This window comes from Haliotis rubra, unplaced genomic scaffold, assembly GCF_003918875.1.
Source record: "Haliotis rubra isolate DU_JTF1 unplaced genomic scaffold, ASM391887v1 Scf342, whole genome shotgun sequence".
NCBI classification, from domain to species: Eukaryota; Metazoa; Mollusca; class Gastropoda; order Lepetellida; family Haliotidae; genus Haliotis; species Haliotis rubra.
The window spans coordinates 160311-232399 of record NW_025767016.1 but is presented as its reverse complement, the minus strand read 5'-3'; the positions used below and the strand labels follow the sequence as shown (position 1 = coordinate 232399).

The 72089-nt window shown below is 39.7% G+C and overlaps 4 protein-coding genes across 6 annotated transcripts; all 4 read left to right on the top strand.

The window, feature by feature from the left end:
* The first annotated feature begins 39465 nt into the window (after positions 1–39465).
* LOC124284695 lies at positions 39466–46335 on the top strand. Its single transcript, XM_046720798.1, has 2 exons — positions 39466–39722; positions 43322–46335. Exon 2 carries the CDS (start codon positions 43335–43337, stop codon positions 45432–45434), a length of 2100 nt encoding a protein of 699 aa, XP_046576754.1. The 5' UTR covers positions 39466–39722; positions 43322–43334; the 3' UTR covers positions 45435–46335.
* Positions 46336–50607: 4272 nt separating this feature from the next.
* On the top strand, positions 50608–59113 carry LOC124284694. Its single transcript, XM_046720796.1, has 4 exons — positions 50608–50885; positions 51270–51426; positions 51878–52565; positions 58556–59113. Exons 2-4 carry the CDS (start codon positions 51303–51305, stop codon positions 58695–58697), a joined length of 954 nt encoding a protein of 317 aa, XP_046576752.1. The 5' UTR covers positions 50608–50885; positions 51270–51302; the 3' UTR covers positions 58698–59113.
* On the top strand, positions 54624–58050 carry LOC124284692. 3 transcript variants are annotated; one of them, XM_046720793.1, is made up of 3 exons: positions 54624–54722; positions 56037–56199; positions 56994–58050. In XM_046720793.1, exons 2-3 carry the CDS (start codon positions 56076–56078, stop codon positions 57821–57823), a joined length of 954 nt encoding a protein of 317 aa, XP_046576749.1. In that variant the 5' UTR covers positions 54624–54722; positions 56037–56075; the 3' UTR covers positions 57824–58050. The 3 variants fall into 3 exon arrangements, with proteins under 3 accessions (XP_046576749.1, XP_046576750.1, XP_046576751.1); XM_046720794.1 differs by having other exon boundaries at positions 54630–54722; positions 55426–56199; XM_046720795.1 differs by lacking the exon at positions 54624–54722 and adding an exon at positions 54745–55265 and having other exon boundaries at positions 55426–56199.
* Positions 59114–61970: 2857 nt separating the features above from the next.
* LOC124284691 lies at positions 61971–70078 on the top strand. The gene is made up of 3 exons (XM_046720792.1): positions 61971–62084; positions 67194–67335; positions 68864–70078. The coding sequence occupies exons 2-3, from the start codon at positions 67218–67220 to the stop codon at positions 69694–69696; spliced, it is 951 nt and encodes a 316-aa protein (XP_046576748.1). The 5' UTR covers positions 61971–62084; positions 67194–67217; the 3' UTR covers positions 69697–70078.
* Positions 70079–72089: the final 2011 nt, after the last annotated feature.

The window sequence follows — 72089 nt, the reverse complement described above, 5'->3', positions numbered from 1 at the left end:
ATGTCATGTAAAAATATGACGCCCATTACGCGTGATATTAAAAAATGACATTTGATTTATTTGAATCGGTAAACTAAACAACCCTATTTTGCCATTGCTAGAAGAATCTGAAATTTTACTTAGGTAAATAGGTACATACAGTTTTAGCACACAGCAAATGATTATATGTATTTCTTATGCAACAATGAAGTTCTGTTTGTATTCTCAAAACAGTTTCGGCCCATAAGTTTTCACATGCAATTAAAATTGCATGCAATACAGCAATTAATACTCCCTCGTTGTAACCCGTGTTAGGTGGTATAAACCTACACATGTTATTTGTCATCATTCACTTGATGGTCAGTTAATGAATTTATAACAGGTATAATTAGTGGTAACACCACTTAGATTACCCGACAAAGGTTCCCATTTGGCATTTCTTGTGTCTGGAGTAAATATTCAACATTATAAACATCGATAAAAGGATTAACCGAGAACACGCTGATTGATTGATTACTTTTATCTTACACAGCGGATTTGTCAAAAGGTAGTGTTTATGTATGTAGATTTATTAATCTATACTGAATACACTCTGTCGTGGCTGTGTCTGCGTAAAAACAACGTCCTTCCTTCAAAGGATTAACCGCCAATACAGTGATTGATTGCTCATTATTGGCTAACTAAATTACCGTTTTTAAAGAATGGTGGACATTATGCAATCAGTTGCCAGGTGTGCTATCTTGGGTGACCAATGAGACTATACACCAATGTGACATACCTGAAACTATATATCACTTTTTCGTATACTAGACTGTTGAAAGACACATCACTTGGAACAGCTGCAGATGAATGGCATATCACTCGGGTTTTTTATATATTGATGGATACATTCCTCGAACAAGGTAATAGCCTGACATTGTTCCTATAAATTTATTCTGTTTTAATTTTAATATTTGCATTTTGTTTTTATTCATTTGTTGTAGCATTCAACAGAATTGTTGTTTTCGCCATGAAGTGTAATGAGACATACTAGGGCGTGTGTGCGAATTATGATTCACATTGGCAAACTATAAAATGTCCAGATATTACAGTCCTATTATAAATGCACTATAAGTATCATCAGATCGTCTGCTTTCTATTTAGTTTCAAAATGCATACAAGTATGATAATAAACTAATTAGGATTATAAGACCAAATATAAAGACGTACATTGACTAGTATATACATACTGGTGAGTGGACGTTAACCACGTGAATGTAGCAAGAAAGTTATCGCGCAGTATTGTCACTTCGACCCCCACCTCGCTTCCGTGGAAGAAATCGTTATGTTATAAGTTGTGTCATGCAAAATGCTTTTGGTTATGATTCAAATACATATTTAACTACGAGTAGAAAGTAGTTTTGATTTTCTAACTTGATGAAAACAAACCATAATCTCATTAATTCTAACAGACTTTAGCCCGTGACTTCACGATTTTCAAAAATGGCGGCGCCCTGTCGAGAACATCCGCCAGTCTGAGTATAAATGCTATTTAGGTTTGTTTTCACCGAGTTACAAAATCAAAACTTCTTTCTACTGGTAGTAAAATATGTATTTGATTGATGGTCAATAGGATTTTGCATGACATAGCGTATAACATAACAATTTCTCTCGTGGAGGCGAGGTGGGTGTCAATATAATACTACTTACAGTATTATTGTTACTTCGACCACAACCTCGCTTCTGAGGCAGAAATCGTTATGTTACAAGTTGTGTCATGGAAAATCTTTATGGTCATCAATCATATACATATTTTACTACGATTAGTAAGTAGTTTTGATTCTTTAACTTCCGTGAAGCGATCTGAACACAAGTAAGATATCGTTTCAGGCTTCCACAACGCTCGCTTCGCACTCACAAACATAACCCATTTTGCACGAACTGCGGGGTCCTGTGGAAATCTGTGCATGGCGACACCATCGCCCGACCTCTAGGAGCAATTGACGACAACGCAACGATTTGGCATGTCTTCGTTGATGTCGAGAAATCATCAAAATGACGAGCTTGCTACACACTTTCTATACAACTAACTGAAAATCCTTCCTCATATGACGTCACTGCAGTGCTCTGGCGACAGAGTTACGTAACCTGTCTGTGGTTTCGTTGGCGGGCGAGAGTGAAGCAGGCGACTTTTTGGCAACTTTTAATCGCTCGGTACTAATTAACCACAAGTTTTTAAAGAATGAATTTGGTGTTCCCCATAAGACTGACCACAAATCTTTCATATGTAATAGTTAAAAGAGTAAAAAAAACAAAGTTTATTTGTTCTTTAACTTGATTTTTTTTCAAATAAGGTTTTCCTTAAATTTTAACCTGTGTAACATTAGAATTGAGAACGGTTAGAATTTACTTACACATATGAATCTTTTGCTGTTCTTTGCGGACAAAGGCCTCTGCTTTCCCACTTCTTTGTCTTCTAGGTGAATGAACCCTCTTGTTCGTCCAAAACCGCCAAACTGCTTCTGAAAGGAGATAAGTGTGTAAGTGGTAAGTGGAAAATATTTCCAGTTGGAAGTTACGAAAATGGGGGTTGTGTAATTTTTATGTATTTTTCTGATTCATAGGATTTACATTATTTGGATAATTTTATGTACATCATTTACTGAAGGGTTTGGATTACACATACCTGTTGCAGGTCAAGATCAGTTAGTCATCTTCAGTTTTTGCAACACTGCCCCAATGGAATGCTGGGAATGTAGAAATTAAGGGAAAAATCAGGAACTATCTAAGTGATATTGTACTCTTGATAACAATAAGGCATGAAAATAGAAGAATAAATATCAATTTGCAAGGTGTAGATATGCTAATATCAAAAGAAGCAAAATTAACAAGTTCATATAATTTTAGGTTGGCAATGTACATCAATGTATCCCCAACATATCCTATTAAACGTTCTATATATCCAACTTTCTTTACAAACTTCTTTTGTGGATCTAACAAAATCCACATCTCTTCATTCAGAGTTAGATATCTTGACATTCTAATAGTAAAATTGTTTACATCAGATGATTAACTTAAATTACCTCATACATCGATCAGTAATCTATCCTATACTGACTTGAAAACCTTTTAAAAAACAGTTTCCAAATATATTGTGTTGACAATTTATCCACTCAACAGCATTATAGTATCATGATAAATATCGTCTTAAAAGTTGGCTGGAAAATATTGTCGATTTTTTGGGGTCATAGGCTGTCTTGTAACTAGACAAAGAATTTTGAAACTTCACTCTAACCATGCACCAAATCTGGTCAGAGAATTCCTATAAATGCAAAATGACTCACTATCCCCCACTGTATTGTTTTCAGTGGTACAAATATCAAAAGGAATTTGCAATAACAAACTTTAAAATAGAACTTCCAATCATTGGATTTCTTGCAATAATATTCGAATACTTCTAAATACGTTTGGAAGTTATCTTGAGTCGTGACATTGCTGGATATATTTGTGGTTCATATTGTTCTTGCAAAGATAATACTTCATACATTACGATAATGAACCATTTAGTCGTATGTGACCTGATCCAAATCACAATCGAGTTCTTGAGTTGACTAAGTAAAGGAAGCCATATCTCTTGCCAACATTTCGACACGCAATTGCTTATCGAGTTCCATCAAGTCCAAAATTTTGATTTCATATTTATTGTCCTAGCTACTTATGTACATTAAACGTTACACATAACATGAGCTATTGCTTAATTCAAGAAATTTACACTGTACCTGACATGGTCGTGGAATGTTCCCTTTCTCCCTCCGCGATCGACGACTGCCTGTCTTCAAGTTTTCACGTACCAGAGCCTCCAAAGCTTCTAGTGTAACTCGCATTGCCATTTTCTTGATTCAGATAACATGGACAAGCGAAGGAATAATTCACTGTGCTGGGTTCCTTGTTGTGTTAATAACGGGAGACACTTTGGCCCACTTTCAAAACAACTTCTCATGAGATCAAGTGACAAAATGGCGGCAATTGTGTGTAGGGGCATTGTGGGTAATAACAAATACATAATCCCTTTTCGATTGGCAGGTATGAAAACATTATCTGACCCAATTTGGTTGTGATTTCAAGACATAAAGACGAAAATGACCACTTCAGTACATAAAACCATTGCTTTTATAAAATGTCACGAGTTCGCGCGTGCCCACGGATTACCGACTCATTACTTCTACAGCAATTTAATTTTGATAATAGGTGCCCGTTAAGACGAGACAACCCCAAGGAAGCCGACACACAGACCACGACATACAAATGACATGACACTGATTGTTTGCCAGGTACTTGAACTCACTGTCAAAGCAAACATAATTCAACCGATTTTTCCCTCAAATTTCACTTTTTTGACGTTTAAGATTTTTCATTACTACAGTGAAAATTTTTAATCATCGTAGAATATCATCCATCTATTTAGATTTTCAAAATTCCCCATCATATGGAATCCCAGGATGGTCAACTTTATGCCAAATACTTGCAAATTTTAAGTTACTCAGTTCAAAACAGTGCACAGGAAACCAACATGAAACTACATATTCTGGTTTCATGTTGGTTTCCATTTAATGAAACTTCAATTGCCAATTCCAGGAATGGAAACCAACAAGAAACCTCTAACCTTAGTTTCTTGTTGGTTTACAGAAATGCAAAAATCAAAGAATCCAAAATGGAAACTAGTTGGAAACTCATTACTCAGTTTCAGTGAATGGAAACCAACTGGACTCGCAAATTACCCAGTATACGGATGGTTTCCAGGTTTCAGGAAACCAAGTCATTTTTGTAGTGTATTCTTTTAATTTTTGTAGTTCTGTTTTGGTCACGGATAGTTTAGCAAAGGTCAGTTCGCTGGCATTTATAAGATCGTTTCTTATTTCGTCTTCTAAAATGGTAATACTCTCTTCTAAACGCTTAAGAATTTTGTCTATCTTTCTTCAAGAACGCAGCAAACGATATAGATTTTCCTCTGACTTTCATAAAATATGTTTCTAAAAACAGTTGATCATTGATTGTGAGATCAATATTTTCATCATTGAAATCTTTTATCTCCTCGGTTGTGTATTTAGTGTCTGCGTATTCAAGTTTCGTTTCCTCCAAAAAGTCTGACACTACTTTAATGTAATCTTCGTTTCTTAATAAAGAGGTATTCAATTTCCAATATCCACGACCCTTTTCTTTGTTTTTAGATGTAGACAACGAAAGTGTAATAGCGGAATGGTCTGATTTATAGCCCGGTTGGATTGTGGCTTTTGAAGTAATGTTAAATAAGGTTTCTGTAATTAAGAACAAGTCCAGTCTAGTCTGTTGTCGTGGATTTCTTTTCCACCACGTGTATTTCTTCAAATCTGGGTTTAGTTCTCTCCACGCATCCATAAGATTCAATTCTTCAAATTTGTCTAATACTATGGCTTGAGGATTGTTAGTGTGCTTATCATTTTCAATGTCTATTGATGGATCGAAGTGCAAGATTCCAGTCGCCGGATATTGCGATAGAATCATTCCCCATGTCAACTATTTTCTTACATAAAGATGTATAAAACAGAGGATTAACGGAATTGGGGCCGTATACATTTGTTAAAGTAATCCTTATGCCGTCAATAGTGGTGTCTAATATAATACAATTTCCATTTTCGTCTTTACCAACTTTGTGTATTGTATGTTCAAAATTATTACTAAATAGAATAGCGACCCCTCTGGAGTTAGATTTAAATGGAGCAATAACGCATTCTAGTCCCCATTCGTTTCTCATCTTATTCTCGTCATCTTTAGAAATATGAATATCTTGCAGGCAAACTATGGAAAATTGATTTTCTCTATATAATTTCAAGACTTCTTTACGTTTTCGCTTCTCTGCTAACCCTCTGCATTTGGCTGATACTACCTTAATTTTGTAATCTATAGCCATAAATTATATGATTTGAAACAATCGAGTAGAATATGTAGAAAGACATTGTACCCACTGAGAGAATTTTCTATTTTCAAATAACAAAGAAAACAAAAGAGTAAAAACAAAGAAATATCCAAGGTTGCCATGTACTTCAACCGTTGAAAACAAGACCTGGTTACCCGTGTATAATTAAAACTAACATAAAAAGAGAGTTATCATTAAACTCCAGATGACAGCATTACTGAAACCAGTGATGCCGTAAATATATATACACATAGAGAATCTCACCCAAGTGGCTTCTGATATCAACTATATCAACGAGTGTTTGATATCAGAAGACACGAGGGTGAGATTCTATTTATCATCCAAAATCTCCCTTCATTAGTTTTCAATGAAAAATGTACATCTCTGCCATTAGGTGTGCAGTGAAGCGATGCCATAGCATTGTGACGTCATCAAGTTCATGACGTCATAGCATTGTCAGGGCATTGTACAAAACCTACTGTCAAAGCGATATCTCCTAGGAGATATCGTTTGATCTCACACAAGCAATATCTCCTGTGGAACAAAGTTTTGGATGATAAAGTGTTATATATACCCTGGGTATTAAGGTCTCTGTGTAGGGATATTCTTTAAATCATACTGTTACAACATAGATATAGAAACTAATATGCGTATTGATATATTTGTAACTACTGCACTAGCTGACCTGAACCAAGCACTAACGCACTAATGTGTTAACTTCATACTTGCAGGGAAAGCATGTTTCTCGCTCTGTGGCACCATATATGTTAGACACTGGTGAGTAGATATCGTACATGTATACTATCTCGTGAGATATGAAACATAGATATGTGTTGTAGTGATCAATATACATTGATGCAACATGCCTCTTTCAATCATATAAGTGATATTCTTAATTCGCTATATATTATTTGATATCAATATATGTATCTGCATTCTTGAGTGCTGGTATGTTTGTTGCTCTCTATGCACAAACTACGAGACATACATAGTACAACAAGTTGTTAAACCACTTACATTTCTTTTTATAGTTGGTCCATAGATTTATAATCCAATTATCCTGAAAGCTCCACGAAAAACACACATAGCACAAATACTGACATCGACACAGACGCCGGTGTAACAAGAAATTGAAGCTACGTGTTAGGGACATGCACTCTGTCTGTCCACGCGTTCATGTGATATCTCTGCTCAAGGAAGGCGCGTGCGATGGAGGTTACTGGGTACAACTACTTTTATAAATTGGTTAACGTTCACTTGTTTGGAGTCAACTAAAGGACTGAAATGATGTGAAGTAGTTAATAAACATTTTGTATTTTCGGAGGTTGATAAACGGATATTTTGATAGAAATAAGACAGCACAGAGTTGGAAAACCTAAACAAAAGTTGGGACGACATATGTGATGGATCGTCCAGGATATAGCATCAATCGAGATGTAAACAAGTGTTCAATGTACAGACACATCGGATCACTGATTGTCAAATCTGACCCATGGAGATCCCGGTTTCTTTGGGTCCCGTGTCTCCAGTGAAAACTCCGTAGCAACCACCCTGACCCGTGTCCAGATTCCAGAGTCCTGTCTGAGAGAAGCAGCTTTTCTACTCAAGATAGCTCGTTTCTTTTTCAATAAAGGGGGTAGGTCAATCTGGGTGCTGATACCTGTTTGTCTGAGTAGTTTTCTGGCGTCAAAGACAGCTTCACGATCGGGCATATAAGTAAACGTTGCAATGATACTGCGTGGAGCGTCTTGTTTGTGTTTCTTCTGATACTCTGATACTGGGAGTCTGTGGACTACCTTGAAAAATATGGTGTCTGCTCTATGCTCAGAAAAGCTTAGTTTGGTGTACAAAAACTCAAGCAGAATCTTCTCTGATTTCTCCTGGGGAGATTCCGGAATTCCGTAAAAAATTCAAATTAGGGCGTCGGTCGTGTATATCCTCCAGAATGTACTGTCGCTCAAGTTTAACTCGTTGTTCCTTTTCTGAGGCCAGTTCATTCTGTAGATTTTTAATGATAGAATCTTGGTTACTTTTTTCGGACTCAGTTGCACTCACTTTTGTCTTCAAGTCCTTTAGATCATTTTTCACAGAGTCTATTGAGTCTTGCAGTTCACATTTAGTGGATTTGATGAGATCTGCTAGCCTCTTCTCTGATGCAAGGACGATGTCCTCGAGCCCAGAAATTGTTCGATTGACACGCGTCTCCGCCATTGCTCGTAAGTATGGATGTAGACATTTCGTCCAAAGTATGAATTCAAACTTGATAATGATGCAATACTCTAGAAAATGCAACTTTAAGCACTCAGGACTCTTATGTATGTTGCTTTATCACAGCTGAGCCATCATATTAGTAGATGTTTAGGGATTCATCCACGGGTAAGCGAGAGCCAGGAAACCGCGTCTACCCGTAAGCCATCTGCAACCGGAAGCTTCCTTCAGAACTGGCGACCTATTTCTCTCTTAAACGTTGTATACAAAATCGTAAGCACTTGTATCACAAACAGGCTAAATAAGACATTATATCTACTCATCAATGAAAATCAAACGGGTTTTATTCCAGGACGATGCATATCAGATAACATAAGACTTCTCTACGATATTATGTTTGAAACTAAGAGATTAAATAAAAAAGCTTTATTAATACTGATTGATTTTGGAAAAGCATTTGACACGGTTTCTAAAGAGTTTATTATGATGGTCCTGAATAAATTCGGATTTGGGAACAAATTACAGAAATGGATAAGTATTCTGATGTCAAACGCAACTTCTTATGTTGTACAAAATGGACATTTATCTACTTTTATCCAAAACGAAAGAGGTTGCAGACAAGGAGACCCAATTTCACCGTATTTGTTTTTGTTCGTTGCAGAAATACTAGGGATTATGTTTCGTAATAATATCGAAATATAAGGTGTCACCTTAAATGATATCGAATACATTATAGCTCAATTTGCAGATGATACGGAATTATTTTTAGATGGATCAGACACCTCTCTTAAGGAAGCAATAGATACTGTATCAAGCTTTTATGAAATGTCTGGACTGAAAATAAACGTTGATAAAACTAAGGCAGTGTGACTTCGATCACTCGCTGGAAGTAAGATAAACTAACCATCGACCTTAATCAAGATAAGCATGTAGGAAACATCGACGTATTGGATATAATACTGAACACTTCTTTGCAAAACCTGTGGGTCATCAACACAAGAAAAAGACTAGACAACATTAACAGGATTCTTTCAAAACGTAATTTGACTTTGATTTGCAAAATTACCGTAATCAAAACGTTGGCCTTGTCAACTATAGTTCATATATTTACCTCCCTTCCAAACCCACCACCCGATTTTATCGCAGAATTGAACACTCTCTTTTTCAAGTTTATATTGTGAGGTTGTTCCGGTATTTGGACAGCATCTCACAAACGCAACCATCATCAACAATAGGGTGCGCCTGCAAGTGGACTCATCAACTGCGACGTGTGATTGTTTTTCGATTGTATTCAGTCTCGTCTTTGTCTTCGTCTCTTATGTGTTCATCTGTGTTGCGTGTTATGTGGGCCTGAAGACCTTACAATGGTGGCAGCGGTACATGTCTGTAAATAACAAGAGTTAATAGTTTATATTTGTGACCTAATATTATAGATTTGTGACTCAATTGCATTGTACTAGATATCTGTATTGTCATTCATTGTAGCTTGCTCATTGTTTGTTCAATGTATTATTGAATATTTTAGACTTGTCTGTGTTCTATTTTGCTGGTTCAAAGGGGACTTTTAAACCTTTTGTCAAGGCAATGTATTAACCGTAACAACGGTTCCATCAAGAAGTCAAGCAATCTTGAGAGTAGCTATTAGTCAGTCAAATACTGTGGCCCGAACATGTGATGATAGAAAAACATTCTGAGTTTGAATCTAGGACTGGGTTGATAGTTGGTAGATCTTTTTCTGGAACTGGTGATGCTTATGTTGCCGTTATGAATCTCGATGTTGTCAGCAAGCGTGTTTATAGGTGTCAGCCAGTAGGCCAGGCGACTAACATTGTCGGTAATCAGCCTGTGAATGATTCTGTGTCCTCGGATTCTAGTTCCACAAATTGGAATATAGGTCATATTGACAGTAACCATAAGTCAAAATTATGCAGTTTGTTGAAGCAATATGAGAAAAACATATTTTGTGGGTTAGGTTTTGTGAAAGACTTTACCTATGACCTGAACCTTGAGGATGATGCTGATCTCGGTCAAGTGTGACATGGTCGACGGTAGTTCGGTCCCCATATTGATGACATTATCGACAAACAGACACAATTTATGATTGAACAGGACATAGTTGAACCAAGTAACTCTACTGTATTATCACCAATCGTTTTGGTACGCAAATCTGATTTATCTCTGAGATTTTGTCTGGACCTACGCGTTATAAACAAGCAGATAAAAGATGAAAGCTTTCCATTGATGTCTCCAACTGAAGCACTTATGAGACTTAAGAATTCAAAATATTTCAGCACACTTGCCGAACAATCTCGTCCTCTCACTGCATTTCCGACAAGTTCAGTTGTTTACCAGTTCAAACGAATGTGTTTCGGGTTAAAGACTGCGTCATAAGCCTTTCAACGCATGATGCATGTAGTACTAGGTGGCTTAACTCGTGATCATGTTTTGGTGTATTTGGACGATGTGTTTGTCCATTCCCGTACAGCTGATAAACATTTCGACAATTTGAGACAGTTATTTGAAAAAGTTGCATCCAGTGGTGTTACTTTGAGGCCAGACAAATGTTTTTCTTCATGGAGAGTGTCCAATATCTAGGTCATGAGATTTCTGCTTCAGGTGTGAGTCCAGAGAAAGGTTGGGAAGCAATCAGGCAGTTTCCGGTTTCGACTTCGTGGGAAGAAGTTTGTTCGTTGGTAGGCCTTGCAATGTACTTTCAGAGGTTCATTCAAAAATTTTCAGATCTTATTATGCCTCTCAGTCGTGTTGTTGAAACGCTTGTCTACTGCTGGCAGTCGCCACATCAGAAATCTTTCGATAGGCTCAAGTTGATCTTGACGTCTTACCCTGTTTGGAAGCATCCTGATTTGAGTGCAGAGGCGTCGGAATTCATAATACAAACAGATGCTAGTAAGACAGTTTAAGCGGGAGAGCTTTTGCAAGATGACCATCGCATCAGTTACGCTTCAACGAAACTTTCCAAATTATTCCACTATCCACCGAGAAGCACTGGCCTATAATTTGGGCTGTTAAAAAATTTCGACCCTATGTGTTCGGGGAGGCGTTTCGTTTCAGAACAGATCATAAATCTCTGACATACATTTTGACATCAAAATCAGAGACATTCGCCAGATGGAGTTTAGAACTTTCTGAGTACTCATTTGACATTGATCACATTCCAGGGAATGAAACATCCCAAGTGATATTTTGAGTCCTATGCCTGTTGAAGACGTCAATCAAGTCGTGCCAGACCTTGCTTGAGAGGAGAGGGATGTGTGGTACAATATGGAACGACAAAAAGGACAAAATAAAACGAATAAAATACGAAGATGGAGGACTAAGAATGATTGATATATTTAAACATTCATTGAATCAATAAAAATTTCATGTCTAAAGAGATACATCACTAAACAGAAACAATATGACCTCTCCGGTTTTCGGTTAGACTACATTTTCCATTTCGGTGCAAACATCCCGCGTTACTTGAAAATTAAAAAACCCTTCTGGAATGATGTTCTAAAGGCGTGGAGTAAATATGTAAAGATCTATTCTGTTAATACTGAGGATATCAACGACATTTTAATGCAACTGCTGTGGTTAAACCACCACTTTCGTGACTCAAACTGTATTATAAAAACACTGGTTTAACAAAGGTATAATTTATCTAAAAGATCTCTGTGATGAAAACGGATTTAATTCCATTCATAAACCTAAAAGCATCATTCAATATAAAGGGTACCATACTTGATTACAATCGTTTATTACTTAACATCCCAAAGGTATAGAGAACAAGACTGCAAAATGTTAAAATAGATTTTTTTCACATTAAAATTGTATGCCCTTGGAACGATATTAATAATCCCTGTAAAGGATCTAGACTTCTCTATGATAAACTCATCTCAGCTACCAGCTTACCGAATGTTTGTAATAAATGGGAAAGAGAAGTTGATACATCTATTGACTGGAAATGTATTTTTTCACGATATAGAAAAGCCATAAGTGATACAAAACTATTAGAATTTCAATACAAATTCTTGCATAGAATAATTTATAACAAAAAAGAACTACTGAAAATGAAAGTGGTTAACTCCGATTTGTGTGCTTTCTGTAGGACAGAAGGCGAAAATATCGACCATGTGTATGTAAAATGTCCATATATCAAAATCCTTCTGGGACGATTTTAACAACTATGTTGATATAATATTCGGAAAACATTTTGAAATAACATTGTTTTGACAGTTTATTAACTCATATGATCATTCTAGCCAAACGACATATATTTGTTATAAACATCAAAGGGCTTAAACCATGCATAAATTCTCTTAAAGTTACCCTAAAAGACGTCTTCACAGTAGAACAATACATTGCTATTAAAAGTGATAGAATCAGTCTATTCAACAGAAAATGGAATGTACCACAAAACATGCCTTAACTAGTTTGCCCATATATTAGCGTTCACCTCTATTGCCGTTTGTATATGTCTGGATCAGTTGTCTTAACTGATCACCTGTTACTACCAATCTCAATGTTTATCTTGATATAAGTGCCGACTCATCAGATAGAGTCTTCTCTGTTCTGATTGATACTGTATCTTATTTTGAATGTACTTTAATTATGTAACTCACTGAGTGTAATAAAGGAAAGGTTAAAAACAATTGCAAAGGGAAGTATGTTCACCAATTAATGATATTTTGACACCAACCCTGTGTTTGTAAACATTGTTAATACTAAAGTGGCAAAGTGAGGAGAATACCACTAAAAATTGCACACTTCATTTTCACGAGAGTTTCAGTGGTCATTTAATATACTTTCAGGACATTTCATGGGGTGGCGCTGGATCCGCCTGTGGGAAGCGAAGCAAACAAAGGGCGGGTAACTCCCAAGTCCACACTCTCAACAGGTGAAAATACATAGCCTAAGTTCAAGGTGTGAGTTCAAATCACACCCAGCGCTTTACACGTTTATGACCCAAAATAACTAGAAGTTAATTAATATGACATTTTAATTAACAAAAATACATCATCATAACACATTGCCCTTGTATAACCCACATATTCATTTGCGCGTATGATAATTCTTTCATATCAATTTACGTGATTTATCAAAACATGGTTATATCTTATCAACGAAATACTAAATACACGCCTCAAGAAAAAGGGTCGACAATTATTGTTAACACATTTTGGGGATTCACATTTAGTGTTCACACAAACAAAATCACAAAAAATGGTACCATTGGGATACCTCAAAGTCAGTTTCGTGTGTGGTCTCCATAACCATCGATGACGGCGTTGCATCGTCTGTAAACATGGAGTGCAAAAGCCGGTTGATTAAGGCCAAAGGCACATGGGCCCATACTCTGCGAAATGCCTGCTCAAATCCAGCCGCAGTTGCCGACCTTGGTTGGTCATTCAGTCTTCTTTGGATCTCGTCCCAACGGTGTTCTAATGGACATAAATCCAGACTGAGTGCAGGCCATTGTAAGGTTTGGATGCCATGTTGTCTTAGGAAGTCCAGTGTTGCTCTGGCAGTGTGGGCAGGAGCGTTGTCTTGCTGGAAGATGTGATTTCTGTGACGTCCAAAATGTGGTACAACGTTTGGTCTTATGACTTGGTCAGTATAGCGAGCAACTGTCACGCCATTTCCTCGTCCTGGACCGAGATTCTGGAACATCACTGGGACAACTCTCTGGTTCAGACCGATTGCACCCCACACCATAATACTTGGACCACCCCACGATTCTCTTTCAACAATGCGTTCACGCATTGGAAAACCGTTCCCCGCGCCTTCGCCATACCCTCACTCTGCCATCGGCTGTCGAAACACGATATGGTTTAAACATATTTATTCATGTGATCATGACGGGATTGACAAACAAGCACAAAACATGCTTAAATCAATGCCGCTCCCTAACAATGATTTTCGTTGAAGGCAAATAAACTCACTTGAAAATTCAGTAGCTGTTGTGATGTCAAGATGCCAGTAAGGCACGCCATGTACAATAAAACTAGAATTGGTAAATTGCGAGAATCTCTGGAAGGTATGATATAATTATGTACAGATTTTAATAGTTCTAGATTTACCTGTTCTGATTAGCCAGAATGACCACATAAGATTGATGACAAATTATATCCTCTACTAAAGAAGTATGCATTTGATTTTATGTCGTTAAATGTGGGACAGATGAGGAAGAAATGAAGCGCATCTTCGGTGTGATGCCCGCAGTTACATTCAGGACTATCAGATATATATCTGGTAAACTTATCTCCATTTAGATCGCTACGCCGAAGCCGAAGTCGGTAGTGGATTATCTGGCAAAATCGTGAACCATAGACAGGTTAAAGTAGATTTTACTGGTGTTATGTTCTTTTAGTTAATTTTGAATTCCCTAAGAGTTTATCTGGAGGGAGAGTGTTTGAAACACAATATCGACTTTCATCAGACATAAACACAGTTCTCCACTGACGATAACGCCAATTGCGATGCTGATATGCCCATTGCAGTCGATTTGGGCGGTGACAAGCGGTGAGGACAGGACCACGATATGGTCTGTAACAGCAGAGGTTTCTTTCGCGCAAACGTCGACTCACTGTATCCGCACTATTGATTCTGTTGTGAGTCCCAATGGTCTGGCGAGCTGTTTCCGTCGCTCTGGTGAAGCGATCCTGCATATGGTTGCGCACAATCTGTCGGTCTTGACGTTGTGATGTTACGGCAGGTCGTCCTCTGCGTGGAGGCGCGTAGAAAGCAATTTTTTCGTGAAAGCCCGATATGTTGTAAATCTTTATATTTAGATAGTATTGAGGGCTCACCCAAGTTTCATAGCAAACATCATGCGTAAGCCCGGGCTTCTTTTTATAGTGGCAGCTGGCGTGGACGGTCTTGGATGCTGTTTGTGACCTGATACCGCTACTGCAGTCGGTAGATTGTCCTAACATGAACTATAAAATGATTGGCTAGCCTCCGTGCAGTAAATGTTGAAATCATATCATACAAATGTAAATGTTGAATTTATTTCATTAAAAAGTAAATATTGAATTTTAAAATATATTAACTTAAATATCTAATATCATAGCAAAAGTACTTATTGTTTAGCTCTTCTTGGTAGATAGTAGGCCTTGACTTGTAAATTAAATTATATCCCCAATACCTCATATCATATTTGATTATTTTTAATGACCGAGTTCAATAATCATTATGAACTGTGTTCAGTGTGGTCAGTGAGTGAACGTGGTGGTGAGTGAACTCAACTTACTCGAACAGACTATCATTGTGCAATCACTGCATTGTTAATCCCAATCCGCTTATAAATAATTAAAGTGCAGGCAAAAGGAGAATACTCCCATCCAAGCGCCTTCAAATTTTTTCAGATAATACGAATCTGATAAGGGGACTGTCTATAAATGCTGATAAAACTAAAATAATGATGTTCGAGAAAGGAATGAAATCATCCACTCCACAACAATGGTCAATTGGACATAACCATTAGAAATAGTGGAAACGTTCAACTACCTATTAAACATGATATCATTTAATGGACAAATCAGTGTATGCCAAAAGTCGTTAGCAGGCAAAGGATTAAAGGCCCTAAATATTCTCTGTGCTAACATACGGAAACGTGACTTTACACCAAAACCAAGCAGCCAGCTTTTCGATTCTTTTGTATCCAGTACAATAACCTATGGATGTGAAGTCTGGGGAGTAACATACGTCGGCGAAATTGAGAGAGTACACCTTAAGTTCTGCAAGAGAATATTAAAAGTTCATTCAAAATCTACTAACGCATCAGTCTACGGAGAATTGGGAAGATATCCTCTCTACATAAACAGATTTGTACAGGTTCCGCGGTACTTTTACAAATTGTTAAATACAAATAATAAAGTTTTTGGGTTAGCTTGTAAGATTATGATGGAAAATTGTACTAAAGGTGCTAAAAACTGGGCTTCTTTTGTGAAGGATGTACTATATAAACATGGCTTTGGTTTTGTGTGGGCGAATCCACTGAGTGTAAACTCACAAGAATTTTGTACTGTATTTAGTCAGCGTTTGGTTGATGAGTTATTAAAAAAATGGAAAAGTGATATTGATATTAGCACTAAACTTGCTGTATATTCAAATATTAAGTATACTATTTTCTATGAACAGTATCTTAACAATGTCCCTCGAAGTCTGCCCTGTTACATTACACGTTTAAGAATATCATGTCATAGGTTAAAAATAGAAGTTGGTAGATATTTACATTTAAATAGAGCATTGCGATTATGTTATTTTTGTGTTGAGCAAGGTATCCCTGCAAACGAAGATGAATATCATTTCATTTGTGTATGCCCAAAATATCATGTAAATGGAGTAAAATATATTCATCGATTTTATTGGGAATGCCCAAAATGTTCAACCCTCTAATAAGATTTCTCAGTTGTATCTAGCTAAAGTCATAAAGCAATGTTTATATTAAAAACTAAATTTGAAATGCCGTGCCTACATGCTCCGAATGTAAAATGTATGTTGTAACGACGACGAGGGGCTCTGTGAGCTCAAGTCCTTATGAATAAACGTGTTGTTCTTGTTCTAATAAGCGAGTCAAAAGTGAGTGAGTGAGTTAATATTTATCGTCACATCGGCAATATTTCAGCCATATCGTGACTAGAACAGTTTATAATTATATTACAGATCAATAAAGTTAGAAATTAAAAATCTGTTCACAAAGAACAGTAAAACTACTAGTGTATCACAGATATCCATTTAAAATTAGTAATTAAATCTAAAGTATTGGAACTATAAATGACAATACAATATAAAAACAGGCTATAGATTGCCAACAACTGAAGATAGATCACCATACTAGGGACCTATGGGACTTACAGTACATTTGCTGCCTGCATGGACCCTAGCTGGATTTACACCATCCCTTCAGCCGTTAGCAACGTAGACAAATCTAGCCATACATTTAAAAACACACATATTCTACGATTAAAAATAGTGGACAGTCTTAATTTACTTTGAATGTTTGTGGACTTAAGTATCCTAATTCTATAGTACTTTACCGCCCTTTGAGGATACAGCCACTAACAATCTGAGTTACTAAATTATATTTCCAATCATAAAATATTTATCTATTTACAAATCATTTAACAAATCTAATTCTTGTAAAAATGCAATAATTAAATGAGAACTTATATTATTAAAAAGATCCTTCATAGTTTAACACATGCTTGACCGTGTTTTTGTCATCACAAGGGATGCAAAACGGAGGATCCTCACCTTTCAATAGCTATTCATGAGTATATCGAGTATGGCCTTTAGGACATCATCGCTTGATGACCTCTCCAAATCTGGAATGACAACCCAAGTAGGTGTAACCAATACAGGGGTTTATATCATGGAATTTATTTATACCTACTTGAGTGTCCCACTTCTTTTGCATCAGATCACGGATGTACAATGCTAGCTTTGTAATCAGAGTATGGAAGAAGAAGTGGTGTCACCGATTTGTTGAGTGCTGCCTTGGCAGCAAGATCGGCCATTGTGTTCCCCGAAATGCCAACGTGGCTGGGCAACCAACAGAAGATGGTGTCGCATTGGCCAGTAGCAAGATCATTATATAATTCGAGCGAGTCAAAAGCTGGCTTACGGCAATCGTATTCCACAATAGAAATTCTAAGATGATTTGCTAAAAGATCAAAAGCGCCGACAATACTTTATAAGGCATTAAAGTACACATTTTGCATACGCCATTCTTGTCTGCCCCCTCGTTATCAGAAGTACCCTTGGTAACCGACGTCACGAAGCATGTCAGTTGTCATCGCTTCGTATTGCCCCCCGCAGTAAGTCAGTTGTCATCGCTTCGTATTGCCCCCCACTATTCCGTGGCACCCCGTTTCTTGGTATGCAATTGCTTCACTCGGCTAACATCACTGGTGGAAATTCGACCTACAAAGGCTTAATCGTAGAATATTTGTTGTTTCAAATAATGGCTAAATTTCACTGCAATGACCAGTGGCTGAAGTGATGGTGTAAATCCCGCTAGGGTCCATGCACGTTGCAAAGGCACTGTAAGCCCATGGTCCCTAGTATGGGGATCTACCTTAAGTTGCTGGTGATCTATAGCCTGTTTTTATATTGTAATGTCCTAAATAGTATATATTTTTAAGTCACATGCTATTTTTAAATCTCTCACTGTGATATTCTAGTTCATTTAAGTACTGTCCTTCGCAGACTGATTTTAAGATATAACATTATAAATAATTTAAATATGACCCTTTTAAGTCATGATATGGCTGAAATATTTCCAACGTAACTATAAATTATAACTCACTCACTCACTCACTGGTGGAAACATTATGTATAATGTTTTCGATGGATAAAAGGTCTCCGTTCGACTCACAATTTAACAGCGACCCGGCAACTTTCGCAATGTTTACATTCCCACAATGTACATGTACACATTAAGTGAGGTGAGATTTAAATAAATATTTATCTATCAAATTTATCATCTAAGAACTGGATAGAGGATTTCAGGTCACGATTGAGTTCGTCCTTCAGGCGACACAGACGATTCTCCACCTCTGTGTATATTCTCTTTCTACTTCTCGGAGCTGTTCCAAAGTCTCTCTGGGCAATCTTCGCTATCTCTGCCGGTTCGACCTCCTGTGTTCACCTCCACCTGTAGATGTTGGAATCCGATGAGGGAGACCTGGTTTGAGCCGGTTGTGGAATCCCTCCAGGTTGTTTTGTCCTGGGACCTGTTGTGGTGTGATGGTTCCACAGGGGCAGGGGGAATCGATGCAGTCGTTGAATACGTTAGCTCTGGTCACGTCTGGTGTGTTGTCCATGGCCTCAACCCATGTGTCCTGGATCATGTTCTGGAGGAGTTTGGGTAAACCAGCTGCTCGTCTGATCCACTTGCATATTTGAGGATCATCTCGGTATGCGACAGCAAGTCCAAGAACCTAGACCTTCCTCCAAATCGCCTGACAGTAACAGACGAAACATTCCATCACGTCCTCAGTTGGAAACTAGACTTGCAAATTGGACACTTCAAATAGCAGCAGGCTCAATGTCTGTGTGGACACATGATGAAGCAAGTTGTCGGTTCAGTCTCTGTTGAAGTTCATCATTGAGTAGCCTGAAGAGTCTGGAGTAGGTGTTCATCTGAACTTTTATAAAATACAAAAATAACAGTTGCGCTTATAAACATAGGAAGAATCAATTGGTATCATTGATGAATTAAGATGGTATGGTACTGAGGTGCTTCATTCATCACTAACACAACTAAGCAACTTCCTTTAATTCATCCCAAAACTCTTAACATTTCTTAAACACCCCTATTCCCTTAAGCTCTACCACTTTCATTCCTACTCATGAAAACAGTACGCATTTCAGTAAAGGGAGGAACACTATTGACCACAAATCGACTTCAACTTCAGTCGTGGAAACTAGGGAAAAAAGGGAATATCTACATTTTATTGCCTTCATTAATTTTCAAAGACCTGATAATCCTATAAACAGATCTATTAAAAACGCAATTGGTATTTGTTGTCCTGGAACTTACAAAAGTTCTATTGAAGATTTTCTCCTGCAATACAGAGGATATAGGGTCAAAAGGCTGCAGGAATAAAGCTTCAATAGAACTTTTGTAAGTTCGAGGACAACAAATACCAATTGCGTTTTTAATGGCTTTCAGTATATATTGCGTGTAGAGTTTTTCTCATGTTGCCCTTTAGTCCTAGATCGTCCAGTTTCTCCCACGAAACATTTTAATGTTTTGTTAGGACAATCTACCAACTGCAGGAGAGGCCTCGGGTCACTAACAGCATCCAAGACCGTACATGCAGGTGATGACTTTCAGTAACACCACAACGTCAAGACCGACAGACTGTGCACAACTATCTGCAGGATCGCTTCGCCAGAGCGACGGAAACAGCACGCCAGACCATTGGGACTCACAACAGACCCATTAGGGCCAATATAGTGCGTCGACGTTTGCGCGGAAGAAACATATGCTGTCCTCACCGCTCGTCACCGCCACAACTGACTGCAATAAGTAACACAGCATCGAAATTGAGTTATCGACAATGGAGAACTGTGGGGTTTGTTTAAGAAAGCAGGTATTGTATTTCGACAGCGACTGGACTCGATCAGGCATTTTTCAGAGTATGGACCCTATGGCCTTCATCCACCGGCTAATTCATTCCATGTACAGACGATGCAACGCTGTCATCAATGTCCATGGAGACCACACACGAGACTGACTTTGAGGTATCTTAATGATACCATTTGTGGTGACTTTGATTCCCGAAAATGAGTTAATTATTATTGTCAAGTTTGAACTCAATCCTCAGTTTTGATTGTTATTTTTACAGCAACCTAAAGGGTGTGCGTGAAAAAAACCTTTATCGGTGTGGCGTTTCTTTCACGGTTCAGGATATATGACCATATTTACACGCCTTTGTCATATTTGTTCATATTCTCCTAAATTCTCTTCAATAAATGTAAATTTGTGCGGCCATATGATACTTTGGTCAAATGGTTCTTTGTTTACAGATTCCTATTTGCTTTCATTGTCGAAGTATGTAACTGCCAAGTAGTCTACAGTCCAGAAACCACATGTTTTGACAATGAAAGCATATTTAAATTTGGGAAATGCTATTCCTTTGTGGTGGATCTTTATGAAAATGAGTAAGTACATGGGCTATACCTATGTTACTATCTTTAGAAAATCTATAGCTCTGATTTCAGATATGCTATGGTGGTCCCAGCGCAATCCTGAAATGTAATTGTTACTCTTATACCATCATTTCTAGCCCTGTTGAAGATCCGGGCAAGAACTGGTCTTCGGCAGCAGCCCATGGTTGTCGTAAGGTCGTGTGGCCATTCTCGCTGACTTGGTTGACACGTCACCGTATCCCAATTGCGTAGATAGATGCTCACGCTGTTGATCACCGGATTGTCTGGTCCAGGCTAGATTTTCTACAGACCGCCTCCATGCATCTGGGATAATACTGAGCGTGGCGTTAAACAAGACAACACAAAAACTAACAAATCCAGTCCGACGTCTCTGTCTGGTTACACAAATCACTCGATGGCACGGGGCTTTGCGTGATTCAGATGCAGGTATACTCAAGTGGAGTTGTTTTCTTTTTGTTTTGTTTTTGTTTTGTTTTTGTTGGGTGGTTTTTTTTCTTGGGTGCTAGAATAGGGGTTAAAACGTTCGCTCGTCATGCCGAGGACCCGGGTTCGATTCCCCACATGGGTACGATACAACGTGTGATGCCCATTTCTGGTGTCCCCCGCCGTGATATTAATATCGCTGGAATATTGCTAATCGCGGTATAAAACTAATCTCACTCACTCACTCAAGTGGAGTTGTATTAGCCACTTAAACAATACAGAGTGCGAAGTGGCGAAGTTCCGAACCAATGCCACCACCTTCACCAAGATACAACTGAGTTATTCAGTTAGGGGTTGCAGTTTTGGTGGCGCATGTTCGACTTCAAAGGCTCTGGAATGCTCGAGGATAACTTCTGTTGCCTCGGCGTTGGTTAGTGTCTTTCCATAGAAATCTTTGTCAGGAAAATACACATTTCCTGACTTACGAATATTATTTAAGACATGGGAATTCATGTCGAAAACAGTCCCAATGTTTCCTTAATGAAAAGCCGTGTAAATGATGCATCGTTCATTGTTACGCTGTTACAGACGACAGAAACTGCAGACAGACAGTTGCGAAATGTACATGTAACCCTTGTTGTGTGTAAAGTATTTCTTTAAACGATGGAAAGACTATGGGTGCGACATAAAATGATTTAAAAATCACTTAAAGTTTAATTCATCGGTTTCATTTGTACTGAAGGCTATGCATATCACGGGCTGGACACTAGGATGCCCAACACGCCATGCCAGTAGTCCGCTTGTGGGCGTTGCTTTCACAGAGAGACACCTATAATGGGTGCCAGGGATGTCAAAGGGTGATGCTCGATCTCCAGTCTAAGTAAACTTAGGCTAAGTGTTATTCGTTACACTGCTATACTGAGTCTCAGGGTTTTTTTTATAATTGACATGTTATTGCGTTTATTGTTAACTTATAACTTGTTAAGTCACAATATGTCTGAAATATTGACCAATGAGAACACAGAATAGATTACCAGATCGCGAAAGGTAGCATTCGCATATATACCGTTTGAACTTTCATCTCGAAAACGTTTGTACTCGAACGATTCCGAAAGCTATTTTCCGCACGAGTGATACACGTGGATGACGCTATTATTCACAACAGTGAGTAAACAGTCGCTGAAAATAGCGTTTTTGTCAATATTCCAAGAGGACATCTTGTGGAAATATAAGCTAATAGTAACCATGTCATCAGACACCAATAAGGGTATATACTGCAAGTAAAGTATCTGCGTTTTATGCGGATTTTTCTTGAGAAATCAGTGTCAGTGACCAGGGAAGTATGGTGGCTGATTAGGGCCATCGCTTTCTCGCCTTCAAATTCGGAGGCGAGAAAGCGATATCATGAACGAGACGAGAAAGCGATAGCACGAGACGAGAAAGCGATAGCACGAGACGAGAAAGCGATATCATTGCGCGAGAAAGCCAGAAAGCGATATTACCCACAATTCAGTGCTGTCTGCGCATGACCGAGTACAAACGGGAGCTCAGTCGCCATTCGTAATTTCTGGATAGTATTAAATGTTTTTCAGTAATGTTCATGCCCATGAATGGCGCATGACTTGACGTTCAGAGAATATCTAATACAGATGTAGACTTTCCTTTGGCATGCAATTTGCACGTATGCAATAGTCATATCGTGAAATAACGGAAACGTTCATTTTGTGATGTGACTAAGGGAATTACATATTTTATGACATGACTGGATTCGAATTGTCTTAACCAACTTAATCACACCAACCAAATGAACTATTTCTTTGAAAAAGTCTGTAAAAAGGATAACAATCATTTAATTTATTGTCACATCACTAATTAGGTTTGGATTAATTCCTGGCTTGCATTTCTTTATTGTCATTTCCCTTGTTAAATGCCACCATTGTTATCTCATTATTCATGCCGGGATTTACAATCCCTGGCTTCCATTTGTCAATCCACCCTACCAATTTAGCGATAATTAAGTTCTGGCTTCCCTTGTTGTCTTATCACTGTTGTTTCAAATGTACGTCTTTAGCTTTCTGTTTCCTCGTTTCTAGTCTCTTCATTCACCCGATGAAGGATAAGAATATACTCCGCAACATCGTGTTCAAGTTCCACAAATACAGAAGTTGACATCCATAAATTCTCATAAATACCTTTAGGTATTTTATGAGTCCCGTTTTATGAGCCCTTTTTTTCACTGGGCTCAGCTACACATTTGCCTACTCCCCATGTTACCCGTGAAGATCCGGGTTAGATTAGTCTTCAGCAACTTATGCTTGTCGTAAAAGGTGATTAACGGGATCGGGTGGTCAGGCTCGCTGACTTGGTTGACAATGTCATCGTAACCCAACTGCGTAGATCGATGCTCATGATGTTAATCACTGTATTGTATGGTCCAGACTCGATTATTTACAGACCGCCGCCATATAGCTGTAATATTGCCCAATGCGGTGTTAAACAATTAACAGACCAACCAAACCAACTCCCCGTCGGGCTTTATTGTATCAGTGATGGAAGTTTATACATCCTTGCCTTTCATCTGGTCTTCTTATGTGTGCATATTTCACACATATAGATTTCTACTATTATGTGAAAAAGGAATTGTTCTAAATGTATGTGCCATAGTCTCTCATACTTCTACAAGAATGGCTTGTGTACATACGTATATATCTGTCTGTCCCCCAACTCCCAACTATCGACTTGAGACAGTGCCACAGTTCATCGACCGACGTGGTAGGTGTGTTTAACAAAAACGTAATAAAATTATTACTTGGGGAATAAAGCACTATATCATAAAACACCTGTATATTGAAAATAATTTAGTTTAGATGGGGAGTTGTGAAGTTGGACGTAAGAAGATTGGGAAGTTGATTGGTATAAGTTCAACTAAGTAAGTGGTGTAAAGTATATTGTGCAGAACAGTTTAACTGTTGCTGATAAGCTAATAAGGAGTCTACTAAATAGATGAAAAGTGGTTAAATGTTAAAAAGTAGGGCTGGGGAGCCAGTGTACGGTGTTTATGTTTCGGTTGTGAAATGTGCGGTGTGTGGCCTTGACATTGTGAGTTAGTCTGGATAATCGAGTTTACACTGTAATGTGTGGCTGGATAGGGATGTTTTAAAGGGTTTATTCTGAATTAAAGGGTGCCTTTTTTCTGTTTGGTGTTTTGATACTTTGAGTTTAGTTGGGGATAGAGAAGGACGGGAGCGACTCACTCCAGTGTGTACATGATAAATGTTCTGTAGATGTGTAGGGGGGTTTGTTGATCTGCATCCCAGTGAATGTCACCTATTGCTCTCATTCGATTTGAATCGTTTTGACATGAGTTCAAGATGATACAGGTAGATAGTTCCATGTATTGAACGAGTTTCAAGTCCTCCTCTGGAAATGAAAATGATACGAAAGGTTAATTGGATACACGTGCCACCACTCATCTTTTCAAAACATATGCGACCACGTCCAGCTGTAGCCTTTACTTTACTTTTATTCTCGACAGACCACGAATGGTGGTATAAGAGTACATATCACACACATCAATTATTACATACAGTCAAAATGGCGCAGAGTGTAACAATATATTGTAGAAAATCAGTTGTTGGTATAACATGTCTATTATCTAACTTTTGTTAGAAGAAAACTTGGGGGAAAAGATGGGTTTTGATAGATATTTTGATGGCAGAAAGGGTTTGAAAATGAACTTCTAAATGCCATCCAAAGAAGTTCACTATATATGGCTAGACCAGCGTTAAACTGCGTACTATTTTCAGCTTTGATTAGACGAACGTTTGACTGCATCCTTTTATTTGCTTAGATTACACCATTGACTGTGGAATGGTTCTGTTACTTCATTGAGGTACCAAGGTGCTTTACTGTCACGTGCATCTCCTCTATCTTTGGGTAGGAGCGATTTAGGTTCATGTAGGTGAAGATCTTCAGTTAATAAATTTCATCGTCTTTATTAATTCAAAGAAACTACAGCTGTATTTTGATCACCCCGAAATACAATAAAGTGACATAAACATAAATGGTTAAGTTCCCATGCCTCATTTCTAATTCCTCCACCTATAACCAAACAGCGAGAACTGATAATTATTATAGAATTGTCTACATACGGCTCATTTATAGTGTCACATACTTCAAAACTCTCTGAATGTGATCTATATGTAATAAACTGAGCTGCAAAAGAAACGCAAGTTCCAATTTGTTTCAAATGTAAGTGTAACTCACCATTCCATTAAGTAGGAATTGGACTGATGGCGTACAATATGGCGTCACAAAACCATCAACAATGAACCTAAAACATGAGTATTGCTCTTAGGCCACATATATTTCAATTCACACACTCACTCAGTGATTTTATTTTAGGATGATAGTTTGGATGTGGTTGATTGTGTTAGTGCTGGCCACTCATGGTGGAAATCACCATGAAAAGATACTCATCACAGTGCCTTATTTGTCATAGGTCCCTCCGTTTCATCTGGCACTTCCGACACATTTGTCACACAATATCATAATTCAAAGAAAACCATAGAAAAGAACCAGTCAGACTACAAAATTCGTAAACTTTTGGCAGCAGTACACATCAAGAAGATAGGATCCGCCCTCAACAGAGATGAAGGATAGTACATTCCCAATGCCTACCATCACTTGATAAAGTAATCAATAATATTTCTTGTGTACATTATCTGTTTCAATTCAACTATGTACATCAACCCCATCTGTTGTATATACATCCCTAATCAGCCACCATAGGGAAGAGAAAATAAGAAAACATTATGTAAGTCCCATCGAAACCTAAATAGTAACCGTTGTCTGATTGGTTAAATCCGTTCGGTCGTCTCGCGTTTGATTGGACAGCCATAGGTCGCTCAAAGGTTTGCTGACGCGACCTTCTACTTGGGTTTGTTAGACTCAGTATAGTAGCGTAACGTATAATACTGAGCCTAAGTTTACTCATACTGCCCGATCTCATGTTTCAATTCCACGACCACAGCTGTCTCTGAATCAGAAACTCCGTTCGTCAAAGTACATTACATTTTTTTGATGTTTTGTGGTGTCCAAGGAAACCTGTAAATATCGAGTTGTCCGCATACTGAATAATGAATCTCTCTCTTCTTATCGACCAGGATAGAGTCTCACAGCGCTGTACTCAATCTGCCGGCACGTGACATCTTATACCTTATATCTTATCACCTGTGGTCGGGTGGAGGATATATCCTATCACATTGTGAATCAGTGGTATGTCCTTAAGGTCGTCTAGTTCTAGACAAGGGGCAGACAATGTGTTTACAACGGTACGGTTAATGCTAAAATATTCACTGTTGAGACTGTCGCTATGCAGCAAAGATTCGTTATTAAACGTCAATGATCAGAAACAACTAAGCATGGTGTAACCAGGCAACCACATATCTTGACGATGAAAGCAAATAGGAATCTGTAAATAGACCTGGGGCATTTGAGTCAGAATGAATACATACACGCAACCCTATTAGAATTGGTTAAATGTTCAATTCAATTCAATTCAAAGTTTATTCTCATGAGTCATATACATGACTTAGAGTAAAACAAATACATGTGCGAAACAATGAAACAAATACATACTACATTAACGGAGCGTACGCAAGCCCCATTTTACAAAAAGAGCAAGTTTATGGTTTGTATGTGATAGACATAAGTGAAATATATTTATCAACAGTGGGATGTTTACAATAATATGGAGCGAGATATTTGTTTCGTAATTCGTTTAACTCATTTCATTCTAATATAAAGTGAAATTCATCCCCAATTTTACTCTTGCATGATGTACACAATCTATTTTCTTTATCAATTCTATGCCATCTACCAGTTTCAATAGGGAGTCTGTGGTTACAAGTTCTAAGTTTTGTAGTATAAATACGTAAATCTAGAGGAAGTTGCAACAAATAAGTTTCAATATAAAGATTATCCTTAAACATATTGTAATATAGGCCTTTCGATGATTGTGATTTACTTTCTCTCCAAGTTTGTAGAAACTGTTCAACGAGTACAGTTTTAACATTATTTACCAGCCAATGGGTACTCTGAAATTCTTGTAATTGCCAAATGTAGCTAAAGCCTGTATTCTCTAAGACAGATTTTACTTCCGCTATTAGCGGATATTTAGCATTTGCCTGAGAATTGTGCAAATTGAACATTAATTTATACATTACTTTTGATAGTTTACCATGAGATAATACTAATTTACACCAATATGATAACATTCTCAATTTGATAGAAATACTAAGTGGATATCTTCCAAGTTCACCATAAACCATAAAGTCTGGGGTTGTTGTTTTTACCTTCAATATGTATTTACAAAATTTCAAATGAATACGTTCTAATTGAATAGTGTTTTCGTAGCCCCATACCTGAGCACCATACAATAAAATAGGCTTAACAAGTTGATCAAAAAGTTAAAGTTGGCAGTCGACCGGTATATCTAACAAGCGAATTTTTCTAAATATAACAAACATTGCACGAGAAGATTGGTCAGAGAGCCGTTTAATGGCTTTACAAAAGCGACCAGTGCTTGTGAATAGTACACCAAGATAAACATAATGTTTTTCTACCTCTAAAACAGTATTCTGCAGAAGAAATAATGTACTAAGTTTACTGCTTCTTTTGGAAAAAATCAAAACTTTAGTTTTAGAAATGTTTACTGTTAGTTTCCATCGTGTGCAGTAAGCATCAAAAGTTTCCAAACAAAGTTTCAAATCAGAAGGAGATTCAGATAAAATACTGTATCATCAGCATAAAGAATTACCAGTAGCTTAATGAATATACCAATTTCTTTTAGTGCATAAGCATTTACAAATTCCAAACCAATTACGTTATTTGATAGAAAATATTCCAAACCATTTAAATAAAGAGCAAACAGAAATGGAGATAAATTTTCGCCTTGTCTAACACCCGTATTACAAGGAAAGCATTGGGTTGTACTGCCATTATGAGAAACACATGATTTTATATGCTGATACATATTTTTTATAACATTACAATATTTTCCAGTAATACCATTATCAACCATTTTCCGCCAAAGGCCACAGCGCCACACAGTATCAAAGGCTTTACTAAAATCAACAAATACGCAGTATAATTTCTTATTTTGATTAAGGTATATATCAATCAATGCCTTTAAGATATAAATGTTATCAATGGTGGAGTAGTTTTTCCTGAAGCCCGCTTGCGCAGAGCTTATGACACCAACGCTGTCAGAGTAGGCTTGGAGCCGTTTACTTAATATGGATGTGAATAGTTTACCCAAGCAGCTTAAAAGTGACACCCCTCGATAATTATCCGGGTCCCCAACACCCCCTTTGTTTTTGTAAATAGGCTTAATTACACCTAGAAGCCAGGACTCAGGCATTACACCACCACCAAGAACTAAATTTAATAGCTTTACATATACAGGTAACATAACGTCAATAGATGACTTAATATACTCATTCACTATATTATCCAACCCACAAGCTTTGTTGCTTTTCCGACAATGCACAGCAGAAAGAATTTCCTTATCTGTAATCACCGAATCTAAAATCTCGTTATGTAACACACCTTCATGAAAACAAATATCACAATCAACCTTGCAGGCTTGTCCTGCGTTAAAATGTTTGAAATGATTAAATAGCTCTTGCTTGTCAATACCTAATGCTTTTTCAGTGCGATTATCAAATGACTTTAAAATTTTCCAGAAAGATTTTTGGTCGTAATTCTGTGAATTACGTAATTTTTCAGCACAATCACGTTTATAGTTATTAAATGAAGTTTTCAAAATTTTACTGTAATTTTTACCAGCTTTCAAGAATTTTGAACGATTTGATTTGTTCTTATTTAATCCAAACACACGTTTCGAAGCGTGGTAATTACGCCTTAAAGCTCGACACTCACTATTAAACCAAGGTTTATGCGTTTTACAATTTTGGGGTGATTTAGCCTTAGTGGTATCAAATGTATTCTTAGCAGCGCTAACAAACATATTTGACAAATCATTACAAACAGAATTTACACATGATGCAACATCATCATCATTGGTATTTTCCATGTATGTACACAAAGTGTTTACAACAGATAAATCAATATTATTTACAAAGTCATCTCTAAGATTATTATCAAACTTATTTACATTAATACAGGGTGTATTTTCTCGTTGTTTCGTCTCATTCCCAGTGCTCATATGTTTGCACGTAAAAGAGAATGTAACACCGCAATGTACCGTCGCAGTAAAGTACAGATTCTAGCACTTCTAGCACGCTACAAAGGAAGCGTAACTAATAAAATTATTTTCCCCGCTGATCAGCTTACGGTAGAAGGACCTCTTCACCTTGACCCAGAAGTAATCTTTTGTTGCACAACAAAAGCAGTAGTCTGTATTACAGTCCTTGGGGCATGGTAATTGTAAGTTTATACCTCTAGTTAAAACGGTGTCTGCACAGGGTCTCCTCACAGTGTAGGCACCCTTTGTTCATTTATCCTGAGCAATCAGTCAAATAGCACAACAAAGGGATTACTGGGGGACCGTATCAGTATAAACATGTGATTCAAAGTTAAGACTTCTATTTTTCAATACAGTAACATACTCAATAGTATTTATTTGATAAAATATACATTTAAAATTAACTATAAATATACACACACACCCATACAAAAATAGCAAACTTTACAAGAAGAAATAGGTACTGGAACTTTATAGCACTGCATGAACTGCATTCATGTTAGCACTGAAAGACATCACAATTAAAGTCCAACTAAATGTGACATAGAATCAGCAAATTCCATGGAAGTTTTCACAGCGTTTGCAAGTAGAGTCTTCTGACGCAGGATTTCATCATCGATGTGTCCATACTTCTTTTGGGAGCCTGCTTAACACCATGGAGAATCTGAACTATTGGCGTGTCAGTGTGGCTCTGCTCTTTCCGGATAAGATCAATGAATCTATATACAGTGGAAACCGCCTAAGTAAAGACCGCTTAACTAAACAGACCGGATAAGTAAACACTTTTCTTTGGTCCCGGCAACTTTCTTCATTAATTATCACTATACATGTACATGTATACTGAAAGCCATTAAAAACGCAATTGGTATTTGTTGTCCTGAAACTTACAAAAGTTCTATTGAAGATATTTTCCTGCGATACAGAGGATGTAGGGATACAAGGCTGTTATTCTGGCCCATTTCGAGTTCGAGTCCCGGAGCATTCCTCTCACATGAACTTTGATACTTAAAACTGAACCTTTGACATTTTTTCGTAAACACAACCACATTCATGAAACACGTTGTGCACATGCATTACCTGCACCCAGGCCCTGTAAAAGCACAAGGAATTGTGGAACTCAATCACGTTGAGAAAATGCCACACTTGACACAAGATGAAAGGAATCAGGTTATCGGTATGGTCAGCCAAGGTGCTTCAGATGTGATGATTGCCAGGCACTTTAATGTGCATCCATTCACTGTAAGTCGACTCAGACAACGTTTTCGGGCTACCGGAAGTGGTACTGATCGTCCGCGACCTGGTGCACCAACTGTGATAACAGCTCGACAAAACCGCAAGATCCGAGTTTCACACTTGCGAAATCGGTTCCAAACAGTTGATGATTAGGCAAAGAGGACAATTGGGACAAGTCAACGTCATTTCAGCGCCCAAAAGGTGCAAGGACGCTTTGCTGCCTTCAACATCCGGTGTCGTCACCCGTACCGTGGTCCAACCTTATTGCATCGCCACAGACTTGCTAGACAGCGATGGGCAGCAAATGGGGCCAATCTTGGCAACAGGACATGGCCAGATGTCATTTTTTCAGATGAATCCAGGTTTAACTTATCCTTTGCAGATGGACGTCAACAGATTTATTGACGTAAAGGAGAAAGACTTGCGCCAGACTGTGTCCTTGAACATGAACGTTTTGGAGGGGGTGGTGTCATGATCAGACCACAGACCATCAGAGGCTGCAGACCATCCAACAGCTGTCCTGAGAAATGTGTGTCTTTCAATACCCCAAAGACTGCGAGCATGCCTTGCAGCGCACGGTGGACACACACGATATTGACTGCAAGTGACCCCTCCTTTGTGTGATGTCGTTGTTGCGTCACTGATGTTGTTGACTGGACATTTTCAGATGAAATTATTCACAGATGTTCACTTAAAACATATCTGCCAGTTAGGTTTATATATGTTGAAATTAGTGTGAGTAAAGACAGTATAAATGTCAAATTGCATTTTTAATATATATTGGGATATATTGGGATGGTTTGGGATATTTTAGTATATATTGGGATGGTTCTGGCCAATTTTGTTAAGACTTGCATGCCAGGATTCGACATGATCTGTGGTCCTGGCACCCTCAGTGTCGTATCAGTTGATATCAGTCTGACAATCTATAAGTCGGAATGTCTTCCCAGGCCATGAGTTAAGTTCATGAGACGATCCCTTTCCTTATATCAACATCACTAATCCTAATCCTCTACGGGCTGCCTGCACAGTGAGGATAAACCGTCTGCACAGGACGTCGACTCTTGGGTGAAATGTCACGGTTTAGTTAAGACAAAGGGTCGACGTCCTGTCCATTTGACTTATGCCAATTACAGGGGATTAAAAAAGACAAATGAATAATCCAGTGTTTTCACAAGGCGATAATCCGGATTATGCGGTTGAAGGCACAGACACTATGAGAAAAGTCCTATATTTCGTCCAATTCTTATAATTTCATTTTACAAATTCTTTTACAACGACTTGGTAACCACTTTGCACCACTCTGCTGCTATATACAAATTGCTTAAAAATATTACCTGAATCTTTTGCGGTTGCATCAGATATATCATCTATACCTTCCAAGATATACGCTGACGTAGTCAATCACAGACTGTGTAAATACCTCTAGTCCTGGGCTATGTTGGTCGACGGGCAGAACGGTTTTAGAAGTGGACGACCCTGTCTTGATCATGTATACAGTTTACATAGTATTGTAAACAACAGAAAAAAATCCTCTTTTACTTGTTTCGTCGATTTTAAAAAGGCCCCTTTTAAGGTGCAACATGTCCTTTCAGTTATGGCAATATTATACCCGATAGCTGGATGGTTTAATTTAATAACTCTGGTTTGGATTGACCAATTTTCATCAAAATAGTTTTTTTGAATGCTCACATCATGATTTCAAATTGTGGAAAACAATATCACATATATGCTCATCGGAAAAATATTTTTGTAATGTCAAAGGTCAATTCGAATAGAAAGGGCATTTGATGAAGAAATATGAGTTGAACTTTATACAAATTCATAAGTAATTTTTCCAAAAGTATGTTTTTCTAATTCAGCTATATCATTTGAAGATCATATATACCTTTGGTTGGCACTGTACTCATGAAAAAAACATTACAAGGTAACAAAGGTTGGTGCTTTGCATTTAGATCAACCAAATATTCCATAATGTCTGTTCAACAGTAACAGCGCTAAGCTTATTGCCAACGATGCCAAATATGCCGAAGATACTGTTAGACTATCATTAAAATCACACAACATAACAGAAAGCTCTTAAATGTATAATTCTATTATTCCAGATGTCTTTCTTTGCTAATCAAAGAATGATGAGTCAGTCATGTTATCATAACACAAGCAACATTTCCTGCACATCAATTCGTGTCTATTGTTCTTAATAGTCATAGTGTACTCCCAGTTGACATGTTAGTCAGTATCAACAATGGCAAGATCACGGGAATATGTTTCAAGTCCACATCCACATGCTGAAGTACTCAGTGGTACACAACAGGTTCGATCTCTTGCAGCTACACCTTCCTGTACATATGCACAGATATGAAGTTGAAAAGGTCCACGGAAACGATTTAGTTTTAACCCACCAAGTGATTGATATCATGATGAACGTGAAATAAGGAAAAAACATACGAACTGAACTATTATTGATAGGAAGACACGAGACAAACTCTATCAGCAGCAACTGACAGATTGTATGTGCGCTTCTTACGACTGTTTACCTGGAATCACGACATGTTTGTAGTACAATTTTAATTTAAACCGAATTTGTTCTTACTTATTCCAGTTAAGTTCACACTATTTTGAAGAGACTGAGAGTACTTTCTCTTGTTGACAAAAGAAATACATTCGATTGCAATACGGACGCTATGCCACCAATACACCATCATTTTAATCTCAGTCAACACTTTTTCGTCAAATAGATGGAATGGCCTTGAATGAAAAAATGTTAAATTACTTTGTTTCCATGGCAGATGCTTCTTTAGTGAGTGAGTGAGTGAGTGTATTACAATTTATCGTCACATCGGCAATATTTCAGCCATATCTTGACGAGAACAATAAATTGTCATACATAGTAATTATCACAGATATGAATTTAAACTAGTATTTAAATCTACAACAGTTTAATTATAGATAACAAAACAAGATAAAAACGAACATGATCATTATTCAAAAAGGCCCTTGTTACCCTAGCTGCATGGGGACATGCATTATCATGCTGAAACACAAAATGTTTACGACCGCCATGTTGATCCATCATTGTGAGTACAGCCGGACGAAGGATATTGTCCACATAACGTTGAGCATTCAGATTGCCGTTAACCACTACCATCTGGGATCGGAAGTTGGCATTGATAGCACACCAGATCATGACACCACCCCCTCCAAAGCGATCATGTTCAAAGACACAGTTTGGTGCAAGTCTTTCTCCTCGACGTCGATAAATCCGTTTACGTCCATCTGCAAAGGATACGTTAAACCTGGATTCATCTGAAAAAAATGACATCTGGCCATGTCCTGTTGCCAAGATTGGCCCCATTAGCTGCCTGGCAAGTTTGTGACATTGCAATGTGTGGGACCACGGTACGGGCGACGTCTGTCTGCCTGTCTGTCTGTCTGTCTTTATATTAGATGTGGAAATCTGTCAATACAATGTCATGACACGAATGTTTCCAAGGGCATTATGATACGAAACTCTGTTTTGTCTCCGTTTAGCTTAAGATAATGGGATGTCATTCATTCTTTTATCTCGTCAATGCATGTTTCCAGCATTGTGAAGGTGACAGATATGGATGATTTCACCGACGGTTTGAATGCCATGTAAAGCTGAGGGTCGTCTGCGTATAGATGGAACGAGAGTCCTTGTGATCATGCAATGTCACCAAGTGGTGATGTGTAGATGGTGAACAGTATGGGCCCCAACACTGACCCTTGCGGCACACCATACAGCAAATGTGATGCGTCAGTGGTGAAGTGTAGATGGTGAACACTATGGGTCCCAACACTGAGCGCTGTGGCACACCATACAGCAAATCTAATGAGCCAGTGGTGAAGTGTAGATGGTGAACAGTATGGGTCCCAACACTGAGCCTTGCGGCACACCATACAGCAAATCTGATGAGTCAGTGGTGAAGTGTAGATGGTGAACAGTATGGGCCCCAACACTGAGCCTTGCGGCACACCATACAGCAAATCTGATGAGTCAGTGGTGAAGTGTAGATGGTGAACAGTATGGGCCCCAACACTGAGCCTTGCGGCACACCATACAGCAAATCTGATGAGTCAGTGGTGAAGTGTAGATGGTGAACAATATGGGTCCCAACACTGAGACTTGCGGCACACCATACAGCAAATCTGATGAGTCAGTGGTGAAGTGTAGATGGTGAACAGTATGGGCCCCAACACTGAGCCTTGCGGCACACCATACAGCAAATCTGATGAGTCAGTGGTGAAGTGTAGATGGTGAACAGTATGGGCCCCAACACTGAGCCTTGCGGCACACCATACAGCAAATCTGATGAGTCAGTGGTGAAGTGTAGATGGTGAACAATATGGGCCCCAACACTGAGACTTGCGGCACACCATACAGCAAATCTGATGAGTCAGTGGTGAAGTGTAGATGGTGAACAGTATGGGCCCCAACACTGAGCCTTGCGGCACACCATACAGCAAATCTGATGAGTCAGTGGTGAAGTGTAGATGGTGAACAGTATGGGCCCCAACACTGAGCCTTGCGGCACACCATACAGCAAATCTGATGAGTCAGTGGTGAAGTGTAGATGGTGAACACTATGGGTCCCAACACTGAGCGTTGCGGCACACCATACAGCAAATCTGATGAGTCAGTGGTGAAGTGTAGATGGTGAACAGTATGGGCCCCAACACTGAGCCTTGCGGCACACCATACAGCAAATCTGATGAGTCAGTGGTGAAGTGTAGATGGTGAACAGTATGGGCCCCAACACTGAGCCTTGCGGCACACCATACAGCAAATCTGATGAGTCAGTGGTGAAGTGTAGATGGTGAACAGTATGGGCCCCAACACTGAGCCTTGCGGCACACCATACAGCAAATCTGATGAGTCAGTGGTGAAGTGTAGATGGTGAACAGTATGGGCCCCAACACTGAGCCTTGCGGCACACCATACAGCAAATCTGATGAGTCAGTGGTGAAGTGTAGATGGTGAACAGTATGGGCCCCAACACTGAGCCTTGCGGCACATCATACAGCAAATCTGATGAGTCAGTGGTGAAGTGTAGATGGTGAACAGTATGGGCCCCAACACTGAGCCTTGCGGCACCATACAGCAAATCACAGTGGTGAAGTGTAGATGGTGATGGGCCCAACACTTGAGCTTGCGGCACACCATATGGTGAAGCAAATCTGATGAGTCAGTGGTGAAGTGTAGATGGTGAACAGTATGGGCCCCAACACTGAGCCTTGCGGCACACCATACAGCAAATCTGATGAGTCAGTGGTGAAGTGTAGATGGTGAACAGTATGGGCCCCAACACTGAGCCTTGCGGCACACCATACAGCAAATCTGATGAGTCAGTGGTGAAGTGTAGATGGTGAACAATATGGGCCCCAACACTGAGCCTTGCGGCACACCATACAGCAAATCTGATGAGTCAGTGGTGAAGTGTAGATGGTGAACAATATGGGCCCAACACTGAGCCTGTGGCACACCATACAGCAAATCTGATGAGTCAGTGGTGAAGTGTAGATGGTGAACAGTATGGGCCCAACACTGAACGCTGTGGCACACCATACAGCAAATCTGATGAGTCAGTGGTGAAGTGTAGATGGTGAACAGTATGGGCCCCAACACTGAGCCATGCGGCACACCATACAGTAATCTGAGGGTCAGAGGAATGTTTGGAAGATGTCAAGCAACATGCGATGATCTTTGGTGTCAAATGCATCTGACAGGTCTAAAAGAACGAGAACAGCTGCTCCGGTCGAACCCACTGCTTCCAGGATGTCACTTTGAGAAGGGCGGTTTCAGTACTGTGATATTCACGGTGTGCTGACTGTAGTGGTTCAAGATGGCTGTGAGTGGTGAGGTGTGCTTTCAGTCTTGCAGCTACCACACGTTCAAGGACTTTGGACATAAAAAACAAATTAGAGACTGGACGATAGTTTGATAACGTTTCCTGCTCAAGGTCTGGTTTCTTAAGAAGAGGTGTAATGATGGCTTCTTTGATTGACACAGGAACACACCCCTCAAGGAGCGATGCGTTAACTATGTGAGTCACTACAGGGACACTAATGTTGACGCACTTCTTGAAAATCCAGGTGGACATGGGATCAAGACTGCAAGAAGTTTCAGGGCTCTGTTTGATGATCTTTAACCCCTCTGTCTCGCTTGCTGGTCGAAACACTTCAAATAACATTTTCTCTTTATCATGAGATGTATAGTTGTCCTGAAATGTGAGTGAGCTGAGAGATGTTCGGATTTTCAGAATCTTATTCTTGATTAAGTTTGAGAATTGGGCACACAGATCTGCTAGAGATGAGTGTGATGGAAGGGATTAAGTCGTTTGCTTGTAAAGTAGTTTGTTTGTTACTTTGATCACTGCTTTCTGTCCAGATACATTTTCCAAAACACTATTGAAATATTCCCGTTTAGAGCATTCCACTAAGGCTGTGACATGAAGTTTGCTATTCTAATGTCATCTTGTCATCATGACGTTCTCTTGTACCAACTGTCCTCCTTGCCGTATTAGCAGCTGTTTGGAACCGACTTCGCAAGTGTGAAACTCGGGTATTGCGGTCCTGTCGAGCTGTTGTCACAGGTGGTGCACCAGGTCGCGGACGATCACCAACGCTTCCGGTCAGTGTCGACCAACAGTGGGTGGATGCACATTAAAATGCCTGGCAATCATCACATCAGTAGCACATTGGCTGACCATACCAAAACGTGACTGAGTTTCACTATTCCTTGTGCTTTTAAGGACCTGGGTGCAGGTACTGCACGTGGATAACGTGTTTCATGAATTTGTTTGTGTTTACGAAAAATGTCAAAGGTTCAGTTTTAAGCATCAAAGTTCATATGAGAGGAATGCTCGGGCACTCGAACTCGAAATGGGCCGGAATAACAGTCTTTCATCCCTACATCCTCTGTATCGCAGGAAAAAATCTTCAATGAACGTTTGTATGTTCCAGGACCAGCTGCGTTTTTAATGGCTTTCAGTATATTATTATCCATGCTCAGGGCACGGAGTGACCAGCTGATTGATAGAATCGGGCCAATTCTACCACCAGTCTAGGTAAAGTCAGGGGCGAAGTGGTGTGTTGGGCAAAAGGAACACGGTTTCAGGCTTCCAGTGCCCTCAACCACCAGACTCCCGTCCTCCACCGACACAGGGGCGCAACCAACGGCAAACAGGTTGCCCAATTCGGTCTTACGACCAGCAATGGGATGCTGTGGACCAACATGCCCCCGGGTCCACACGGGGGATGATGAGCCATTAGCGTTTCCCAGCACCCACCACGAGAAGCTTGCTCTTCAAGGGTGCCTGATTCTTCTTTAAGACAAAATAATGCACCAGTGCCTTTCTGATACCGCTCTTAAAACAAGGGGATGTACTCTCATCACATCAATACCACGCTACATGATGCCATAGTGCTCGCCGACCCGAAAATACAATAAACGTTGTTATAAATTCCACCGACTCGTACTCCTGACCAGCCGACGACCCTTTCAGTTGCAATCTTCTTATGTTAGGCATGAAATGAAGTGTCTTTTGTAGTATTTTCTTTTTGCTTTACATGACCGATGAGTAACAGTAACATCTGATTCGGTCTATTGCGATGGTCTCTACTGCTCTACTACCATCTGTGACATGGTTTCAAAATCTGTAAATTTGAAAATGAATTATTTAGCTGTGGATGTTTTTATTTCCCGAATACCAATAATCACAGATCATAAAAAGATCAGACAGGTCTTTTCTTATTTTAGATGTAGAATTTTTACAATCTCTCTTAAACAGGCAACATAAAGCATAATGAAAGTATTCTATTCTGAGGTAAATATGAAAAAGTCAAGATGTTTTAATTCCCGTTTTTTCGAATCGCCCACGGCTTTAGGTCATGGAGGATACGTGATGCACAAAGAAATGCTGCCCTTAGAAGGATTTCAAGAGTTCTTCTGTCTGTACTGATACCAAAGGACCCTCACTTATCTTCCAGTTTCTAAACCATGTTTTCTTTGATTGGCATTTTAGAAGGTCCTCATTCTTCATTCTTCTTCTAAACCATGTTGTCAGCAGACCACACTGAATGTATGAGCACAAGAGTAGCAGCACGTCTGTTGATTACGTCATAGAGAGGCGGACGTCTTGACCCAAGCTGTGGTGTCACTTAAAACTGACACACATATTTAGATTATTGTACACAGCAGAGTGAGGAATGTTTAAAAACTGTATTAGACTGCCCTCTCTTTTCATCTGCCGTGCATTCATTCATTCATTCGGAAGGTAAAATATTCTTGTCAGTGCCCTGCTCACGTTGATAAATAAAGTCATCGAAGCGTCCTTAAAATAAATGGTCGCGGTACAATTCTATCCGTTCTGCTCCAAGCAGTCTCCGACTACTCTGACGCTTTCATTTGTCACTATGAAGATGTTCTCTGTCAGCTGCACGGCTGGGCATGTTCGGCTAATATCGGAATCCGAAGTCCAAACAGCTGCTCTCGGGCGCCGATACTATTTATAGATTTATCTTTACAAGGCCTCGACATCTATTTATCACTTAGTGTTGAGTTTGTTCTAGTTTGTAGAGCCATCATGAGAAATACAGTTCATAGAATCTATTGCAACTGCTGCATTCAGTGAGAGCATAATGTCATCATGACCTACAGTTTCCAAGAATCTGGGGGAAATCCCATTTCTCCAACGACAGTTATCTACCTTGCTATGATATCAATGTTGAGAATATATAAGCATAGCTATTTAAGTCGGGTTTTGCCACAGTGACGTAATTTCTGGGAAGGCTGATATGACCTCAGACAGTATCGGACAGACAGTATTCTGTAAAGATTACAGAACATCATCAACAACAACATGTATTACCTTGGTTGCCACTACGTATAGAGTGACTGTTGTGCTTGGTCTCTGATCAGACGAGGCGTTGTTTCGGAATACATCCATCAGACAGGACGATCTACAACAACGGGTAGGTGAGACATGGGCGTTTGTGATACTCTAGCAGTTTTGCGTTGTGTTATGCCAGTCTGTGAATGGTCCTGCATCAGCTATGTTTACACATGCATCAGTTAACACCTGCACCATGGTATGTTTTCTCACAGATCGCTGGTGAGCGAAACAGGGAGCGAAACTGAAATCGTCATATGATGCGCGGGGTGATTGCATCATGTCAAGAAATATATGTCAGTTCATGAAATGCTTGAAATGTCATACATTGTGCTACGAAGTACCGACATATCATGGTATTGAGTACTAATTAATCTGTCTCGCAGTCCCTGAACTGCATCATTTTCCCAACTGCCCAGTCCTACAATGCTAAAGCCCTAAACGAAGCAAGTCTAGATTTCACATCTCACTGGGACCCCTTTTCCATGTAAATGGGATTATTTGTTTCTATCAAAAGTATTGATAATCCGAGACTACGCGTTAGTCTAAGTACTTATGAAAACATGCTATACAACATTATATATGACACCTAGAGCGACCGTGAAGGCCAGCGTCAAGCAGAATTGACATGCATTGTGTGGGAAATGGAGGTTAACCGCGCTATGTGCAGCCAAGGCAATATTCCGCTAATGTTTCTATGGTTTCTTCCCTCAGTTTGTACCGTCACTGGGCATGTTGTAGAAAGTTATTATTTATATCTATATGCATGTAAACAGTTATTATTTATGTCTGTATGCATGTAAACAGTTATTATTTATATCTGTATGCATGTAAACAGTTATTATTTATATTTGTATGCATGTAAACAGTTATTATTTATATCTGTATGCATGTAAACATTTTTTTATTATATCTGTATGCACGTAAACAGTTATTATTTATATTTGTATGCATGTAAACCGTTATTATTTACATCTGTATGCATGTAAACAGTTATTATTTATATTCTGTATGCATGTAAACAGTTATTATTTATATTTGTATGTATGTAAACAGTTATTAGTTACATATGTATGCATGTAAACAGTTATTATTTATATTTGTATGCATGTAAACAGTTATTATTTATATGTGTATGCATGTAAACAGTTATTATTTATATATGTATGCATGTAAACAGTTATCATTTATATCTGTATGCATGTAAACAATATACTTGAAGTAGTTGCATTAAGACAAGTGTAGCTGTTTACAGTATCCTCCCTGTGTGAGGTTGAAGGTCGTGTAGAGGTTGATTCAGGGAATGTTGTTTTACGCCGCAAGTAGTACGTTAGGCGCCCGTTAAGCTGTTCCCGAGTGGGGCAAGGAGGTGATGCTGTTTGTGAGATCGATTTAACACCATGCCATCAGTAATCAAGTATATCACACTGTGTTATACGCCTAAAGGGATGCATCTCTCACAAATTTACCACTTCGTCGAAAGCCACGCGTACGGGTATGGTACATGGAGACCCAGGAGTGACCTAGCGAGTTTAGTTTTACATCGCTTTTAGCAATATTCCAGCAATATCACGGCGGGGGACACCAGAAATGGGCTTCACATTGTATCCATATGGGGGATCGAACCCGGGTCTTCGGCGTGACGAGCGGACGCTCACATTTAAAGCAAAAGGAAATGTTTCAAAATCAGGGAGAAACCGGTGATCGAACACATGATCATACGATCCGAGGTTGAACTATGCAACATGGAATACTTGTGGGTGATGATGGCCTTATAAGGATGGTATCGGCAAAACAGAAATTCGCAGAAATAGAAATTAGCGGGTAATGTCAGTAATGCACAGAACGAACAATCAGCTAGTAATGACAATAAGTCATAGAATGAGAAATCAGCGGGTAATGTGAGGAATTCACAGAATGAGATATCAGAGAGTAATGTCAGGAATTCACAGAATGAGAAATCAGCGAGTAATGTCAGGAATTAACAGAACGAGAAATCAGCGAGTAATGTCAGTAATTCATAGAATGAGAAATCAGCGGGTACTGTCAGCAATTCATAGAATGAAAAATCAGCGAGTAATGTCAGTAATTCACAGAAGGAGAAATCAGCGGGTAATGTCAGTAATTCATACAATGAAAAATCAGCGGGTGATGTCAGGAATTCATAGAATGAGATATCAGCGAGTAATGTCAGTAATTCACAGATTGAGATATCAGCGAGTAATGTCAGTAATTCACAGAACGAGAAATCAGCGAGTAATGTCAGTAATTCACAGAACGAGAAATCAGCGAGTAATGTCAGTAATTCATAGAATGAGAAATCAGCGGGTACTGTCAGCAATTCATAGAATGAGAATTCAGCGAGTAATGTCAGCAATTCATAGAATGAGAAATCAGCGAGTAATGTCAATAATTCACAGAAGGAGAAATCAGCGGGTAATGTCAGGAATTCACAGAATGAGATATCATCGAGTAATGTCAGTAATTCACAGATTGAGATATCAGCGAGAAATGTCAGTAATTCACAGAACAAGAAATCAGCGAGTAATGTCAGTAATTCACAGAACGAGAAATCAGCGAGTAATGTCAGTAATTCATAGAATGAGAAATCAGCGAGTAATGTCAATAATTCACAGAAGGAGAAATCAGCGGGTAATGTCAGGAATTCACAGAATGAGATATCAGCGAGTAATGTCAGTATTTCAAAGAGTGAGATATCAGCGAGTAATGTCAGAAATTCATAGAATGAGGAATCAGCGGGTAATGTCAGGAATTCACAGAATGAAATATCAGCGAGTAATGTCAGTAATTCACAGATTGAGATATCAGCGAGTAATGTCAGTAATTCACAGAACGAGAAATCAGCGGGTAATGTCAGTACTTCAAAGAGTGAGAAATCAGCGAGTAATGTCAGTAATTCATAGAATGAGAAATGAGCGGGTAATGTCAGAAATTCACAAAATGAGAAATCAGCGAGTAATGTCAGTACTTCAAAGAGTGAGAAATCAGCGAGTAATGTCATTAACTCATAGAATAAGAAATCAGCGAGTAATGTCACTAATTCATAGAATGTGAAATCAGCGAGTAATGTCAGTAATTCATAGAATGAGAAATCAGCAAGTAATGTCAGTAGTTCATAGAATGAGAAATCAGCGAGTAATGTCAGCAATTCACAGAATGAGAAATCATCAGGTAATGTCAGTAATTCATAGAATGAAAAATCTGCCAGTAATGTCAGTAATTCATAGAATGAGAAATCAGCGGGTAATGTCAGCAATTCTCAGAATGAGAAATCATCAGGTAATGTCAGTAATTCATAGAATGAAAAATCAACCAGTACTGTCATTAATTCATAGATTGAGAAATCAGCGAGTAATGTCAGCAGTTCATAGAATGAGAAATCAACGAGTAATGTCAGTAATTGGAAGAGTGAGAAATCAGGGAGTAATGTTAGAAATTCATAGAATGAGAAATCAGCGAGTAATGTCAGGAATTCACACAATGAGGAATCAGCGGGTAATGTCAGTAATTCATAGAATGAGAAATCTTCGAGTAATGTCAGTAATTCCCAGAATGTGAAAACAGCGAATATTGAAAAATAGTTCAAATATGTTCATCAGCGAGTATATCAGTAAATCATGACACCAACGCAGTTATAAATCCCTGCTATTTATGTTGCAGGTGGACTACTGCTATGGACCTCCTAACGCCCAAACCCGTGTCATACAGCAACTGGATCATCCTGTCCTGGTTGCTCCTGCACCTGGGGCTCGTGTTGTGGCAGCTGCGTCAAGAGAGGGCGTTGTCCCGCGACACTGTTGAACTTGCCACCTTCGACATCATTGTGTCAACCTACGCCATCTACCACAGCGGTTTGAGCATTCTGAGGCTGTGCATTGCCGGCGTCGGGGCGTTCGTTAAAAGATATGGCTTAAAGAAGGTTGTGTTATATTTGTGTTTTATATGTGGTTTGAGTTGTGTCATCGTCTATGGATTAGACACTGGCTTCACGGCCATGGTCAGTGTCCTGCAGCAGAAGCTAGTAGGAAGAATCCGTGGCAGTGTTGTTGAGATAGATGAAATCAGGCCTCCTATTAACCAGCGACACAGAACCGATTATGCCCCATTCAGTATTGAAGAGCACACCAAATATCCCGGGGAAGACGTTGTGTTTGAGTGCCATCATCTACAGACGTATGAAGGGGAAGTCGTTCCCTGGCCAGATCAAGTAGTTTGGGAGAAAGATGGCAAACCTCTGCACTCTTCAGACCATATAAACATTACCTGGACCTTCGAGAATGTCACTGATGGCAAGGGTGATAATGAGCGCAATCAGTACACAATTGTCTCTAAACTGACAATAATATTCATCGACGAAACTGACTTTGGAAACTATTCATGCAAGGTGAAAGAGACTGCAATATCTATTGTCTTCAGGAAACCAAAACCACCTATGTGTCCCCTAGAAGAACCTCCTCCATGCATCTGTTTGTGTCTATGTGAACCACCGCCGCCCCCAAAACCCATTCTGCGAATAACCGGAAGAAAACCTCCAAAAGATCATGAGTACGAAACTGTGATGCTTTTCAGCCTTGTCCAGATGAAAGCGCTTACCCGTAATGTCTACGCCCCGCCTGGTGGCTTGGTGGCCTTTACTGCCACATACGACAACCTAGGAGACATAGACGATGTATCATTTCACTACACAATTGGTGGGGATCCATTCGACATCGTTTGTGGAAACATATTTACAGGCTGTTCCATAACAGTGTTGCTGTACTGGGAGTTCTGGCATAATGGAGGTCACAATGATCTATTTTTCACAAGATCAGGAAGTCTTCGCATGCGAAACTCAGTTACGGGCACAGGATGGCAATGTGTCTGTAAGAACACATACCACTATCACGAGTTCTCGTTTTTTCGAACAATCTACAACGCTTCATCACGACGAGAGGAGATAAGGGAAGTGAAATATCCACACACAATCCTTCTGCATCCAAGAACGCCTGACCTCTTCTTCTACAACTTCACAAACATCCCGGACCCAATTGCCAAAGAGCCGTGTTGGATTAGACCAAAGAAACAGCTACTGCATGATTACTGCGAAAACGACGAGGCTGGCCTTGACTGGATAATGTGGTTCTTAACTACATTTGAGGGACCAATAATGATTTCAATATTTCTTGTGTTCGTCGGTATTGCTATGCTTACAGCCAAGCTCACGACAACCTGCCTTGTGATTCCAGTGAGAAATAAGATATTAGAAGGATCGTTTTATCCATGTAAGAGATGTGTGAAAACCGCGGAAACCCTCGGTTGTTTTAACAAGGAAGACAGTGAAGCCCCGAAGTATGACGTGTTTGTAGCCCATCCGGAGACTGAGGAGGCTGCTGGTCGTCAGTTGACGACCATCTTGGAATCTGCAGGAAACAAGGTCTTCGTACCATGTCGGGACATACTGATAGGCCAGCTCAAAATGCCCACAAGTGTGAATGCCATCAATACAAGCAGACTCTTTCTTGTCATACTGACACAGGAATACATACAAAATGGCTTCAACAATCGGTTTGAATTGCAGCACATTATCCACGCAGCTTCGAGAACAGAACGCCTGAGTAAAAGGTTGTTGATAATAAATTGCGATGATTCTTTTGTGCCAGAACCGTTCGAGGAATGTCCCATGATTGACTGGAAGAAAAATGACAGACTTGACGAAAACACACGGAGGTTGAGAAATTGGTCAAAAGGAACACCCTGTTTTTGTGACATTGAGAGTTCGTGTGTCGTGTCATGAATGTTGATGCCTTGCGAGTATGGTTACCATGACTACCAGTGTGTATCCTCGCTCTCTTTCAGGATACATATTCTGTGCGTTTTTATGTGGCGTCTCCAAACATTACCTCATCCACAGAAATACTGTAATGGAATATATATGCGACACCAGGAAAATAGACAAATTAGCCTGACTAATTATTGTATCTTGTAGACTGAAGTCACTTGGATGAGGAACATTTGAGCTTTGAAATCCCTGTATACATTTATTGTTGTAATTGATTACAACGAAACACATACATGTACCAATGTACCAAAGTCAGTAGCATTGGATACGTTTGCACCACCAGTCATTTCCCCGACCAAGTTAAAAGCTTGGGAGTAATGTTTATAGCTAAGTGTTGAAGACTGACATTTATTAAATGATATTTTCACAGCGTTGACAGACATTTATGTGTAGATATCACTTGGCCAGGAACTACTTCCTGTGGACAGCAAGCCTGGGCATCGGATGACCAACCTCAAGCGAAGAAAACTCGCACGGATCAGCTGATCGAAGAGTCATTCAGTGCACCCACTATAAGCGAGTTAGACTGACAGTGACTGTATCTAGCTGTGTTGTGTCGTATCCACGTCTCGCTTCGTGCAAGATTACCTCTGTTCAAAACGCTTGAGTTACGTGCTGGCAACCGTTTAAAACTGTCATTTTATGTACAAATAGTTTTATTTCGCTTGATTGGCGTCGATCATTACCTGTATTTATGTTTATTGTAAATAGTTAATTTTTACTCAATCGCACTCTTCCCTTTCTCTTGGAGTTATTGACGATTACGCTAAGACTAAAATCGTCGTTTGATAGATATATTTGAAGGTGTGATCTTATTCAAACAACGACAATAAATATAACATTAACAACTGATACAGATACGTGTTCTGTCGTTTTTAAAAAAAATATTTTCAAATACCACACTATGATTTGTCTGTGTGCCTGAAAGAAGAAGTGAACCGTCCTGAGTTTACAGTTGGGAAATGTTTAGTGATATATCCTCTGTATACGAGGGGCGAACAAAAGGTATGTAGAATCACCAAGAAAACGATACAAATGCAGTTATTTTTATGTTTTTAATTTTCTACTTATTACCTGTCAAGCTCAAGCAATTTGGTTTTGCTATGTTCCAGTCTCACGATCCCCATTTTGTTTGACCGTTTATCTTTGTACCCTCAAAAAACGCAAAATCGACAATAAATGCATCAAAATCTTCAGGAAACAAAATATACAAGAAATATTTGGTGTGTTGAGATTGATAGAAGTCCCCTAGAATCACACTTAGATATTAAAGCAATTTGAAATTAAATCGCTTGTTAAAGTGACTGCCCCCCTTCATGTTGACTGAGAGAGCTTGTTTTGGAGACACTACCCATCCCCCTTTCAGATGACGTAATCATTAGGGCATAGCTTATTCTAATGTTTTCACTTGTGCATACATGATGCCAAGGGTTCAAACTAAATACTGAATGTTCACACAAGTGTCAGCTCACATATTGTACACAGTGCCAGCTTGAATATCTGGACATAATGTTTTGAAAGATTAAAATGGGGGTGTCCTCAAAAATCATGGCCCGACTAAATACAAATCAGGCAATCCGGATTTTTGACGGTTGATCATGACGGGAAGTCATCCAATACTATACTGAACATATTTTGTATGACATTAGCTGAAGGCATACCATTATCCAAGAGGTACCAAAAGACAAGTCGTTTTTCATTTTCTGCAATTTTGTTAGAAATATTATACCCCAATGTGTTGTGATGACAAATATCTGGTTAACCACATTACACACACATGTGAAATATTGGATATGGCTTTGCTAACGATTCCTTCAAAATAAAATGGAAGCTTTTCAAACATTGGACATCGAGATTTTATATAGTTAGGCTACGTACTTTTTTATCAACCCTCGTACATTTCAAGCAGTGCTTTCAAGCAACACTGCCTCAACGACACTCTATTAAATTCGGCTTGTCAAATGCGACGTTATAAGGTTCATCGACAAGAAACTTGGTCTGATCCGAAAAGCAGCTGTGCTGCATTATATATTTACCTACTTTTTCAGTTTTATTATGTATATATATTGTACACTGACGACGTTCTATCACTGTTACACACAACTATGTATATTGTACACTTACAATAACCATGTATATTGTACACTGACGATTTTCGGAGGGTATATTGTACACTGACGACGTTCCTATAGCCGTTTGACACTGACGACGTTCTACCTGTTCCTATGCTTGTTGTACACTGACGACGTTCTATTACTTCACAGCACGTTGTGAATTGTGCGCTTATTGTTACACAACTAGGTACTGACGACGTTCCATCACTGTTACACAACTATGTATATTGTACACTGACGACGTTCTATCACCGTTACACAACCAGGTATATTGTACACTGACGACGTTCTATTACTGTTAACGAACTATAGGTATATTGTACACTGACGACGTTCTATCACTGTTACACAATTACTGTTTCATATATATTGTAACCACTGTATATTGTACACTGACGACGTTCTATCACTGTTACACAACTAGGTATATTGTACACTGACGACGTTCTAACGTATATTGTTGACGACGTTCTATCACTGTTACACAACTATGTATATTGTACTGACGACTGTTCTACGACGTTCTGACGACGTTCATATCACTGTTACACAACTATGTATATTGTACACTAACGACGTTCTATTACTGTTACACAACTATGTATATTGTACACTGACGACGTTCTATCACCGTTACACAACTCATGGTATATTGTATACGTTCTTCATTAATTGTACACACTGACGACGTTCTATCACCGTTACACAACTATGTATATTGTACACTGACGACGTTCTATTACTAATACACTGTTACACAACTATGTATATATTGTACACTGACGACACTGACGACTGTTCTATTACTGTTACACAACTATGTATATTGTACACTGACGACGTTCTATTACTGTTACACAACTATGTATATTGTACACTGACGACGTTCTATCACTGTTACACAACTAGGTATATTGTACACTGACGACGTTCTATCACTGTTACACAACTATGTATATTGTACACTGACGACGTTCTATCACTGTTACACAACTATGTATATTGTACACTGACGACGTTCTATCACTGTTACAACAACTGACGACGTTCTATACTGTTACACAACTATGTATATTGTACACTGACGACGTTCTATCACTGTTACACAACTATGTATATTGTACACTGACGACGTTCTATCACTGTTACACAACTATGTATATTGTACACTGACGACATTCTATCACTGTTACACAACTATGTATATTGTACACTGACGACGTTCTATCACTGTTACACAACTATGTATATGCTCCAGCCACATATGCGATTTTCTCCCACGCTATATTGTTGGAACATGAATGGATGAACATAGTTTCTATTGTTGCTGATAATGACGGAAAACAAAAGGTGAAAGGTTTATGACGACAGCAACCATGTTGCGGAAAGTGTTCAGAGGTACAACGGGACAAAGTTAGACCAACGCTTAGTCTCTCAATATGTATCATTTTGATGGAAACAAACAATTCCCTTAAAATTTGAACAGGAGCCCCAGTGAGATGGGAGATTCAGAAACTGGGGAAATCTAGACTTACTCATTAAGGGCTTTATCACTGCAATAAGGGCTAAGCAGAAGGGAAAATAATGCGTCTCGGCTCGGAGACTGTGAGTCAGACTAGCATCACGTGGTCAATGTTCCCGGTGTTCACTTACACTCAGACGTTGCTGTAGGTGAGACGGCTACCTTGACCTTCACGGCTGCACTCTTCGTCCGCTTCTGTCGGTGATCTGAGCCGATCTTCCTGATTGACCATGTCAATCAGGTTTTATTGAAGTAGATAGTTCGCCATGTGGTGCAAGCTCATTGACCAACACACATCAGCATAGGTAAGATCGACCGACGAAAGGAGGTGTTAACTAATATTTATAGATAGCGTTGGTAATTAAGGGTCCTGTCCGGAGGGGGTTTATGATAAGAGGGTATACACCGAATGTTTGCTGGCTGCATCAAATAGACACAGGAGATGGTTTACATTATATCAACATGGTTCCTGATAGGGACAATTGTTTCGATAGAGCATGTTGTTGTTGGCGACATGATGCTGTCGTACAATATAGCCATTAATGAAGTACATGCAAAGAAAATGTTTAGCATTGATGTCTTGTTAACTTGGTCTTTGAACGTCATACACTGTCATAGATTCATACGTTCTCTATAAAAAAAACAATATTTCTGTTGTGTATTGATATTCGGAAACATATTACATTGTCAACAAGGTAAGGAAATTAGTGATGCCAAGAGACTAGTACAAATACTGTAACACATGGTATATACTGAACAACATTAGAAACGCACCACCCATGGCATACGAAATAAACCCCGTCTTATTGAAAAGTACCCATGATATCTGATTATCGTCGGTGCATTTTAGTGTGGTGCGTTTCTAATGTTGTTCAGTATATTTGGGATTACACGTTTTCGAAGCCACACCATCAGGGTTAGACTGCTGACTTTGCTGGCAATTAGGTGCCTGTCTGTAAGGGTGTGGGTTCGAATCCCGGATGGGACTCAACCCAATGAAAGTACTAAAATATGTACTTTACTGAGAAAGTGTTATTCCAAAACCCATGTGTTACATTTGACCACTTTCTAAATCGTATTGTGTATTCATATAAAAATAGTGCCGAGAGATTATGAAAAGAATAATCAAGAGATGAAAACTGAGGTCGAGAAAACCCCAGAGGGTAGGTAACTCAGGGTAAAACGTATATATAATTATGTACATATCCCTTACCAAATATTAACTACTAATGACGGCAATACGTTTTCGCCTTAGCAACCCTGACTTGCGTTAATGAATATGGATCATGTACATGGTCAACAAATCATGTGAATGTGTCCATGAATTTTTACTGAATGTAGCAGACCTGATACAAGATTGCCCCATGCAATACCAGTTGACCCTGTTTGGCTGGTGGCGTTTTACTCCACTGACTACACCCCAGTGAATGGCGCAGCCAGTGGCCTGGAGTGGGAACCTGCTATACGTCGGCCACGCTCAGGTCACACTGGTCGTTCAACAACAGGTCTGGCTTTCCCTGGGGCTTTTGTGTTGTGTTCCTGAGCACACAGCAATTATGTCCCTTCGTACACCCACCAAACGTCCCCACACGTGACGGTATGGGTTTGCTTACACGGGTGTGTTTAGTTTTTAGTCACGTTTCCCACCACGCGGAGAGTGTTTGATAACGAGCAGAACCCGCTTGTGTAACCAGCAGCTTTATAAGTCGGAAACTGCCGCAGCGCATCTGTTGTCTGGAGACCTTGCTGCTGGAGGCTCTGATACATAAGGTGAGGTTATTTCTGACATGTAGCTTATCAAATAACCTAGGTTCCTTTCAATACTGTTTTAGTTTTTACCAGTGTATTGGGGATTAATATTGAATTGTGTTCATGTTTGTCCAAAGATTATTTATGGTCTCTGGTTTGTCTACGTCTGCCTGTATGTCGGCCTGTCTGTCGGTCTGTCTGTGGGTGTGATATATCTTGTCATTAATCAATATCTGAGTCAATCACTCAGAATACACCTTGATGTGAATATAAACCGTTATGGCAATTATTCAGTCGAGTACACTAGTTGCACACCCAGTGTTCACAATATGTTACGGTATTTGTCCTCATGAGTATAGTTCGCTTAATAGCAAACGGAAGTAATGCGTGATATTTAAATTTCAGAAAACATCGAGATTAAGACGTCCCTGACTCAAGATGGCGTCCCACTCCCCACTACTCATCGTCCTCGCCACAGGCAACTTGACGTTCTTCATCATCAATCAGATAATGGGTGCATTGAACATGGAGGAATTCAGAAAAATGCTGGGCATTGATACTAGTAAGTGTCATATGATTGAAGGAATGCACCAGTGTGTATCAGTCGACAATGAATTGGCTGTGCTGACTCAGCGACGTATATTTCATCCAAAAAGTCATTTTCCATTCAGTCAGTCAAGCCCAGTTTATTGTTTACAAGGCCATATGTCCCATGTTCCACGCGTGCGTATTATATAGTTATCTTACATTGCACATGCATCATGGTATCCTATAACATTGAAATTGGGTTCTAATTGTGAATCAAATACACATATTTTGACAGATGAAGAATATTGTCAAGTCTGTTAAAATGAATTATTGGCATAATATTGTGGAATCTTTTTGCACTTTACAATGAGTATATTATAGACAAAGAAGCCGAACCTGAATTTCAAAATTATTTAGTCTATCCACAAGATAAATTACAATATATTTTCCCACATGCATGATGTTAACTTTCCTGCTACTTTCAGATATTTTCGGCCAGTCTGTGGGCGATGCCTCGGATCAACGGTACATCGAGATCACGCCCTCTTCAGCCACCTTCAGTATCTGGGGCGCCATCTACATATGGCAGGCTGTCTGGGCCATCTACGCCCTCGTCAACATCTGTCGACGTACCCCCGATGGCTACGTCTACAACAGCCCCACCCTCCTCACTGCGACCTTTTTTGGTGTCTCCATCCTCAACTGGATGTGCGTCATCACCTGGACCTTCGTGTGGGGATGGGGCCACGTGTGGGTGGCCTTCGTGTTCCTCGCCATCGTCTTCATCACCATCTACATCTGCATAGGACTCTCCTACAGGGCACTGGCACAACACCACGACACTCTGGTGAAACAAGGACGTAAAGTGGACATCTGGTTGGTGCGCATGCTGGTGCAGAATGGTCTTGCCTTCTATGGTGCATGGTGCACTATTGCCACACTCCTCAACCTTGCAATGGCTCTTACTTACACCTCCCATCCACAATTTGACCAGAGTACTTCCTCCACCATCTCTCTCAGCATCCTGTCCCTTGAGCTGACAGTCTTCGCTCTCTCTGACTGGACAATTATGGACAAATACTCACGCTATACGTTTAGTCCCTATATCGTTGTCATCGTCGCACTCTCCGGAAGTATTGTCAAGAACTGGAACCCGGGAAAGACCAACTCTATTTTCACAGCGGTTTTATTGGGAGTGTCGATCTTATGCTTTATCACCAAGATGGTTCTCATGTTTTGGCGACATTGTCGGGACTCGGACAGAAACAAAATTATACTTCCGACCATCACCGAGAAGCAAAGCATTAGAATGTAAAATAGATGCTGGTTCCAGCTGAACGAACTATTTATAGTGATGACAATATGTCAATATGCACTTTTGTGCGTGTAACGTTCTTTATGTACAGTGTTACGTGCTGGTGACACGTCCCAAGCAATGTGATTACCATGTTTCGTACATGGGTAAAGGGTACATGTTTAGTCTTTGAAATATACACATTATTTTGTAAAAAGATATAAATAAAATGTTTACATTTGTTAGAATTACTTTTATGATTACATCATTGAGAAGGATATAGCTGTCAAAGGACCAGCAATACATCAACTCAAGTTCTGCACTGGCCAAACGTGAAAGGTTAACATGTAGTCTGTTGTACAGACTCGGAAATAAATACAGTATACCCTGGTTATAATGCCACAGTTTGTCCAGGAGAATACGTGGCATTATATCCAGGGTGACATTATAACCAGGGACATCATAACCAGGGTGCACTATATACCCAAGTAGCCCATGCAAGTCTAGAATGTGTGGCAAGTCTAGGTTTCCACAGTTTCTGAAAATGAAGAAAGTCTCAGGACTCCTTATCATTATATTTTATTTTTTTGATTATGAGCTGTTTTATCTGTAAAATATGTTCATTTCAGAGACTAGTTGTTGGTCTAGTTAACACGGTGACCACAGTTACAGGAAGATCCGTCACACCAAACTCAGAGTAGCGGGAGCCGTCAATGCTTTAATTGACTGAACCTGTATAATGTTATTAATTAGTGAATTCTACATCGGAAGTTCCACTTCACATCCACACGGCATAATTGTTGTCACTCTCAAAACAATCCAATACAATAGCAAGACGCAGGGTATGCTATTAAACAGAATGCGTTGTTACTGTGTTTGACAAGTCATATAAATGTATAATGCGAAATCTACATTATATTAAAACTGAAGACCGAAGGAAACGAAACCTTACAGTTTATTCTTGTGTTCGATTTTCAAATAATACCATCATAAGTTGACAATATCGCATAAAACATGAACAGCACTGTGGCTCAGTCAGCACCCGACAACTTTGTTTGTTTGTTTGTTTGTTGTTAAACGCCGCACTCAGCAATATTTCAACATTATGACAGCGGTCTGTTAATAATTGAGTCTGAACAAGACAATCCAGTGATCAACAGCATGATCATCGATCTACGCAATTGGTATTCGATGACATGTGTCAAGAACTTCACAATTATCATAGGTCTTTAAATTCGAAATCTCCTTAAAACTAAAAACAATATTTCCTTAAACGCTATGCACAAAGCAACAATTGTACCATGCGGTGCTACATTGCAATAATGGCGGTAGGATGAACACCTACAGGGGTACAGTAGCAACGTGAAATACTGATGTGGATTCCTAGCTCAGAATATCTTAGTTTCGAGACTGTGACATTGCGCATCTTGATAATACAAACATAACAGTTCTTATAAGAAGATGCATTGCAGGAGGAGCTACGAAGAAAACCTTACTCAATATCACACATTTACTGAAGTACGTAATTAGAAGCGCAACAGGAACATGTGTGTGGTGTGAGTTCATATTTTATAAACACATCAGACCCTTTATAACATAAATACAGCTTTGTGGCATATTGTGGAATATATCGTCTTTCTAAAACTGTTATCCATTTTGGTGTGTCAAAATTTACAATGTCGATTAATCCAGTTTTAGAAACTCTCCATACGAAACATATACTGATTTAGGCGATGTTCCGCTTCACGGACCTCTGCGAAGGCGGCAGGTTTATTTACCCTCTCATTGGATCGCCGTTGATTCAAGCTTCTACAGCAGTTATGTCCCTTTGTATAACGACAAGCCTGCCTTCTGTGGGGAGTGTTTTCAAGACACGTGTTGTTATATATGTGCGTCACGTGTTTCACCATGTGGAGAATGTTTCATTACAAACGAGTTGTCGCATGATTTACCCGATATTTATAGGAAGGCAACAGCGGTTACGCTTAGTTGTCTCGAGACGTTTCCACAACGAGTCCACACGGTAGACGCGTAAGGTAAGTTCAGCGACATGTTTGGCCAGTGTGTAATGGTGAAAAATTATAGTGAACAAAACTTCGATACTGATTGTTTGTTTTACGTTCCCAATATGTTGATGTCAAAATGTTTCAAATATAACCGTGTTTAATGTAAAATAAAGACTGTTATAATTACGACTACGTCAGGACAAACAGTAGCAAGTTCCCTATAAGCTTATATTGGATAAGTGTATCTGGCTTCTCCGTGTACTGTCGGGTGTATCTGTGCCGTATCTGTACAGTCAGATGTACCTGTGTGTCATCTGTACAGTCAGGTGTACCTGTGTCTCATCTGTACAGTCAGGTGTACCTGTGTCTCATCTGTACAGTCAGGTGATCCCAGTACAGTAGTGATCCAGTGTTAGACTGTACGTAATTTTTCTGTTTCCTATTTCCCACCATCCCTGAATTCCAATACCAACGTCAAATACAAACAGCTTTCTCATCTCGGTTTTCCCAGACGCTGTGGAATCGTATGCCCTGATGTGCTGAAAACTACCGTGCACATTCATAAAATGCTGGGTCAGCCTGATCTTTCTTTATCTAAATCTTAAAAGCATTGTTTCCAAAGCGACTTGATTTACATTATAATGTTTTACAGATAATTACCATGAGATCAAAACCATAGCAATTCGTTGAAATAACTTACGAAATCGATGAGAAACATTTTTAATGTGTTCAGGTTGTCGTTTTTTCGTCCGCTCGTTCTATTGCTTGTCGAGGATGAGATGAGAAACACATAAACAATACTGATGGTCATACACGTCAGTCAAGTGGCGATACGTTCAACCACTCTGCATACCATATCCCAGAGTGATCCCTTTTTCCCGGAGAAATCGCCAGTGTCGTGTGAAAACATGAAGAAATTAAACTGGCTATGCCTCGACGTATAGTTGGGTTTTTTTTAATTTGTCGTGCTTTTGTTTTGGTCATTTATACGTTCTAGAAACAAGTAATAGACGTACAATACTAAACGGCTTCTATCAGTTTCCGGCACAAACTGATATTGGCACAATGATAAAACTTACTGAAACGCTGAAACAAAACTGTATACAGCCATAAGGAACGGGTTTCTGAATATGACATCATGACTCTGAACGTAACACTTGGCTGGCACATGGCACGGCTCAATCATTACATTGGCGCAATGCTTCGTGACAGGCTCATATCCCCAGTCTCAGTGCTGCTGTACAGGTAAATCTAATGGCGATACAACTATAACCTCATTGATTCAAATGACAATCACAATAACACTGCTACATGTGTTCATAAAAGTGTCTTTTTGTTCAACAGCTCAAGTTGTCTGGCTTACCGCTGATTAGCTGAAACAAGATGGCGTTCCACTCCCCTCTGCTTATGGCTCTCGCCATTGGCAACTTTGTGTTCTTCATCATCAATCAGCTATTTGGTGCGCTGAATATGGCCCAAGTCAGAGAGGTGTTGGGCATTGATATAAGTAAGTACCTCATTCTTTGGAGTGAGTGAGTGAGTGAGTTAGTTTAGTTTTACGACGCACTCAGCAATATTCCAGCTAAATGGCGGCGGACTGAACATAATCCAGTCTGAACCAGACAACCCAGTGATCAACAGGATGAGCATCGATCTGCGCAATTGGGAACCGATGACATGTGTCAACCAAGTCAGCGAGCCTGACCACCCGATCCAGTTAGTCGCCTCTTGTACGACAAGCATGGGTTACGGAAGGTCAATTCTAACCCGGATCTTCATGGGTTCATGGTTATGACAGCTGAAGCTGTGAATCAGCAAGATAACATGCTTGATTAATGTCATCAATGTCGTTTAACACGACACTTGTAGGGTTGTAACTACCTTTGTATCAAACCCCCTTGGCCAGATGGCATTACACCTATGACATAGACCACATAAAATACGTTAAGGACCATCCGATGTAAGTTCATGACAGACTTAAATAACGTGCAGGACTCAAGATTGTGGTCCTTAACCTCTCAGTGGTACAGATAGAATAAATACCTCGCTTCACATCGATGGTTTCCTCATAATGTGACTAAGCAGTGGGAAATAACAACAGGTGTAGTTGAGATTTTACAGTATTTTCTGGACACATAATTCTGTATCTGTTCTATATCTTCCTTCTGTTAAAACCCCCATTGCTATAAACAGACCCAGGAAATGGCGAACGTGTTTTCACATTATGTAGAAGGCTGAAAGTACATGTATATTGTTGGAAGATAAAGACACATAAAATAACTCAGTGACTGTAACTTTCAGATATTTTCGGCCAATCAATGGAAGATGCCTCGGATCAACGGTACCTCGAGATCACGCCCTCTTCAGCCACCTTCAGCCTCTGGGGCGCCATCTACATATGGCAGGCTGTCTGGGCCATCTACGCTGTCGTCAACATCTGTCGACGTACCCCCGATGGCTACGTCTACAACAGCCCCACCCTCCTCACTGCGACCTTTTTTGGTGTCTCCATCCTCAACTGGATGTGCGTCATCACCTGGACCTTCGTGTGGGGATGGGGCCACGTGTGGGTGGCCTTCGTGTTCCTCGCCATCGTCTTCATCACCATCTACATCTGCATAGGACTCTCCTACAGGGCACTGGCACAACACCACGACACTCTGGTGAAACAAGGACGTAAAGTGGACATCTGGTTGGTGCGCATGCTGGTGCAGAATGGTCTTGCCTTCTATGGTGCATGGTGCACTATTGCCACACTCCTCAACCTTGCAATGGCTCTTACTTACACCTCCCATCCACAATTTGACCAGAGTACTTCCTCCACCATCTCTCTCAGCATCCTGTCCCTTGAGCTGACAGTCTTCGCTCTCTCTGACTGGACAATTATGGACAAATACTCACGCTATACGTTTAGTCCCTATATCGTTGTCATCGTCGCACTCTCCGGAAGTATGGTCAAGAACTGGAACCCGGGAAAGACCAACTCTATTTTCACAGCGGTTTTATTGGGAGTGTCGATCTTATGCTTTATCACCAAGATGGTTCTCATGTTTTGGCGACATTGTCGGGACTCGGACAGAAACAAAATTATACTTCCGACCATCACCGAGAAGCAAAGCATTAGAATGTAAAATAGATGCTGGTTCCAGCTGAACGAACTATTTATAGTGATGACAATATGTCAATATGCACTTTTGTGCGTGTAACGTTCTTTATGTACAGTGTTACGTGCTGGTGACACGTCCCAAGCAATGTGATTACCATGTTTCGTACATGGGTAAAGGGTACATGTTTAGTCTTTGAAATATACACATTATTTTGTAAAAAGATATAAATAAAATGTTTACATTTGTTAGAATTTCTTTTATGATTACATCATTGAGAAGGATATAGCTGTCAAAGGACCAGCAATACATCAACTCAAGTTCTGCACTGTCCAAACGTGAAAGGTTAACATGTAGTCTGTTGTACAGACTCGGAAATAAATACAGTATACCCTGGTTATAATGCCACAGGTTGTCCAGGAGAATACGTGGCATTATATCCAGGGTGACATTATTACCAGGGACATCATAACCAGGGTGCACTATATACCCAAGGTAGCCCATGCAAGTCTAGAATGTGTGGCAAGTCTAGATTTCCACAGTTTCTGAAAATGAAGAAAGTCTCAGGACTCCTTATCATTATATTTTATTTTTTTATTATTTATCTGTAAAATATGCTTTAATTGACTGAACCTGTATAATGTTATTAATTAGTGAATTCTACATCGGAAGTTTCACTTCACATCCACACGGCATAATTGTTGTCACTCTCAAAACAATCCAGTACAATAGCAAGACGCAGGGAAAGACAAACTCTATTTTCACAGCGGTTCTATTGGGAGTGTCGATCTTATGCTTTATCACCAAGATGGTTCTCATGTTTTGGCGACATTGTCGGGACTCGGACAGAAACAGAGATGAACTTCCGACCACCACTGAGAAGCAGAGTATTAGACTGTGACAGAGGGATGCTGGCTCCGGCCGTTAGAACAGTCTACAGTAGAGAATGTGTTAATATAAATGTGAAGCTATGTGTGCGTAAAGTTCTTTATGCACAAGGGCGTTGGTGTAGCCTAGTGGAGAAAGCGTTGGCTCGCCACGCCGAAGACCCGGTTTGAATCCCCACATGGGTACAATGTGTGAAGCCCATTTCTGGTGTCACCAGCCGTGATATTGCTAGAATATCGCTGAAAGCTGCGTAAAACTGAACTCACTCACTCCTTATGCACTGTGATACATGACGCGAACGTATTCCGAACAACCGGGATGCTGGTTCCATCCTTAGTTACTGTTGACAGAATCGACTCGCATCATTAGTCAATTCATTATGCATTCTTTGGATATGTTCATAACTTGTGTAATAAAAATATTAATACAGCAGTACGTCATGACATTTTAATGACATTTAGAAGTGAAAATTAATGGATGTCAACATCAGTTCTAGGAATATTTTCACTCCTTTATCAGGTGAACGAAATCTAGGAGGCTGATGGCTGTATACTTACATTGAAATCATAGAAAGTTATTTTTGTCTAGCCGGATTCCAAATGTCGTATTTGTACATGATACATGTAATCACACACGCGCGCTCGCATAGACAAAGTATATATGTGCACTGATCTTAAGCGCTTCTTCATCTCATCTCCTTAGAGACACGTAGCAGCAGCTTAGTCCGTCTCACAGCCCCTGAACCGCAGTAGTTTCTCTTTCGATCAGCCCTTGATGCACTGCTCAAGCCATAAGTGAAGTGAGTCTACACACAAAATAAATTTAAAAGTCAATATTTGTTTTAATTGAACTTATATATATCCGGAGAGTGAGTTTTAGACTTGCAACAGCGAATCAGTATTTAGATTCACGTATTTGATCAAACTATGAATTTCACACACATAACTTATCATGCCTCTTGAACGGACTCGCAGACTGTATTGAAAGTTGGGTTGCGTTCACTGGAGGGAGGGGTGTGTGAGTCGAAGATGCATATCTATTTTGCATTTATACATAGAAAATCTGCTTTAAATTTGTAATCTGTAAATATTTGACATATGCTTTTCTGCTGCTCAGTTGTAAATATTGTGTATATAAATGTGTTGTAGGCCTGTGGCCTTTTAAGTACAGAATAAAGATTGATTGATTGAGTCAAAGATGCTCATCCAGTCATAACAAAAAGTAGGTGTCCATAAAGTCACGCTTGGCCTCAGGTCACAAAGAAAACGGGGTGTTCTCTTTTTGCCTGCAGGTCTGTTTAGGGATGAAAATCAGTGGACCGTACTAATCCTTAGAACAATGGGGATTAAGATTATAGTCAGTATCTGGATTATCTAACCCAGGCTGGAGTATGTAGGGACCGGCGCCAAGAGGCTGGCATATTTCAAGGTACGGCTTTAACGATCATCACATGCAATACAGTCAGTTTCCACTTGAGCTCTTTATACATCTAGTGTCCTGTTGCAATATACACTTAAAGTAGTCTCAAACTGATATTAGTAAACAAATCTTAGGGTAAAAATGAAAACACTTTCAGTGACACTTTCACGTGAGAACTATAGCTGTGTAAACACTATGGGAGTAAATGAAACTGGTACTTTACAAGTAACTAATCTGATATGTCTCTCTATTCACGCTAACAAGTCGCGTTATAACGGGAACTGAGTGTTTCGGCTATGTACATTTAGTCATTTGGAAGCATTTCGGTAGTACGCTCATTGCAATGCTCCACTTTGCATTGACCCCATCGACAATACATACTTTCAGCAGTAGCCTCCCTTGTATAATTCTCACATCGTTCAGGCCATGTGTTTACTCGTGTGTGGAAACGTGATCAACATATGTAACAGACCCATATATGAGTAACTGGTTAGAACCGGTTGTGCAAGATCCATGATCACACGTGTTCTGTTAGGTAAAGATGTTTAACGTTTATTTACGAGTTCAACCGACTGTGGAGGCCAAACAGGGCTGCTCATTTACTTCAGGAGGGCGCGGAAAGATGTTAAGTCAGGGTCATGAAGAGAAAAACAGTGACACAGCAAAAAAAAAATATCACAACGCAAAAGAAAGGGAGGGTGTGTCAAAATGTTACAGAGGTCCACATTTTCAAATACAATCTTCTTCCATATAAACATTCACGGACAAGGAATGTTGCTATGGGGATTGCACGCGTATAGCAAACCGTTTTCACATTTCTTAAGACATACTAATATGTTAAGTTGTTTTAAGAATATCTTGAAATGAATTACAAATATCTCGAAAGAGGATTATAGAAATCTGCAACATTCATTGCAAAATTCATGACATCGCGAAATGAATTAAGGATATGATGTAGCATATTAATGATTTATTGAAAAGAATTGATGCTATCTTGAATTGAATTGGAAATATCTTGAAATAAATTAAAGACATCGACGATATATACTATGTATTGCGAAATTACTGACATCTTGAATTGTTGTAAAGTTATCTTGAATTGAATTGCAGATATCTTAAACTGAATCGGAGATATCTTAAAGTGAATTAAAGATATCTTGAATTGAGATGTCTTTGCCGTTCTTTCCTGCTATTTGTATTATAGATATCTTCAAAATTATTACTGATACCTTTAAGTTGATTTTAGATATTAGTAACGGCCAGACTTGAATGAAAGATATATGTACTGCGTTTGTGGATATGCATACATTCTTGGACTGAATTGAAGATATCTTCAATCAATTTTATATACATTATGGAATTGTTTTATTGATATCTGAAACACATTTATAGATATTAAGAACCATGTTCTTGATATCTCAATAACATTTTAAGATATCAGTAATTCTAGTTTGGATATCAGAAATGAGAAAATAATTAAATATATCTTCAATTATTTACAGACATCATTATTGATATCTTTGAAAAGAATACAGATAATATTTTCTATAAAACAATTAAAGATATCCTTTTTTATGTCTTAATACATGTGAAAACGGCTTGCCATACGCTCGCCCGTGCTCCTTATTCACAATTTCGTACCTCGGACCAGAGCGCCATCATGTTTCGTTACGAAAGTGCAAAGGTGAGGTGCGAGCGAAAACCCATTCGCACACTGTCGGAATGCCTCAATTTGCCCTTGCGCTTGATGCGCTTGATGCGCTTGAATGAATTCACAACTACTGTAGTTACCTCCCTTCAGTACACTGTTTCAGTACTGGTTTGCCGATGGATTAAGTGGATTCATTCCAGGCTAGCCCGTATATTTCTCACGTTTTCATCCACGTTATTGGCTGTGTGCCACAACACCCGAGCGCTTTGTTGTATAAGAAGGGAGAGAGGTACTCGGTGGACACGTTGAAGAGCTAAACAGCATTCTGCCGTAAGTAAACAGAAATGTCTGTATATTTTATCATTTAAACTAATGGAACTAGTAATGTGTCAGAATTTAAGCTAATTGAACTAATCTGTGATAACTCCTGTTCAACGTAATTGCTGGCTATTCATCGTCAGAAACGCTTGGTAGATGAGCGATGTTGTAGAATCAAAACATAACACTAGTCTTCTGGGACTCTTGTTCAGGTTTAGATGAATGGTAGATATACACTTTGGTTTTAGTAATATCGATTAAATATCTTTGAATTTTAGCTGTGAATGTCGAGACGAATCTGCTTCTGTAAGGGCCACATCGATCCCGTATTCGTTGCCTGGTGACAGATGTAGTAGAACAAGACAGCTAGGGTACACCGAGGTTTGGGCCGGCGCTGTGTGACCCTCCCCTTGTTTGAGTGTTCATGTTTATCGTCTAGTTGTCATACATCAGGTGGATCTTCCATTGTTTGAATGTTTGTGTCTACAGTCTAGTTGTCATACACCAGGTGGATCGTCTACAGTCTAGTTGTCATACATCAGGTGGATCGTCTACAGTCTAGTTGTCATACACCAGGTGGATCGTCTACAGTCTAGTTGTCATACACCAGGTGGATCGTCTACAGTCTAGTTGTCATACATCAGGTGGATCGTCTACAGTCTAGTTGTACATCATACATCAGGTGGATCGTCTACAGTCTAGTTGTCATACATCAGGTGGATCGTCTACAGTCTAGTTGTCATACATCAGGTGGATCGTCTACAGTCTAGTTGTCATACACATCAGGTGGATCGTCTACAGTCTAGTTGTCATACATCAGGTGGATCGTCTACAGTCTAGTTGTCATACATCAGGTGGATCGTCTACAGTCTAGTTGTCATACATCAGGTGGATCGTCTACAGTCTAGTTGTCATACATCAGGTGGATCGTCTACAGTCTAGTTGTCATACATCAGGTGGATCGTCTACAGTCTAGTTGTCATACATCAGGTGGATCGTCTACAGTCTAGTTGTCATACACCAGGTGGATCGTCTACAGTTTAGTTGTCATACATCAGGTGGATCGTCTACAGTCTAGTTGTCATACATCAGGTGGATCGTCTACAGTCTAGTTGTCATACATCAGGTGGATCGTCTACAGTCTAGTTGTCATACATCAGGTGGATCGTCTCCACTCTAATTGTCATACATCAGGTGGATCGTCTACAGATCGTCTACAGTATAGTTGTCATACATCAGGTGAACGTCTACAGTCTAGTTGTCATACATCAGGTGGATCGTCTCCACTCTAGTTGTCATACATCAGGTGGATCGTCTACAGTCTAGTTGTCATACATCAGGTGGATCGTCTACAGTCTAGTTGTCATACATCAGGTGGATCGTCTACAGTCTAGTTGGTATACATCAGATGGATCGTCTACAGTCTAGTTGTCATACATCAGGTGGATCGTCTACAGTCTAGTTGTCATACATCAGGTGGATCGTCTACAGTCTAGTTGTCATACATCAGGTGGATCGTCTACAGTCTAGTTGTCATACATCAGGTGGATCGTCTACAGTCTAGTTGTCATACATCAGGTGGATCTTCCATTGTTTGAATGTTTGTGTCTACAGTTTAGTTGTCATACACCAGGTGGATCGTCTACAGTCTAGATGTCATACAACAGGTGGATCGTCTACAGTCTAGTTGGCATACATCAGATGGATCGTCTACAGTCTAGTTGTCATACATCAGGTGGATCGTCTACAGTCTAGTTGTCATACATCAGGTGGATCGTCTACAGTCTAGTTGTCATACACCAGGTGGATCGTCTACAGTCTAGTTGTCATACATCAGGTGGAACGTCTACAGTCTAGTTGTCATACATCAGGTGGATCGTCTACAGTCTAGTTGTCATACATCAGGTGAACGTCCACAGTCTAGTTGTCATACATCAGGTGGATCGTCTACAGTCTAGTTGTCATACATCAGGTTGATCGTCTACAGTCTAGTTGTCATACATCAGGTGGATCGTCTACAGTCTAGTTGTCATACATCAGGTGGATCGTCTACAGTCTAGTTGTCATACATCAGGTGGATCGTCTACAGTCTAGTTGTCATACACCAGGTGAACGTCTACAGTCTAGTTGTCATACATCAGGTGGATCGTCTACAGTCTAGTTGTCATACATCAGGTTGATCGTCTACAGTCTAGTTGTCATACATCAGGTGGATCGTCTACAGTCTAGTTGTCATACATCAGGTGGATCTTCCATTGTTTGAATGTTTGTGTCTACAGTTTAGTTGTCATACACCAGGTGGATCGTCTACAGTCTAGTTGTCATACAACAGGTGGATCGTCTACAGTCTAGTTGTCATACATCAGGTGGATCGTCTCCACTCTAATTGTCATACATCAGGTGGATCGTCTACAGTCTAGTTGGCATACATCAGATGGATCGTCTACAGTCTAGTTGTCATACATCAGGTGGATCGTCTACAGTCTAGTTGTCATACATCAGGTGGATCGTCTACAGTCTAGTTGTCATACATCAGGTGGATCGTCTACAGTCTAGTTGTCATACATCAGGTGGATCGTCTACAGTCTAGTTGTCATACATCAGGTGGATCTTCCATTGTTTGAATGTTTGTGTCTACAGTCTAGTTGTCATACACCAGGTGGATCGTCTACAGTCTAGTTGTCATACAACAGGTGGATCGTCTACAGTCTAGTTGGCATACATCAGATGGATCGTCTACAGTCTAGTTGTCATACATCAGGTGGATCGTCTACAGTCTAGTTGTCATACATCAGGTGGATCGTCTACAGTCTAGTTGTCATACATCAGGTGGATCGTCTACAGTCTAGTTGTCATACATCAGGTGAACGTCTACAGTCTAGTTGTCATACATCAGGTGGATCGTCTACAGTCTAGTTGTCATACATCAGGTGGATCGTCTACAGTCTAGTTGTCATACATCAGGTTGATCGTCTACAGTCTAGTTGTCATACATCAGGTGGATCGTCTACAGTCTAGTTGTCATACATCAGGTTGATCGTCTACAGTCTAGTTGTCATACATCAGGTGGATCTAGTTGTCATACATCAGGTGGATCTGCCTACAGTCTAGTTGTCATACACCAGGTGAACGTCTACAGTCTAGTTGTCATACATCAGGTGGATCGTCTACAGTCTAGTTGTCATACATCAGGTGGATCGTCTACAGTCTAGTTGTCATACATCAGGTGGACCGTCTACAGTCTAGTTGTCATACATCAGGTGGATCTTCCATTGTTTGAATGTTTGTGTCTACAGTTTAGTTGTCATACACCAGGTGGATCGTCTACAGTCTAGTTGTCATACATCAGGTGGAACGTCTACAGTCTAGTTGTCATACATCAGATGGATCGTCTACAGTCTAGTTGTCATACATCAGGTGGATCGTCTACAGTCTAGTTGTCATACATCAGGTGGATCGTCTACAGTCTAGTTGTCATACATCAGGTGGATCGTCTACAGTCTAGTTGTCATACATCAGGTGGATCGTCTACAGTCTAGTTGTCATACATCAGGTGGATCGTCTACAGTCTAGTTGTCATACATCAGGTGGATCGTCTACAGTCTAGTTGTCATACATCAGGTGGATCGTCTACAGTCTAGTTGTCATACATCAGGTTGGATCGTCTACAGTCTAGTTGTCATACATCAGGTTGATCTTCTACAGTCAGTACATCAGGTGGATCTAGTTGTCATACATCAGGTGGATCGTCTACAGTCTAGTTGTCATACATCAGGTGGATCGTCTACAGTCTAGTTGTCATACATCAGGTGGATCGTCTACAGTCTAGTTGTCATACATCAGGTGGATCGTCTACAGTCTAGTTGTCATACATCAGGTGGATCGTCTACAGTCTAGTTGTCATACATCAGGTGGATCGTCTACAGTCTACAGTTTAGTTGTCATACACCAGGTGGATCGTCTACAGTCTAGTTGTCATACAACAGGTGGATCGTCTACAGTCTAGTTGTCATACATCAGGTGGATCGTCTACAGTCTAGTTGTCATACATCAGGTGGATCGTCTACAGTCTAGTTGTCATACATCAGGTGGATCGACTGTCTACAGTCTAGTTGTCATACATCAGGTGGATCGTCTACAGTCTAGTTGTCATACATCAGGTGATCGTCTACAGTCTAGTTGTCATACATCAGGTGGATCGTTTACAGTCTAGTTGTCATACATCAGGTGAACGTCTACAGTCTAGTTGTCATACATCACATCGTCTACAGTCTAGTTGTCATACATCAGGTGGATCGTCTACAGTCTAGTTGTCATACATCAGGTTGATCGTCTACAGTCTAGTTGTCATACATCAGGTACATCAGGTGGATCGTCTACAGTCTAGTTGTCATACATCAGGTGGATCGTCTACAGTCTAGTTGTCATACATCAGGTTGATCGTCTACAGTCTAGTTGTCATACATCAGGTGGATCGTCTACAGTCTAGTTGTCATACATCAGGTGGATCGTCTACAGTCTAGTTGTCATACATCAGGTGGATCGTCTACAGTCTAGTTGTCATACATCAGGTTGATCGTCTACAGTCTAGTTGTCATACATCAGGTGGATCGTCTACAGTCTAGTTGTCATACATCAGGTTGATCGTCTACAGTCTAGTTGTCATACATCAGGTGGATCTAGTTGTCATACATCAGGTGGATCATCTACAGTCTAATTGCCATATAACAGATGGATCGTAAATTGCTTTCAAGAATGTTCCCGGCTTCACCGGCCCAATCATACTTATACTTCGAAAACCTGACAAAATGGAAACACAAGAAAGTCTGAAACGCTTGGTAGATGAGCGATGTTGTAGAATCAAAAGATAACACTAGTCTTCTGGGACTCTTGTTCATGTTTAGATGAATGGTAGATATACACTTTGGTTTTAGCTATAACGTCCAGATGTACTTACGACGTCCCCATAACAGAGTATCGGTTGCCTCTGTACACAGATCGTTGTTCTCAGTTTGAACCTTTGTTGCGCATATTAAGTACCTAAATAAGGGGACAAATCCCGTCTTTTACGGATAGAGTCCCTGCAAGGCAACCTTCTTGATATGTATGCTTCTGTTGCAGCTGCCCCCTCCAGCACTGACCAGTATGGCCGGACACTCGCCTTTCCTCATTGCCTTGGTGGTAGGCAACCTGGTGGCGTTCATCGCCAACCAGTTCCTCAGTCTACTGGGCAACACCAGAGAGTTTCTGGGTATCGAGACAAGTGCGTTGGTCACATATTTATTTTCATTTCACAACATGGCAAGATTGTATGTGGTTCAAACAGAGCGGCTGTCTGTCCACCTCTATCTATCTATCACCTGCAACTTACAACATACAACTCTATTTACTGTTTGTCATGACTCCAGTAGTATCGAACTTGCAACATCCAACAGATATTAACAGTTTGTATAAAGCATGTGCGTTTGAAATTACTTATCGTGGGAGTTCTCTGTCGTCACCATACCTTTAATAGGAGGTTTAAGGGTATACATGTATACCATTTCTTCCTACTCGTCCGTATCACTATACATATACTTGTACCGTTGAATTCGAACAGTATGTACTTATCATATCCATTATATAAACGTGTCCGCTTCATGCGAAAGGGAAGTCGGAAGTTACACCCAACCTTGTATCAAAACCCATCGCGCCTGTATACTGCTATACATGTTAACCCATGGATCGGTGTCTCGGAATCCAACCAAACAGAAAATCCTGGTACGGCACAGGTGTGCTACTCCACACAGCCAATTAAAATGTTACACCTCTTGCACACCACAGGCTAATAAACAGTAGTAATAAGTTGGATCTTATTGTCCAGACCATGTCACAAAGAGTGTAGGAGGACGTTTCCAATGCTGCATACTTGGGCTGTCAGTCCAGATTTGATGAGGCCATATTACGACGATGTCGTATTGGCCACAGCAGATATGCAAATGAATATTTATTGAAAGGGGAAGATCCTCCATTTTTTATCCCTTGTCATGAGACAATCACGGTCAACCATGTTTTGCTTGAGCGTGCAGAATTTTCTCTCACAAGGGATATTTATTACAAAGTTTCAAATTTAAAGGATCTCTTTAACACAATCAACTCTCATTTAATTTCAGAGTTTTAAAACAGATAGGATTGATCAGTAGTTTTTGAATGGATGTGTTTTAAATGAGGTTGATATAATCAAAAACTATTATTATATTATAGTATATTGCTATTTCATGGAGTTGAAGTATGGTAAAAGGATTACTCCCCTGATGATTGCATAATGGTATTATAGTACACTGCAGACAACCGGAATTTTATTGCTTCAATTGTATTGTTTTAATTCTGGCTAGCATTGTTTACAACTACCAGTTGCTGAAGAGATGGTTTAAATCCGCTGGGGATTCATGCAGGAAGCTGAAGTATCGTAAGTCCCCATGAACCGCAGTAAGGGGGCCTAGCTTTGTTTTTTGGTGGACCATAGCCCGTGTTTTCATGGTAATATATGTCCTATCGAGTTGCATTTTTAGATTTGGCAGTGATTAGTATTAAGACTTGAATTCTGTGGTACGTTGCTAATGTTTATATTTATCATACATACTAACTTTGTTCTCGTCATTATATGGCTGAAATATTGCCGGTGTGAAGATTTTAACTCACTCACTCACTCCAATGCTACATAAGCTGTTTATTAAATGCATTGTTGTAACAGAATGAGTGGTCAACATTAAATCAGAAAACTGACTTCCTGCTCTCACTGTATATTTCAGAACTCTACCCCAATACGATTGGAAATATCTCGGACAAATTTGCACTCGAGATCACACCCTCTGGTTCCACCTTCAGCATCTGGGGTGCCATCTACGTATGGCAGGCCATCTGGACCATCTACGCCCACATCAACATCTGCCGCCGTGCCCCCGATGGGTACGTCTACAATAGTCCCGCCCTCCTCACAGCGACCTTCTTCAGTGTCTCCATCCTCAACTGGTTTATTGTCATTTCCTGGACCTTTCTATGGTGCTGGGAGCTCGTGTGGGCAGCTTTTGTGTTCCTGGCACTCACCGCTATTTCTATATATACACTCATCGGTCTCTCATGCAAAGCACTTGCTGAACACACCGAGACACTCATCAAACAAGATCGAAAAAAGGAGATATGGCTCATCCGAGCACTTGTCCAAAACGGACTGGCGTTTTACGGGGCCTGGTGCACCATCGCTACTCTCCTCAACGTTGCCACTGCGCTGACTTACGGCGACCATCCCAAGTTTGATCAGAGTACTTCAAGCACCATTGCATTAGGCATCCTGACCTTTGAACTTCTTGTCTTCTTTATCTCAGACTTGACAATACTGGACAGACATACGAGGTATATTTTTAGCGAGTACATCGTCGTGGTTATCGCCCTTTCCGGAAGTATCACTAAGAACTGGAATCCTGCGAAGAGGAATTCCATCTTCACAGCTGTACTACTGGCTATGGCGGCGTTGTGTTTAGTGGTGAAGGTGGTCGTGATGCTGTGGCGTCACTTCCGGGGCGCACAGAGACAGAAAGTGTTCGTTCCAACGACGGAATCAAAGCAGGACGGAGGAACAGCGTAACATCACCAGATCTGATGACAATTCTTTATACATCACATCACCCCTAAACGGGCATTATTCATTCTAACAATTATGTGCATTACGGGAACGTGGTATGTTTTGTCAGTTGTGATCATACAAGGATGCCACCCTTGGGTTTTTAACTCTTGCCGTTATATTGTTTGGTTTCTTTATACACCACAATTACATCTTTTGCTCACCATTCGGAGGAAATCACTGCTGTTTCCGATTTACCTTATACTCTGTGGATACTTCAAAAAAATATTTCACTGTGTAATATGTTCATTCAACCAGCCTGTATTATGTCTTGTTCTGACATATCCATTTTATTGTAACTATGTAACGTTTCATTTGACAGAAATAAAGTGCGTATTTTTGCAAATGTTTTACAAGTGTTTTGTGTTACAACCAGACTGGTCCGGTCAAAGACTCCACAGGTGTTCTGTTAAGATGCAGTAACCATCAGTAATGTTGTGAGCCAATTCATACCAAAGACAATCCAAACTTAGGTTCAGTGGGTTGTTACAAAATCGCATAACCTTCTCTTGCCTCTTATTTGCACTAAATCCCGAAAGCAGAAGGAAAACATCTTACTTTTTACCGTGTCAGGTAACAAAGTGATCTCCCAAATGACATCATGTTCAGATGCTGTTATTCAAGTGTAAAAACTGAATGCCAAATGTTCTGGTTATACAATGCATTTGCTACCCTTGTGTGACGGCCAGCTCTACATAACAAGGTGACCCGCAATCAGCAATGGCCGTGTAAAAGTGTGCACATGAAATTGGGGAGTTTAGTGTCTTTTCTACAATAAAGGACGTATTGATATGGGTTGTTGTATAATATATCCTTAACCTGTCCTGGCCCACAAGTGGTTTTTATTTGGTACCAAATCGCAATGTATCGGTATACATAGAATTGTGATGATGTATTGAGAAGTAATTCGTATCATGACGATTTGTATACAGGAACATATTTTGCATTGCAACAATTATTCATAATAAGTGGCAGACCAGTGTGATTCTATACCCAGGACAAATGGAATGAATTTACGACCAGAAAACATACTTTGTGTGTGGATGCAGAAGGGAATAAATGGTCTGTTTTTAGCGACCTGGTTTCTCAAAAAACGGGCCCTCCAAAACATAGTCCACGTTGATGAGTCAGCAAACGTGTTCCCGCTTGTCAGCATAGACCTGGGTAGCTTGATGTAGGGTCAGTGTGTACGGGTTTATTATTTGCATATGGATTCAAACATATTCATTTCATTCACATATGGGTTTCTTGAACAATATTGGGTTCAATGGGGGTTTGAAGCTGCGTTCAAGCAGTGGTATCTGGGCAGTCACCTTTATAGTAATTGTAGAAAGTATGCTCTGTATATGTAATAATTATTAATGTTTTTTAATAGATTAAGGGTCTCGCGAAAAACATCTGGTTTAAGTGAAATCCTAAATGTCACCATTCAAGTAAATAACATGAGCCAGAAATGTTTTATGTGTTTTCAAATCACAATGTGAAATTATAGGATATCTTTCATATGTTGTGTTGTGTTCTGGATTACCCCCACTACATAATCACCTGTGTGTTTACCATCAAAATGAAAGAAGAGTGTATTATACCAGCTTGTAATGTGTTACGGTTCATCCAACGCCGACACTACAAAGGCACGCAACATGCACACACTTGGGTTAATCTTCTATCCACACCCTAGTATGGTGATCTACCTTCAGTTGCTGGTGAGCTCGTTTATATATTGTATTGTTCTCTTTAATAATATCATTTTATGATTACATGTTAGTCATACCTTCTCTGTGATACTCTAGTATTTGTACTGTTCATTGTCAGAGGTTAATTGATTGTTCTCGTGGCAGTATGGCTGAAATACTGCCGATAAATATTAACTCACTCACTACTACAGTTGGTATATATATATATATGTAGTATTTGAAAATAAACCCCACATTTTGGTGTGCCTTTGGACGACACATGACAGGTTTTCATGGGTCCATTACTGCAGCGTTCAGCTGAAAGGTCAGACTGTCCCTCCTTTCGTCAATACACCCCGTCCCTGACAGAACCACAGTGTGAGTACGTGTACAGATGGTTTGGTGTGTACAGTTGTGCAGATTCCAAGCCAACTTCCAAATGACATTCACTTAAGGCATCATCCTCTGGAAGTCATTGCTGTATTGGGAGCCTTCGCGATAATGTGACACAACATTACGACGTCCATGTGAAATCTCCACAAAGACCGGTCACAAAGTAGCTTATTAAACCCACAGGCTGATCTGTAATCTCAACCTGAAAGGTGAGAGTGACAAGCACTTCCAGTTGACACCTACACTTCCACCGCTTCCACCTGTCACGGGTAAGTACCATGTTTTGTTTGC

Coding starts and splice junctions, on each gene's coding strand:
- LOC124284695 (XM_046720798.1), top strand. CDS start 43,335: ATGGACCTCCTAACGCCCAAACCCGTGTCATACAGCAACTGGATCATC.
- LOC124284694 (XM_046720796.1), top strand. CDS start 51,303: ATGGCGTCCCACTCCCCACTACTCATCGTCCTCGCCACAGGCAACTTG. Junction 51,427..51,877: donor AATGCTGGGCATTGATACTA/GTAAGTGTCATA, acceptor TGCTACTTTCAG/ATATTTTCGGCCAGTCTGTG. Junction 52,566..58,555: donor CCGGGAAAGACCAACTCTAT/TTTCACAGCGGT, acceptor GACAAACTCTAT/TTTCACAGCGGTTCTATTGG.
- LOC124284692 (XM_046720793.1), top strand. CDS start 56,076: ATGGCGTTCCACTCCCCTCTGCTTATGGCTCTCGCCATTGGCAACTTT. Junction 56,200..56,993: donor GGTGTTGGGCATTGATATAA/GTAAGTACCTCA, acceptor TGTAACTTTCAG/ATATTTTCGGCCAATCAATG.
- LOC124284691 (XM_046720792.1), top strand. CDS start 67,218: ATGGCCGGACACTCGCCTTTCCTCATTGCCTTGGTGGTAGGCAACCTG. Junction 67,336..68,863: donor GTTTCTGGGTATCGAGACAA/GTGCGTTGGTCA, acceptor TGTATATTTCAG/AACTCTACCCCAATACGATT.